We start from the raw sequence: 72089 nt of genomic DNA, 5'->3' as shown, positions 1-72089 counted from the left end.
TTCTAAACGTCATTTGGCATTCTAAATAATAAATTAGCAACCCGCAAAATGAAAAATTTCCCCAAAATCCAACTTTCTTTGAGCGTTGAGTTCTTTTATTCCTATTTTCAGTTAAGACAAACAATTGAGTTAGGGCACTGTTGACAGTTTAGGAAAAATCCTTTTTAACTATTCCAAGTTTATATATGTTGAAGATAGGGATATTGATGGCAAAAATTGTTGGAATATTCAATGTGAGAGAGCATTCAACAAAAACCATTTCAATTAATCTCAGCCTTAACTTCAACCATTTAACATTAGAAAGATAACAATTACGGCCTCTAGTGGACGTTTTAAAAACTTAAAATAATTTCCCTTTCCCCAATGCCATAATTCGTAGCCCTTATTGAGAAACCCAGTATATGTTTGATTGTATAAAAAAAATTCGGACATGATTAATATGTTCAATTGCTGTGGCGATTGGGTAAATGTGTTTGGAATTAAATGTTAATGTTAACGAGACTCACAATGCAATTTTGTTGTATATAAATCGTTGTATGATATAGCTTATTAATTTTTAATTTTCAACGCTTAATAGTACTAACCGAAAATTCGAAAAAATATATTTTTTGACTACACCTCGTATCCAGAGTAAAAGGACGGAACGTTATTGAAAATTAAGTACACTTTGCTTAAAAAGCATTTTTTTCTCTGTCTGAGGTAAGAGAAAGTCAGGAACATGACATTGAAACTTACCTGGAATGACCCGTAATATTCGGGTTTCATATTGGCTACTTCGTTGTACCAGCCGGCCATTAACCTCGTTATGGTCTTGTGGGTACAGTTTCCTTTCGGTTTGAACACCGTGATCGCCAGATTTTGGCCGCTCGAGTATTTCGGGGTGATTCGGCACTTGTCGTGCTCAAATTTACATCGTCTAATGTGACATCTGACAACGTATTCCAGTTGGTTATCCCAAGACAGCGCCATCATGTCCGATGCGCCTTTCCATTCCTCGGGTACCTTTAACAAATAAAAATCTTTATTGTTATTATCAAATTGTGTTATTATATTACAAAATACAAAAGCACAACGGAAATAGAGTCTAATACCTAGAGATACCATACAATTAACCATAACATAAGAATCCTTACATTATTTTCTCAAAATAGTCTTTTATTGAATAGGGTTCTAATTCTATCAGAAGTGTCCTAATATTTCTTGTCAATCTTTTCAAACTATTTATTTCTTTTAAAATGTTGGGCAATTTGTTATAAAATCTTCTACACATATAATATGGATTCTTCTCAGTTAGAGTTAATCTATGTATTGGGTAATTTACATTTCGCGTTCTAGTCTTGTAGGTATGAGATGATACATGCAGTTCGAAATATGCCCGGTTTTTAAAAAAGAAAATGAGTGACTCATAAATATAGACACCGTATACTGCCATTAAACCTTCCATCCGAAAAATTGCTCGTCAATTATCTCCACACTTCATCTTTTCAATTAGCCTTCTGAACTACAAATAATCTTTGTACTGCGCTATGCCCTCCCCAAAAAATAATGACATATTTTAAAATGGACAGAAAAATAGAAAAATATAAAATTTTTGTTGTATTGTAGTGCATGTACCTTCTAACTAGTCTAATTCCATAACAAACAGAATTTAACATTTTTTTTAACTATCAATATGCCTATTCCAGTCCACAAATTCGCCTATATTTACTCCTAAAAACTTTACACTATCTACTATATAGATAATATGCTTATCACATTCCAAATATGGTGGTTTATGCAATTTAGACTATAATTATCCATTTCTTGCGGGTCACCCTTCTTATATAATGACATGATTACAGCTGTTTTTAATTGATATGGAAAAATTCCATATTTGAGGCTGTTGATTAATAAATCACTAAGAACATTGTTAATATAGGGCACTGATAATGTAACTATGCTTGTTAGTCAAAATAAATAAGAACTAAAAGTTCAGATTTTCACGAAATTATATATTATGACATGACAATTGTTTCGACAACACCGTGTCTTTATCAAATGTCATGTCAAAATATATAATTTCGTGGAAATCTGAACTTTTAGTTCTTATTTATTTTGATAAATGGATTTTCATCAAGTAAAAGCCACCTCAGTTCAATGCTTGTTAGTATTTCATCATAATTACTACTGCACTACTGTGCTTATTGTTTATTTCAGTAACTTGATCTGATGACACCGGTCTGAGGAACATTGTTTGGCTGTTATTTTACAACTGAATTATTTGGGGTCTATTTGATTAGATCTGGTATAATTGATAATAAATACTCATTATAACGATTTTCTACTTCTAAAATGTGATTGCAAATTGACCACATACATTTTGTTTTATTAACCGAACATTCAATCTTCTGTCTGTATTCTTCATCTCTGGATGTTTTTAAGAGTTTGTCATACTCCTTTTTTGTTTGGTTATTTAAAATAAGCATCATTTCTAGAGAGTACAAGTAAAGTGTTTAGTTTAATTTTAATATCTAGAACTTGCTGGTTATTTCTATGAGAGTGCTTTTTTCTTTTATTAATCAACTTCAACGGAAAATAGTAATTGAAAGAGCTACCAAAAGTATTTAAAAAATTAAACGATTGCCCGTTAACGTTATGTTCTCGGACCTTATATACATCATTTCAATTCTCTTCAGATATACTCTCTAAAAATTTTTGTTTATCTTCGATTGAGAAAATTCTCACGTACTGGGATAGTGATAGTTGTTTAAATTGAATTATTGGAGGGATTAAATATGAACAACTTGAACTTATTTGCAATAAATCACTACCTAAAACTGGAAACTCAAAAATCACAAATTATTATTGTCGATAAAAACATTCGAGAAAGCATTGAACGAAGAATCTACGTTGAGATTGGAAATAATGTCATTCCAGTTGTAAATACGGCAAAAAATTTCGGTTTGACAATTCTCTATCATTTGATTTTTACATTAAAAAAAAACAAATTAAAGCAATGTTTAAATCCAAAACAAAAATATTTTCTCTGCGTAGATTCTCTTGGCAAAATAAAAGTTCAATACAAACATTGCAAAACTCTTGTATGCGTTTTGCCTATGACGTACCACACCCTAATGAGATGTTCTAACCTCTTCCATATTCCCAAAGATCAAGAAATAACCTAACTTGCATTGTTTCTCGTTGTAGAACGTCAGATCATTTACTTATGTGGCAATAAAGATATGGTATAGTCTTACCAGTCAGATAAGGGAATTATCTGAGTACACATAATGTACTTTTAGAATAATTAATTTAAATATTCAATAGCTGATTTTATTTGTCTTTAGTTTTTTGTTTAAAATTTTACCGCAACTTCACAGTCGATTTGAATTTGGATCTCCCTTTTCTCCGATTGTTCGATGTTTCGAGCAGTTACATATTGAGCTTTAGTGGCAATTTACTCGACACAGTATTCTGTTTTTTCTAATTTCTTTTCTTTCAATGGTTAAGTGATATATATATAGGTTCGAGTTTCTAGGGCCTCCTTGCTAACATTTTTCTTTTAGAAAGGTTTAGGTGAACGGTTGTTATAATCAAAAGTTGGACATATTTGTCAAAATAAAGTATCTATTATATTATATTAAAAACGTCAAGAACCAATTAGAACTAACCAATTAGAAGTATAATATTTTTTTAATAAGAAAAGAACAAAAAAAAAACAGTTTCATATATTTTTTAATATAAACAAACTACCAGTAGATTATTTTCAATGAGAACGATTTTTTATTATAATAAATTTGGCTTTTATAAGGACTGTGAATGTTCTTGATTGTTTAGATTGATGTCCACCAGAGTTTTTCTTGTTTCCTTTGTATACAGATAATTTAAAAGTGTCTTTTGGGTGAAGCTTCGCCTATGATCCTATTTTTTTTTCAATTTATCACGATTATGGATAAAAAAGGCACAGTAATAATATCTTCATTTTTCAAAGAATCTTCCACAGGCTACTGTAATCCTTTTTACAAAATTTCTGGATTCCCACTGCGTCGGTTTTTGCTTAGTAGAAATTGCTAACGCTTCGCCAATCATCCTGTTAGCTTCTTCAGAGCTTGACTGAAACTCGCTTGCATTTTACTCTGTACCTGCTTTTATATTGTTTGAGGGGGCGGAGCTAAATTAGGGACATAAACACCGTCTCCCATGACTGATTTCCATATTGGTGAGAGGTAAAGTCCTGAGTTGCGGTTAAGTTGTTTGGTGGCTTATAGATTTCCATTGATTTTCAGTTTTATTTTTTGTGTTCGGCAACTGCTGATGAGTTTAGTTGTTCCTTGAGCCTAGCATGGAATGCTGTAAATTCCTCAACTTTTTTATGCTTACGCTATTTTGAATAAACAAACAACTTCAGAAGTGGGTTTGAAAGCTATCGAAAAATAATAGTACACCAAAAGGTATTCAAATTGATTCCTTAAATTTTGATATATACTGATATATAGTTTCTTAATTTTAAATCAACTTTTTCTTACATTGAGATGCTTGATGTACCCTTTGAAACACTTGGAGTGTTGGAATGAAACAAATGCTTACATTCTAGCAAGACTCCCAAAGACTCACAAACCAGGATTACCCCTTCGACCTATTGTCAGCACCAATGGTTCTCCAACATTCTCTAGCAAATTATCTACCTTCCTGATTAAAACCCTTTACAGGGAATTCCTTTCACTTCATTGAACAATTAAAAGATACACAAGATATTCTGATTAGTTTCCACGTAGAGTCCCTCTTTACTAAAGTTCCTATTTTTTTTACAATTTAATCTATATTATTTAAGTTATATTATTATAATTAAAACCGTTCTTATTGGAAGTAATTTACTGGTAATTTGTTGATCAATTTAGAAGTTTATATTCAAAAATATCTGCAAGTGTTATTTTTTCCTTGTTGTTTTCTTAATAAAAAAACAATACTACTGATTGGTTTATTTGTCAAAGAAAAAAGACAATGTGATTTCGTAATCGACACCGCAAATAAAATTTTGACAAAAAGGACACAATTGCGATTATAATTACTGTTCACCAACATCTTTCTAAATGAACAATGTTAGCAAAAAGGCTCTAGAGAACCTAGAAGAGCGTTAATGTGTCACTTGATTGAAATTAGAAAAAAAAGATGTTGTGGTGAGTATATTGCCACTAAACAATCGGAGAAAAAGGAGATCCAAATTCAAATCGACTGTGAAGTTGCGGTAGAAGTTTAAACATAACACTAAAGATAAATAGAAACAGCTATTAAATATTTAAATTAATTATTCTAAAAGCACATTATGTGTATTCAGATAATTCCCTTATCTGACTGGTAAGACTATTCCATATCTTTATTACCACATAAGTAAATGATCTGACGTTCTACAACGAGAAACAATGCAAATTAGGTTATTTCTTGATATTTGGGAATATGGAAGAAGTTAGAACGTCTCAATATGGTTTGGTATGTCATAGGCAAAACGCATACAAGAGTTTTGCAATTTTCGTATTGAACTTTCATTTTGCCAAGAGAATCTACTCAAAGAAAATATTTTTGTTTTGGATATAAAGATCGCTTTAATTTGTTTTTTTTTATGTGAAAATCAAATGTGTGTATCTGAAGAGCATTGAAATGATGTATATAAGGTCCGAGAACAAAACGTTAATGGACAATCGTCTAATTCTTAAAATACTTTTGGTAGATCTTTCAATTACTATTTTCCGTTACAGTTGATAAATAAAAGAAAAAAGCACTCTCATAGAAATAACCAGCAAGTTCCAGATACTAAAATTAAACTAAACATTTTACTGAAGTGCTTGAAAGATAACTGAACACGAATTTGGAGAACGAAGGAAAAAAAAAACCCAAATCCAAATCTTATTCCGCAACAAAAAATTACTTACCCTAGGCTCTTCTCCCAAAGCGATCATGTTTCGGTATCTGTTCGTTTCGTCAAGAAGGAACTTTTTCATCTCGTCGGTAAATATATCGGCGTCTTCACACCCGGGTTCCGGCGGGCAAGACTCTCCCCTTTCGCAAACGGTATGCTTGTAGGTCGCGTCTTCCCGCTTGCAGCTCAGCTCGCACCAATCCACACACGCACCACCATTAACAGCGACGAGAATTAGAAGGAAGCTTAACATCGCTTTGGCGAGAATGACAAACCTGCCAGTGTCCCTTTGCTTCGGGGTTTTATGGCCGTTATTTTTGTTGCTACGCGACAAAGTTTATATTGTTGCTTCGGAGTGAAATCCAAAATAATAACGTCGGACTGATCGTCACGTACGAAATAATCCCACGACAATGTCGGGGGTATTTTGATTTTACGAGCGTAAACATCGCATTGCGAAAAAGGTTTATTTGTTTTAATACAAAGTAAATGAACCGATATATGGTGAGGCATCGAAAAGGTACTAAACTAAAACTAAAAATGTTTTAAGGAAAAGTGATTCATCATGGAAAAAATATTTGTCTGTTCTCTGTTTTCCGTAACGGACTGTCGGGATGTTTTAGAAGTCGGTTAAGATTTGAAAGGTTAGAACTATGGGTCTCCAAAATTTCGAGCTATCGAGTTGGAATTTGGTAAAAATATAGTTTCATACCCAGATAATATGGAACCTATACATTTTTTCGAAAACGGTATGCCCTATCAAAAAATTTCGTAGCTCAGAAGACGCGCGGGATTTTGAAGAAATAACCCAAATATGTAGTTGACTCAAAAATTTACAGGGTGTCGCGACTACAAGCAAAAAACTGAAAATTGTTATTTTTCGAAGTAAATTCTTATGTGTGATCGCCAACCGTGGCAAACGGTGCCGTCTGGTGCTAATGGCCTTTTAGGCCACCTCAAAGGCTACATTTTTGCATGTACCTTTTTCGTCTGTCATGTAGGGTGCGCGACATACAAGCTAGAATGCGGTTGGTTGGAATTACCTAGTAACAACTTAGTTTAGGTCTAGCGGCCAGCAGTTACCATTTTCACAAATTGCGATATATTAAACCAAACCCGTCAAGATTTTGATTAAAATGATATTCCCGGTAACAAATGGCTTGTATACGAAACGAATCAAAAATTGCACTCAAGTTTCGTAGCTTCGCAAGATAAGGTGTTCGGTGTTACATTGAAAATCGTGGGTTCAAACCCGATTCCAAGTTAATTTTTTTCTCTTTGAATATTTAATTTTATTACATTCTTAATCCTTGCTAAACTTTTGTAAATTATTGTAACTGAAGTTTTCCAGGACGACACACTAGAAACCGTTTTCAATTCAGGAGATATATTTACTTCTATTTCCAAATAACACTTTTACACAGCCTGACAGACATCGAGTGTTTAGTTTTGGAGAGAGAACTTTTTCGAATATCGGTTTACTGCCATAAGAGTATGTAATTTTGATTTTAGATATATTTTCGCAAATACAGCGGTGCCAGATCTACATGAAATTCACAGCAATTTTCTTATTTGAAATGAAATACACTTTTTTCTTTGGAAAATGTTTTCATTATCTCTAACAGTAACTATATCCTGAAACTGAACTATTTACGAATATGACGCTGAAATTCAGACTCACTACTCACAGGATGCTATTATTTTAGTACGCTATTGTTTGTGCGTCATTTTTATAATTTTTTTATAATTTTAGTAGCTAGCTTACGAGATACTATTATTCTACCAGGAGTTATTCTCCTATCTGGAATCACTATTTATTCATTTATTTACTGAAAACACTTCGAACACTTCGAGCGCGAGCATTGAAGATGCCAAGTGAGATTTTGGCGAAACGTCTGCAGGATTCCAGTCGGAGTTCAACAAGCGAACGGATGATATTCCGGAATATAGTGTCATCACATTTTTCCATCCCTGAATCAATAAGTGAAAAAAAAAAAATATATATATATATATATATATATATATATATATATATATATATATATATATATATATATATATATATATATATATATATATATATATATATATATTTGTATTGCTCGCTTTTTAGTTGTCTATTGTACGGGCTAAATCGACAATTAACAACTAATTATAGCAATTGTAGGTTAAGTGAAGAAGTGAAGAATATCTTCGTATTATGTTCTTCTGTTGAATCTCTTGCTGGTTGGGCAATATCCTGTTCCCGATTCTTTCTCTTAATGTCTTCTGTTCTGTTGATCTCAATGCTCCAATTCATGTTGAACAAAGTATCCTTTTTCATCATCATACACATTCACTTTGCCATCAGCTTTCCTGTTTTTAGAATTAAAAATGCAATATCTGCGTTTTTCTTTTGGAATTTCTATGTTTCGTGCATTATCGTTCTCTTCTTCCTCTACATGTGTATTACTGTCTCCACTGTAAAGTTCTTCTACATAGGCTGTCCATTTTTCTCCTTCTATTTTATTACCATTTTTTTATTCATTTCATATTTTGCTCTATGAGAGTCTTCCGTTTCTTTGGTAATGTGTGTCCAATATTCTCTTTTCAGGTTGTTCATCTCAATTTAGTTTTTGCATTGCTGATGGTTGTCAAGAGTCTTATTGCTGCAATATTGCTATGATTTCTGTGTTAAGTTTAAGAGTATGTTAAAATTTGCAACTTGTTTTACCACATTTCCCTTGAATCTCTCTTATAATCTTTTTCTTACTATGTTTAACTATAGGTTAAGTTTAAGTTTTGTTATTTTATTTTATATATATATATATATATATATATATATATATATATATATATATATATATATATATATATATATATATATATATATATATATATATATATATATATATATATATATATATATATATATATATATATATATATATATATATATATATATATATATATATATATATATATATTATTTATTTATTTTATATATCAGTTGGAGTACATGATTTTAAAAAAGTTTATTTAATCTCTGTATTACAACGATACAAATGAAACTTATATAAAATTGTAACCAACTTATAAATAATTCAAGTTTTGTACGGGTTAATGTACAAAAATAATTAATTTTATTCTAGCAATATGCATATTTTCAAATAGTTACATATTAATCGGGGTCTGTGTTAACAGTTAGTAAATTATTAAAATGGTGCTGATTGTCAAGCACGTGACTAAATGGACGGCGTTAGGATAGTTCTAGTTTCCTGTTTCTAGTTCTAGTTTACTTTCATTTTTATTCATTTTCGTCTCATTCAAAGCATGCGCACGTACGTAAAATATTTATATTAATAACGGTTTTATTCCCTGCTAATAATTTTTTACGAGCTATAGCAATATTTAACAACATTTTGTAAACCATCTAATAAATAATAGGCCTTTTAATAGAAGCAAACATTTTCCGCCTGTTATCAAAGAAATTGTAATATTTAAGTTTTAAAGCTACTCTAGTAAGAAAGGTTGCCTACTAATTAAAATGGCCTGTATTTTTTGAGTCCTTAAATGAATTATTTTATTCAAAAAATTTATTTATTTATTGTAAAAATTTTTTGGTTGTATTATTTTGTGACAGAGTATATATTTGTACCTTTCGTTTAAAATTAACAAAATCTAAAATAATTTTATTGTAATTTACTTTTAATAACAGTTGGTAAATAGTTTTCATTGCATGGGTCAAATACTAAAATATACATCTGCCAATATAAGCAAGTTATTAAATTATTGCATATATAATTCACAAACTTTGTTGGTGACGGTACACGTTTCAAAACATAATTTTTGTCGAAATTGAGTAGTTCCTAAAATCCTGTCAAAACTTAAATTTTAGAACAGACACCCAACATTATTTCTATTAGCTCTACAAACACTATACAAGCATATTATAACGGCAATGCAATCAACAATATAACAAGTATATAAAGTCTTGCATAATGGCTATACAAAACTTAATTTAATGACTATACAACAACTGTTATAATGGCTATAGCACCACTTCGATAATGAATATACAACGCTCTTACTTAATCCTCTTTGTCTTTTCCGATGTATATGAGCAGAAAATTTTGGTACTTTGGAGTTCCTTTTCCTTCCCACACTAGTGCAATCAGACTTTAAAGGAAACCATCGCCAGTGCCAATCTTATAATCAGAGAAAATGGAAAAACTAGAATTAAAAAAAGAAAAAGTAAAATATAAACTAGAGAAATTACTAATTAGATGAAAACAAAAATTCTGAACGTAAATGGTTTTTAGAGTGAAGAAATGAAACTCTGAAGCGAATTTTGGCAATGGAATATTATCTAAGGGCTTAATTGGGAAGTATCTTGGTGCTATGTTGTTATAAATTGTTAAGAACCCTAATAAACAGCTTATTTTTACCAAAAAATTAAAGGAAAATACAGTTTTTACAAAAGTGGGCTATATAACCGAATTTGGAAACTTCTATTAAGAGACGGTTAACAAACCGCTAAATGGAAGTATTTATTTCATTCTCACACTTTAAGGGTTTCAAAGGATATATCAAGCATCTCAAACTAACCAACTAAACCAAAACTAAGAAAAATTAGTTTTAAAATAACGGTACTTTATATCGTTTCTTAAAACAAGTAATTAATTTGAGTACCTTTTGGTGTGTTATTATTTTTCGATAGTTTTCAAACCCACTCAACATGAAATACAAAAATTCCGTAGACACATTTAATTGTATGTTAATATATCATATCAAAATTTTACCGTCATCATTTTCCAAAGTAATATCCTTGAATTGTTTATGTGTATATACATGACTGTTCTCGAGGTTAGTTGTATTGGGCTGAGTTGCTATTGATCTGTACTGGAGCATCTATACCAAATGTAAATGTCATGCCCTGCGTCGCATTTTGTAATTGAAATTGAAGATTTAAACTAATTTTGTGTTTGTTTTATTGTGTAATGACGATAACATCGGCGTTAAAACAATTGAATACGAGATCTGTTCGATAAACACGATCCTCTCCAGTGTTTTGAAATTACTTATTTATCTGCCTCGTGCATATAACGGAGATTGTTGATTGAATAAGTCTAACAAAAATAATTTTTTATATTTATTTTAGATTGGACTTCATTCCTCACATTAGGCTATAAAAAATATCCAGCAAAAATCTTTCGTCCTACCAAATAGACTCTGATCGGGTGACAACAATTTTTAATTGTTGTGTCGCCACGAACAAAAACCAACCAAAAAATAAGAAACAATAAGCATAAAGCCAAATTATGTTTCACTACACATTGGTTAATAAGGTAAATGAATTTAGAAGCATTATTAAACGAGTTTAGTATTCAATAAAATAATACATAACGAATAAATATATTGCAAGGAATTCAAATTGCAACATGCAAAACAAATGAATTATAGCGAACTAAATGACTTAAAATAGAAATAACAATACAATACAATACAATACAACGGTTATAACAACAAAAATATCAATTCAACGTAGGATACTAAGAAAACAAAATTCTATACAAACTAAACACGCAAAACAAATAAAACTGAAAGGAGAATTGTAACATTTCCTAAAACTAAAAAAAAAGTAATAAATAGCGCACATGAAATTAAATCATTTTTAAAAAAAACCTTCATCGCAGTAATAAATAATAGGAAAAATTCCAGAAAAAATAAATAGACAGATAAGTATTCATTCTATACGCAATCTACATAGACCAGAATGAGGGTGAAAAAGTATCTCCACACACAGTAAAATTATGAGTATTTATATGCTCTTCATTTATCACTATTTAAGATGGAATAATAGATGATACACCATGGTTTTACCATAAGCAAAGATCTCTCCTGATACCATGGGTATGACTTCCCGTTCAAACAAACATGTTCTTAAAATATTGTTCACCTTAATAAGTAATTCAGCTTTTTGGATGAATAGAATTATTGCAAAGCCAAAGTTGAGGCAGAACAATCTTAATTAATATTTAGTTTACCTAATTAACAATTGAACCCAAAGGACAAACATTTTTTTCATTTTTTTATTTAATAATTTTTGAGCATAAATAAGGTTTAGGTTACAAAAGGGTTTGCGAATACAATATAGCGAAAACCTTAGTTGGCTATCGATGGCCATTACTAGGTTTTTTGCATTTTCAGTTAATTCAAGGACAGAGTTATCTAGATAAAGCTTTATTTAACATGTTTGAAGTTTAAATTCCTGGTCCGACTTTTTTCAATGAGTAGCGATTTCGCTGGATTTAGGCTTAACCAATGGCAGTGCGAGATATTAAATTAAATTAAATAATTCAATCAGGATCAATCTTACCACTGGCTTCTGCAATATTTATGCATTATAGACCTAGCTTTCGGAGATGAAGTGCGACCATGCAAGTAAACCATCTGCTGCCTCTCAGTTAAATAGTTCCCTATAAGTGATCTTGTCAAAACGTAGATAATCCAAACTAGCAATTGATAGAGAGTGATCGAGTTTATCGTAGGCTTTGCCATAGCCCAAATAAAACTTCGACTTTGCTCTGCTAAATCGCCTAGTCAAGAAGAAGAAATAGCTACAATTCGTTGTTTAGGAGATGCAAGATTGGTGACCATATATTATGTTACAGTTCGCCAAAATATAAAATTTTTATTAATTTTTTTATTTTTATTTTACAGCATCCTACCTCGCTTGCAAGCAGAACTTCGGTACAACAGTACTTCGGTACTGCGTGCATACAAATGCTGAAAGGTGAAGGATATGTCTAGAGTTTCATTGGTGAATAATCCATTTTTACTTTAAAATTTTTATTATAAATGAAATTGCAGTCATATGGTGGAAGACGGACGGACAACTGTGAATCCGCACTTCATGGCCGACCTGTCCAAATTTCAAGCAAAAAATTTTAAATTACTATTTTAGTCGACGATGAATTCGGTATTTTTTACGCTTGTGCTGAATGGTAGCTGGCGTTGTCTATCACAACAACATTGTTTGCTGGAATATTTCAGAAAAACATTTTTTAAAGATGTCTACTATCGTGTTTTCGTGGTAGTTAACCTTTGCTTCTTTGACATCCTTTGCAGAAAGCAACAAAGCGTTATCTACCCAACCAGCTTGAGAGTTTGCATGTAGTATGACAATTCGTTCGCCCTGCGAAACTGGCACATCCAACGAATATTTTTTGCTGTTACCAACAGTCCATTCAATCAAGTTTCATCTAAATATATGATGGGGACGTTTTAAGCACGAATTTCTTAATATAATATATATATATATATATATATATATATATATATATATATATATATATATATATATATATATATATATATATATATATATATATATATATATATATATATATATATATATATATATATATATATATATATATATATATATATATATATATATATATATATATATATATATATATATATATATATATATATATATATATATATATATATATATGATATAATAAATATATATATATATATATATATATATATATATATATATATATATATATATATATATATATATATATATATATATATATGTAGCATAAGTGTAGAGTGAGAAAATACCGACAACTTTGGAAAATTAAATCGGTTCGTCTAATTTGTCGAAAACTTGGCCAAAATCTTGATGCAAATTTTTAAAGTCACTGATAAGACTAACAATATTTTTAAGAAGGAGCAGGTATTTATAAGTGGTGCGATAAAAAAAATAGAGCTTCCGGCTTCCGGATTGGCGTGAATCTTTTCAAGCAATGTTAAGCCAGTTTAGCGTAAGCATTTTATTTAGCAAATCTGCAGTTAACTTGGGTATTTAAAATAGCAGCTTTATTTTATATTTTAGGTCCTGATTTGCGTGGTACTCCAGGGGTTAGCGTATTGCTGCGAGGTACCGAGTGAGACCACCGTCGGCGGTACTCACGCAAAGGCGTTAGTTCAAGGAACCATCTGTCCAGGAGATGTAATTTTCGAAGAAACTTTCGACATTTTCGATTTGAGAAAGTGGTCCCACGAAATTACACTGGCTGGCGGCGGGGTAAGGATTGGATTGTACTATAATTTATTATTACAATTTTACGGAAAACCTTTTTAACTTTTCTTAATTGTAAACTTTTTCAGTTTGCACAAAACTTGATAAAAAAACAATATAGTTTCATAAATATTCAACACGTATTTTGTTATGTATTTAATGGACTACAAAACAATATGCAATGTTATGTAAAAATATACTTAGAAAAATTATTATTTATCATCAGACTTAATAATGTTAAATGCAAAAAAAAACAAATCTTACAAAAATAAAAATATACATATATAATTAAAACAACATTATAAATATTTAATGCGACGGTTGAGCTGGTTTATCAGCACAAATTTTCTCAAATCGTGGATTGTTGAAAAAATCGCGGTTCTCAGTTCCTTTTCAATCACTAAGCGAGATCGATACTTTGTGTTTAAGGCCGCTACTGTAGAAAAGCCAGTTTCACCTAAGTAAGATGTTTACAAATGGCAGTAAAATTCCTAAAGCTTTGTTTGTCAAAGTGGGAAAATCGTCCCTTAGTCGTAGCAAAAACGTAACAATATCATTGTCGTCTTAAAACATCCGCTTTAACGTGCTATCACTGAATAAGCCGATTATCATTAGCTGCTCTGCATGGTAAGACCAAAATCATCATGTTAATCAACCACAAAGGGGTTTCTAATCCATTTATATTTGGACATCTCAAAATCCATTAAAGTAAAACGGGAATTTCTTCCATAGACTGGTCAAATAATTATTAATAAGAACTTTACTTTCTTTTATTTCTTCAGCAAGATAGGTAAAAGCACGAATTTGAGGCCCTTGCATTGATTTGTTTAATGTACTGAGTCTTTGAAAAAGTTTGCTTCATCTCTATTTTTATCAGTAAGAAATATGGCGATCCTTTCTTTTAGCGCAAACACCCTGTGAAGTACTTTGCCACGAGAAAGCCAACGTGCCTCAGAATAATAAGTATATATTTTAAATCCATGTCATTACATAATTTTGTGAATAGCCTTCATCTTAGTTTCGATAAAATTTACAACTCTAACTTCAAATACTGCATTAAAAACTTCAGTTGTAGTATTGCATTCAATAGGTTACGGGATAACATGTCTTTTCTAATATCAGTTTCCACAACATATGTTATCATGTGGGCATCCTTAAGAACATCGGTAGCCTCATCTATATGACGCAAGCAATGCTTTTGGTCTTACTGATATTTTCTTTGAAAACATTTCTTGATGTTTATTTAAATTCTCCAATTCTCTTTCTAACAATCATCTTGCCTGGCCAACGTGATCTGCATGTACGTTTTCCATATGTTTTTTTAATTTATTCGGTATATTTTGCGTAGATTTATTTCTTTTTTCTTTTTTTCTTTTGCCCCCTGCTTCTGGTTACGTATTTTTCAATCTAATATTTTAAATCAAATAAAAAACTCTTTTTACTACTCACTTTAAAAGCGGTCTGTAGACCATATCCTAATAAAGCATATTTCGGCACTTTACAACAATTTCATTTGAGGGTCGATTTCAGAAAAAAAAATTATAATACAATTTTTATCATTGGCAAGATTATAATTATTTATATTTTACAACTTAAAATATTGTTATTTCAATTCAAAAATTAAATTTGACAGGAACTGGATATATTATTAAGTACGCCATCTTGTGTTGATACATTAATAGAGACGAATTTATATTAATTTAAAATAGAATACATTTCAATATTTTCTTGTTTTCATTTTTTCATTTAAATTAAAAGTCAGTCTTAGTTGGGGTAGTTTTTAAATGTCGAATTAAAAACTAGTTTTTTGGCAAAATTATAACAAATATTTTACATCCAGTTCTGCATTTAGCGAATGAATAACCTTAAGGTCTATTTCCAAAAATGTCTGTATTCAACAAATTTAAAAATTTAATACTACTTCTAATGCAATATAACAACAACAAATCAATGATTTAATAATAATAATATGCACGGTTACTGTATTTTCAGTTTGTTGTAACTTCTAAAGTGAGTCAAGTAATAGAAACCGTGTGGGTACCCCATGCTGAATATTAGAGCCTTTCCTTTCTAATATCAAAAAATACAATTTTGAGCAATTGCTTAGGGTAATGCAAAATTCGCTCCTATTTTCTCCAAACAAATAAAAATAAAATAAATCTTTAATAGAAGTTGAGAAATTAAGTTTTCAGGCTCGCATCATCTCAAAATAAATGCTAATAAATCTTGTTATTTTCGAAAATTCTAATTTTTAGAAAGTATGTACGTTGGTATAAAATTTTTATATTATATATATATATATATATATATATATATATATATATATATATATATATATATATATATATATATATATATATATATATATATATATATATATATATATATATATATATATATATATATATATATATATATGTAGTATATATATATTTCATTTTAATTAACGGTACAACCTACGGAATCGCCATTGCCACAGAAATGATAACCGTCGGAAAAAAAAGTGTCTATTATCCGTTCTTGTCTTTGGTTTTTCCTGGATAACTTTCGAACCGTTTGAACTACAAAATTGAAATTTGTTTCCAAAAAAAATTCTAATAGATCCTAGAAATTTCCGGTTTCGTGGGTGAATTATTGGCGATAAATGAAAAACTTTTAAAGATGTGATAATTTGATATGAACAGTATCGTATACTGTATAAGGTTTCGTCTATAATACAGGGGACGCAAGATATTTGGAAAAATATAATTTTAAATTGCAATTACCCGTACACATTTTAATATTTACCGAAGTTTGCCGTGACTTTGAAGTTCCACGAGATGTCAAGGACACTTTATAACGAGTGTATTCACAATCAAATTTCATCGATTGTGCGAAAGTTCCATAGTGGTCCGCAGAAGCACGATAGAAAAACAATGCGTCAATTTAGGATCAGGAACCGCGAAGCGGCTTCTTTTAGAAATAAAAAGCTGATCCGCTATACCTGCGACAAACTTGCCTGGCCCAGTAACGATTTTTTGAAAGCAATGTTGTTACTTTCGCAAAGATAAAATCGAATTTTTTGAAAGTGTACGCGCTTAGCAACGAAACTCATTTCTCGGCAGCGTCAAAACAAAAAACTTTTTTTTATCTGTTTGTCCGTTCTCCGTTCTCTGTACACGCTTCATAAAAACGCGAATAACTTCGGAACCACTGAAATTTTGCTCCTTTTACACTAGAAACGAGATACATAAGCCCATAGAAACTGGCAGCGATTGGAAATCGGCATGTATTTTTTTCGCGATTTTCTTTTTTTTTGTGCATCGCTATGAAACACGATAAGTGTCCGAGTCAAAATTGCCACCAATACAGAGTTTAGTCCCCTAACGGAATCTATCAAAATTCGGGCTGGGGGTCTGGAAGTATTTTTAAAAATTTAAAACCGCATTTGCAGTGTCTAGAAAATTCATTTCTCAAAAACGGTATATACCATGGAAAAAATATTGAACCAAAAGACGCGCGAGAACCGGATCAAAAACTTTTATTCTTGATAATTTTTTAAAAAAGTACAGGGTGCGTCGGCAATTTACAAAAAACTGAAGATAATTGACTATAACTAGAAGGCTGTGATTCAGTTGTCAGTTTTTTATATGGTTTATCGACTTCAAATTTAGCGAAGATGTAGAAATTCACACCCACATTTAAATTTTTGAAGCTGGGCGTCGTCAAATATGTCGAAGCATTTTTTAAAAATTTTAGAATTTTTTTCCAAAACTATTTCCCCGATGAGCAAAATTCTTTAACCAGCAGACGCGGAAGATCCAGTGCAATAACATTTATTTCGAGCATTTTTTCGATTATATACAGGGTTTTTGAATTATGAACAAAAATGTAAAAGACCCTGAAAATTGTCCTTTTTCAGAGTAAATTATTAGCCGTTAAACCAAATTCGTAAAAAATATATGAAATTGGTTTAAAAATTGTTATAGGCCCCATCAAGGGCTACAATTTCTCTATTTACGATTTTCGCACATACGCTGACATCGCTATTTCTCCCACTCCACCTAGACGTGATGACGTCATTTACTATTACGACGTACTGCATGCTTTCAGAAAACAAGTATTTTCTCGAAAACCAGTCACCCTATTTAAAAAATTCATATACCGGGAAAAGTGGGAGATCCAAGGCTAGAATTTCTATATGGAATATTGTTTGAATTATATACAGGGTGTGTCGATTATGGGCCGAAAATCTAAAAGTTCCCTAAAATTTCCGTTTCTGTGGGTAAATTATCGGTAATAAATGAAAAACTGTTAAAGATAAGATAATTATCTTTTGAACGGTATCGTCAATTGTGTCGAGAGAGAGTTTCAAGTTTCGCCTATCATACAGTGCACGCGAAATAATCGAAAAAAGATTATATTAAATCGCAAATACCTCTACAAATTTTGATATTTAAGAAAGTTTGCCGTAACTTTGAAGTTTCACGAGACCTGCAAGACACTTTATATATCATTTTATTTGAGACTAAACTGTGATAGACATTTATGATTCAAGCCCAACCCAAATAAATGCATTCAAAAAGCCTGTATGAGTTTAAACAACATTTATCTGGTCGTCACATTTTTTCAACTAATCTTAAAATTAGATTCATGGATTCGCTGGTTCTTTCTCATTTTAATTATGAAGATGAGTGCAAAAATGGTGTTTACGAATTGGTCTCCGTGAGGCAAATGGACTATTAATGGAAAAACGTCGACAGTTAGGTACATGCAGTGGCTTTTTTCCATAACATAATTTAAATAGTCAACTGATTTTTGACATAGAGGTTTTATCTCTCCCTCCCACATCATAAAGTATTGCTTGAAAGATCGTTTTCCTACAAATGGTATAACGCTGTTCCCAACAACGTAAAGAAACTGATGACCCCATATTTTAGGAAAAATTATGTCTTTTGATTATAAATCTATTAGCCGAAGCGGAATTCTGTTAATGAGATATGGTACACCATTCTTTTTTTTTCTTTTAGGTATTCATGTTAATGATATATTCAGTATGTTATCATAATACGTCGGTTAAAATATAAGTAACTACGAAATTAGAGAATGGACTTTGATCCTTTTTAAAATTGTTCTTCAGCTCCTTTTTTTTTCGCTGTGCTTTTAGTGTACTGCTATCAGATAAATGTAAATACAAAGTGCAAAAAAATAAATATATAATAAGACTAATTTTACTATTATTATTAATACACAACTGAGTTTATAGCAAAGCGGAGACTGAAGTACGAGGTGTACTCAAAAAGTAAGGTGCCTTTTGTATTTGGACCGGCTACGTACATCCATTTCTTGTACATATTTTTTGTTATGTTGTACACATGTGCCTAACATATATTTCAGCCAGTTTGCAAGTTAGACGTGTTTTGTGTGCTGTCAAAAAAAATAAATATAACAAACAATTTGCATTTTGCATTTGTAAAAAATTGAAGAAGAAAGTGTGTACCAAATGTGGTTAGAGGATTGAAAAAAAAACATTAATTTTGATGAATAAATAAAAACTTTTGGATAAAACTTAAGTCACCTTACCTTTTGAACATACCTCGTATATATAGCTCGCCATTCTAACAATTTTTTTTTAGAATTTAGAATTTCAGTACTATACCAACAACAGAAGTAACAGTTTCGTAAATAAAGGATACCTGCATATACGGCCGACATTTTTATCCGACGAATTCGGCGAGGCTTTCCTCAGTTCGGGAACGTTGGATGTCAATGGTGGCTCACCTGCGGATCAGTAAGTATCGTAATTTTTAATATTCTAATTGGCTTGCTTGAAAAATTCGGATTTGCAGTTTGTTCCAATTAATTAGGTGCCATTTTCTCATTAAAGCATGCAAGTTTATTTTCGTGCGATACTTTAAAATGCTCTTCATGGTACAATGTTTACTTTTTCGAAGCAGCAACAACTATGTCTATCAATGCTTTAGAGAAACAGGCAAGCTACGTCTGATGGTCCCATTCAACAGGAACTTGCACAAGAAAACGCAATACTTAATACGATTAATGCTCAACCTTCTACTAGTGTCCCATGAATAGGTAATAGACTTAACTTAGGACGACGAATGTGGATCCAGCCCGATGAGGCACCTCCTCACTTTGGTCGACAAGTAACAACATTTCTTAATCAAAATTTTACAAATCGATGGATTGGAAGAGCTCCGGCAATTCCTTAACCAGCATGGTCACCTGACTTTAGTCCCTTAGTTTAATTTTTTTTTGTGGGGAAGACTGGAAACTTTAGTTTATGCAGAAAGTATTGAAATCAGAGAACAACTGGTAGCTAGACTTATGGATGCCGCAGAAACTATTCGTGCTGACTCTGAAACGTTGAATTCTAATTAGAGCTAGACCATGTCGACTGGGTGGACATTTTGAACAACTAATTAATAAAATAAAATATAAATAAATAAAAAATAACAAAATAAAAAATAAAGGGGTTTCTTTTAAATGGTCCTTAAAATGTCAAACGCTTGTAGCTGCCAAGCTTAGAATAGCCGGTACAGGTTCGTTTGATATTTTTAACATGAAATCACCCCAGCAACACACACCCAAAGTATGGCAGTCATGTCGTGGGACAGGCTGTATATAGAAAGTACCCACTATAAGTACCTACATAGTTTCACATGGTTATTATTAAAAAATTATTTCAAAAAATTTGAGTAGTTGAAATTTCAGGCAATCAAGAAATCGAGGATTCAATGTCACTTTTGCTTTTTTCAATGTTGCAATGTACCGTGCGTTCAATTTATCTTGATATCGTTATAATTGGCTGTAACTTTTTTGTTTATAGAGGTAGAAACAAAAAACAAAATGTAGGGTTAGTAGCCAAGTTTTTTAAAACAAAACACTATCAATTTTCTGTCATATAAGCCTACATAATATATATGCGTTTAATAGAATATTTTATTCCGATTACAATGATGCGACACATTTTATATTTTAGTCTACTCGTTTTTGACAAATCGACCAAAATTGGAAATGCCGGAATCATAATGTTTTAAATGAAGAAAATAACGCACACATATTAGGATTCTATAAAGCATATTTAGTTTCCTCTGTTACAGTATATGAAGAGACAGTTATTTCTCGGGGATCAATCCACTCAGTTTTGGGAGAATATAAATATAATGCACTTAATTTTCGTAAAACTCAAAAACTAAGTGTCAAAGGCGGATGCAGTTTTATTTGGATTTTTTAAATGCACATAATGTGAATTATAATTGTTTGAAAAACATTTTATGGACTAATGAAAGTTCATTCACTAAAAGAAAGGGTTGTAAGATATAATACCGAAAAGTTACCAAATGCAAGACATCAGACAATTAGAGCGTATGAGAAATGTGTTCAGAAGAATGGTCGTCACATACAGCAGTATTTAAAATAGTTAAATAATTTTTTACTTTAGTGTGTCTTGTTCTTTTTAGTGTTTTTGTTCTGCTTTAATTTGTAAATAATTATTATTGTTGCCGTCCATCCCGGTACTCTTTGAAATTACAATATATATAACATATATGAATATACAATATATAATATATAAAATTTTCCTTTTTTTGCCGATTTCTCAAAAACTATTTAAAAAAATATGATGTAGGCTAATATGTCAGAAAATTGATAGTGTTTTGTTTTATACGTCACTTGGAAAAAAAAACTTGGCTACTAACCAGTAATTTTGTTTTTTTCTTTACCTGTGTATCTCTAAAAACAAAAAAGTTACAACCAATGTTATCAAGATGAATTGAACGCACGATACCGTTCTTATTCTGTAATATGCTAACAGAAAAATAACCGGTTTCGATAGATTTCCTCAAATTAAGGTGTCAATGTTTTAGATGTACCAACGCCATGTCGTATGGCTGTATGCGAATAGGGACTCCGAGTTACATCCTGAACCCCATAAAAAGTGCCAGAATCAGAACGGCGGATTCGTTTTATTTCAAATACGGAAGGGTCGAAATTAACGCCAAAATACCTTCAGGAGATTGGTTGTGGTCAGGTAATAAAAAATTTACTCCGGAAAAAAAATGGTTCGTTGAACAAATTTCAGCCATTTGGATGTTACCCCGCTACAACCGCTACGGGGATTGGCCGGCTTCTGGCGAAATCGACATACTCGAAAGTAGGGGAAATAAAAACTTGGTATTGAACGGCGTCAACATCGGCACCCAACAAGTGGGCAGTACCCTGCATTGGGGACCGAACTATAACTATAATAGATACCCGCAGACCCATTACGAAAAGAACTCCGACCAAGGCTACGACACGGATTTCCACAAGTACCAAGTCGAATGGACCCCCGATAAAATCGCATTTTCAGTTGATGGTGTCGAAATTGGAACAGTTAAACCCGAAGGTACCTCCAAAGTATAAATGGCGTTTCAAATTCGGCTCTCACCATTAGGGTCTTGGTAACGGCAAGAGATACGGAGTGACTTACATGTCCCTTTTTCGAATTGAAATTATTTTTGTTACTTCCGGAAATATGGAAGATCTGAATCTTCTAAACATCTGAAGTTTCGTTTTAATTTTATTATGTCTTCATTGGAACTTTTTAGGCTTCAACTTATAGCCAAGACAACAATCTCTTACGACGTTTCGTTTTTCTCAAACCATCATCAACCTTATTTTTTCTTATGGTGGCCATATTTTGGTTTTGGCATTGTTGAATAGCCCGTAATATTACCGCTTTGAATGATATATCACAAGTTGTGTTCCCTCAAATTCGAAATATTGAGCAAAAACTTTTACGCCATAGTGAGCTATGAGTTTTCAAATATGTCGATCTAGTGCGTTACTGTGTCGTTAAAAATGGATTTTACCAACGAAAAAAATACGAAATATGGTAAAACATTATCACAAAAACTATAGAAACGGTGCCAAGACAACGGAAATGTATCCTGAAAGACGACAACCTCATCGAACTATGTTTAAATTATTGGATAGAAATCTCGCTGAGTTTGCTTCGCTCGTAATGAGAAACTTCAGTCGTTTTGGCCATCGCTGATCATTTACTCTTTCGACGTGGCCATACGATTTTATCCTTTCACATTGTATAGTGTCCAGGATTTCATTATCTATGCCCATTTCCTCTCTGATTTCAGTTTTTCTCGCCATGTCCCTTCTAGTTAGATGGCATCTGAGTCAACAAGTTATTTTTTTAAGACGTCTTTTTTATTTATTACCCAAAGCTCAGAGCCATATGTGTTCTTCATTTCCTACCACTCTGTTTTTGATGTGTTAATTGTTAAAGGCTACTTGCTATATTCTTCATCGATTTTTCGCAACATGTATTAAATATCTTCCAAATCTTCTGCAAATATTCGAAGTCCTTTAGTCACTTTTATGTTTCTGGTTACTTTGTGCCCAATCTTTATTAGACAGGTTATATTGCCGTATGTATATTTTGAAGATGAATAATTACCAAACGCTTTTCTAATGCTTGTTTTAGGCTAAACATGTTTTCTATCGAAGAACGCTCAACACGAAAGCCGTTTTGATCTTCAGCGTCGTCCCAACAATCTTCAATTCTGCTTTTAATTATCTTTCCATACAATCTGCAAATTAAGTTGGTTACACTAAGCCCCGGGTAATTAGCACAATCCTTTCTGTCACCTTTATTGTTGTATATATTGCAGATGTATGCAGTTTTCCATTCTATGGGTATTTCTTCACCTCTCAGGTATAAGCCAATAACTTTTTTCCAGGACGATAGTTCTATGGGTACTCCCCCGGTCCTGAATTCTTTCCATTTTTCATACTACTGGCCTGTTTTTTAATTTCTTCTGGTGTTATTCATATCTAACAAGAATTACATCCAGGTGAATTGGTTTCAAAGGAGGCCCGATTTTTAAGCTTTCCTAGAAAATGTGTGTTACAAATTGTAAAGTAGTCATTCGAAACATGGGCATGTATTTATAAAGATCAGGTTTTGGGACATCATTTTTTTAACAGCACCCTGCATGGAGAATCACTTTTGACGTCAATGCTTGAAGACTATTTGGATCATTTACCTTTGATCCACTACAACTGCGTGACGTTTCAGCAAGATGGCGTCCGGCCTAACATTACAATACAGGTATGATTGTCTTTCGAGAGTGAGATGGTCAGGCAGATTTCCAGATCTCAGTGTCCTCGACACATTTTTATGGGGTACACTTAAAAATACAATTTATGGACGGGGTGAATACCAAAATATCGAATATACATCGCGCAGTGTATATCATGTAGAGAAGAGTAGAACTGTGTTTGCAGAATGGCGGACAACATTTTGAACATCTTTGGTAATTTATTTATTAGTAGTACGTTTCTCATTAAATGTACATTCATAATTTTATCTTGGTTGTTATAACGAAGCAAACTCTGTGACATTTCTACCCAATATATTAAAAAGAGTTTGAAAAGGTTGTCGTCTTTCAGGATACATGTCCAAATACGTTTCCGATACCTTGACACCCCTTCAATCCTTTTTATAATAAAGTTTTACCATATCTTGTTTTTCTTCCTTGGTAAAGTCCATTTTTAAAGATAGAGTCATGCACTAGACATTAAAATGTCATCGGCAAATTCGAAAATTCATAGCTTACTGTGGCATAAAAGTTTTTGTTCAATATTTCGAATTTGAGAGAATACAAATACAACAATATGGCGACTATAAGAAAAAATAAAGTTGAAAATGGTTTGAGACAAACGAACCGTCTTAATTGATTTTTGACCTGACCATAAGATGAATCCAAAAAGTTTCAATGAGAATGTATTTCCAGATTTTTGCTAAGTTTTAAAATAAGGACATAAAAAAATAAAAACGAACACTGGAAGTTTCTGAATTAGCGCCATATTTCCGAAAGTAACAAAAATAACTTCAATTTTAAAATGGAATATTATTGAACTCACCGAAGTGCAACCTTGTCCTTATTCCAGTCACTCTGTATCTCTTACCGTTACCAAGATCCCAATGGTGATATTCGAATTGGAGACACCCGGTATATACATGTTACTAGGTGTAATGTAGAAAGTCAAAAACTCTCAGATTATCTCGCAGGACCCAATGAAATGTGGTTCAAATGAAATATTTCATTTTTCCTTAAAGTTTCTATTCCAATAGACTTTTTGATATCTTGAGTTTCGTATTTGAAAGGGCCACCAAAATATATATATATATATATATATATATATATATATATATATATATATATATATATATATATATATATATATATATATATATATATATATATTGATACTTGTTAAGTTGGGACTTCCGCTACGTGAAGCGGGCGACCTGACATCCACTATATATACTATAAACCTTTTGATGTATATATGATGAGGGGGGCTTTAATATATGGTTTCGCATAAGAGGGGTAAATATTTTTCTTTTCAAAATTATTGGACGTCAGACCCTCTTTCTGACTTCTGCCATATACGACTCCGCGATGATGCCAAGTTTTTCATATATACAAGAAGTGACAAGGTATGTTTTACTTTTAGATTGTATATTAAGGAAGTCACAATGAGTAAAGAGTTTGTATTTAGAATTCGCTCGATATTGCAAACTTGGTTCACCCAAAACTAGATCCGTTGCACGTTTGTACGTCAACGAATGCCTCCGGGTGCGTTTAAATTTAATTTGCTGGCGGTCGCTTTGTGACATGCCGCGAATTTAGTTTTGGAGGATTTATATATTTTTTAAAAAGATGTGAATTTTGCTAAGATTTTATGAGAATACGACAAAACAGTAATAATTCTGACTGATTTTGCAATGAATTTTAGAAATCAAATAGTCACAAACCTTTTTTTAATAATTTTTGAGTATTATTTTGGTTTATTTAAATTTTTGTTATCTAAAACTAAATAAAAAGGATCAGTATATTTAAAACACTCTTTTTTATTAATCGAGGTATTAGTTACAAGATGTCAAAATCAATGTAAACTTTTATTGTTTTCTTAACTTCAGCAAATGTTGTATTTTGGATTTTATGACGGATACACTTCTCTTAGAGTTAAAGGTTGTAATAAATTCTCTTATTTTAGCTGACGGTGGGTAAGTGTTTGTTTGGAGGTATTGTGCAAACTCCTTCTGGATGCAATTCACTTCATTCTCGCTCCATGCTAAAATAAAAAATATTTTTCATAAAACGTGTTGGAAAAATTAGTTAAGGTGTGTTTGTCGTTATTTTATAAATTAGTATTTGTCACTTACATCGTTTATTTACAACTTTGGAGACTTTTGGCTTATCTGAAAGAAACAGTGTTTCGTCAAAAACACACAACAGTTTTACTTATATTCGCACTAGTATTATTAGTTTTTTGACGCCACAGTAACAAAATAAATTTATTAAAAACAAATCTGACCTAAATTTTCGTTAACTCGAATCGGTTTATTTTTCCCTCTTATTCTAATGAACCATGCCTATGGCAGTATAACTGAGTAAAAGTAATAAAAACATAGAGAATTACCTATATCAGCAGTTTCTTGATCCTCGTTCTTCTTAATGTTTTCAGGAATTGGTTGGTCAAAAATATTATTATCTTTATTAGCTTAAATATTTTCTTTTTTGCACACAAACAATATTTCATTGTCTCGTGTGGGCGCATTTGGTGACGAGGACTCTGAAACCATTTAGATATAAAATGGCAAAGTAGTAGTAAACAGAAAACTTTTTGCATGACTACCTTTAGGTTCATTTTCTTCGGGATAATCAATATCAATGTCTATTTCGTTTATCGATTTGCCTTTATATTCGACAGGAAGGGTTCCTTTTTCCATCATCAATAGTATTTTTGAAACCTTTGCGGTCTGGTAAATATCTACAGGCAGCCTGGAATAACTTCATACAAAAATAAGACTACCTAATTAGCAAAAAAAAAGAAGACAAGAGAAGAAAAGTGCCTCAACTATGCAAGTTCACACAAGTTATTTTTCTTCAATGGCCTTGTTTTTGTGCAATATTAACATGCGAAAGACAATACCTTTTTTGTAAAGAACGAGTCTGCAACTCAACCTTAAGTACCTATAATTTAAAGTTCATAGAAACATGGCTGCGAACACTTTTTTTTGGGATCTGAAACGTTTACTCTTTTGTGGAAGTTCAATATTTTTGGTGATGTTAAATATCTACAGGGTGGGGCAATTTTTGGTCAGTTAAATTTATCCTCAAGTTTTTTGTGTGATTCCACTTACTTTCATTAATGATTGAGATATTAATTTAAATAAAAACATATTAAATATTACAGCTTTGTTTTTAAACATTGTAAATTTATGTTGATAAAACAAAAAAGTAAAAATGAAATTTTGTTACTCCTATTTAACATACGCGATTGCAATACGATTATTAGAAATTGTCCCCCCGTAACTACAAATTCTTGCATTTTAAGAGATACGATAATTTTGCCTGTGTGTATATTTCGATATGTGCTTATCCATTTGATATTTGATATTGCAAATTAGTTACAATTGCAATTAAAATATTGACAGAAAAAAACTTAGTTTAAACTGTTTGTTAGTTTGTTTGTTTGTTAGTTGTCATTAACAAAACTAAGAATTAAAAAATATTTTACTCATAGTATTCATCGTGAGTTTTCTGGGTATGGCCCATAAAATTCGCAAATTGCTTCGTTTCGTTTGGTGTCATATAAAGTATTTGCATGACAGTAGCGATGTGCTTTCGTAATTTGTTGCTAGAAATAGCATCTGGATTCTGCAACTCAATTTTTTTGGTTAGCATTCTAATGGCGACATCACCTTTGCCCCACTTTATCTTGCTGCCAGGTACGGCGAAGACATAAATGTTTTCCTCTGAAATATATTTATTTCTATTACTCAACATAGTTTCAATAAAATCTTCCAATATTTTGGGTAGTAAAATGACGATTGCCTGAGAACCTTTTCCGCTATTCAATAATCTCTTATAGTTCTTAGTTAATAACTTCTCTGTATCACTTAGGGCGGTTTCAAAATCTTTACATTCCGTGCTTCTAACTCGACGGTAGTCTTCAATCTTCAGATATTGCTACACTTGAATTAACAATCTTTCTGTACTCCATTAACAGTCTAGACAATTCGCGCATTCTGGTGCTGCAAGCATATCTAATGCCTTCTCGTTTGTGTTTTTTTAGGTAAGATCCCCGTAGTTACATATTAATAGATCTTTTTTTGCTTCAAAAGATATTTCGTCGCCTTTCATTATATTAAACACCTGAAACCAAAAGTTTTAAAGAAAGTTTGGAATTTTCGAAAAAATTAATTGATAAAACATTTCAATTATTAACTAGAGTGATTTTTTTTTTGGCAATAACCATATCTATCAAACAATTACCATGTACATTAACTCTTTCTTTACATTTAGTTTAGAGATAACATTCGTGGGATCCATTGAGCACGCAGTCAAAGTTTGTGAAACTGATAATTGACTACCTCTTTCCTTTGAGCTCAGGGCTCATTGGACAGTACAGAATTTTGAATGCCTTCTTAAATATTGTTTGTAATAGACGCCTTTACAATATGCGCATGGCAAGTAAAGCGCACCATTATCAATATTATTTGGACCTCTTCGATTTGGTCTAGTATTTCCATGGATGTATTGGTTAAAAACACCTTCGTTTTCTAATAATGTGCGTCGCGCCTTTCCCTGCTTCCTTTAGGGTATTGAAAAATTGCAATAACCTCTTTTTCATTAGAGTGTCTCCTCTGAATATGCCGCGAAAAATTTTTATTAAACACATCTTGCATCGAATCATTTTTTTCTGCAATGTATGAAGTCTCTACAAAATAGAAACTTAAAATGAATATTGGACCTGTCTGTTAAAAATATTCTATCCAGCTAACTCTAACGAAAAATGTTTAAATATAAACTACGACTATAAGTTCTAGAGCTGGTTTGTCAGTGACTTAAACTAATTAATTTTTATAAAACGCATTTTGATTATCCCGAAAAAATTCTTGTTAAAACTAGCGGCTACTATCTACCTTGTAGTTTCAAGAACATTAAATTGAAATAATTACAAAAAAAAAACGATTTTCCTAAAACCATTTAAAATATTTTCAAGGTAGTTTAGAAAATAAATAAACTTGAATGAATTTGAAGCAATTTTTATGAAACTGATATACAGTGGTTTACTATAGACGTATTAGAAGAATTTGCATACTATCTATAAAAATCAATAATGTACTTTTTATTTTTAATCAAGTCAAATTAACTCGAAAACGCCGCAATGAATAAATTTAGTGATACCTCCAAAATACGTAAACACAACTAAATATCAAAATTTTAAAAAGCAGACCATCACATGAACGCAAAAATTCATAGCAATTATGAAACTAATAATTTATTTCTTGTCGTAGTAGAAAGAAATGTCACATATTTTTTCATGTAGTCTTCATTTTTTTTTTAATGTCTTTATTTTATATGGTTTATTTATCACAGAAAATTTCGGCAGAGAGCGCAAATTTAAATGAAAATAACCTGAATTTACAATGCACAAAATTCAATGAAAACAAAAAATGAGCAAAACTGGGGGTGAAAATTATTAAATAATCCACCTTGATTTTCTCGAAGTAAGTATTACAAAAATTAAAATCGTTCAAACACTGTGAGTTGCTAAAATCGTAAAATAATTATAAAGACCTTTTTAATGCAATTACAAAACAAAATGCCACTTGACCTACAAACATTTTTAAATTTTAAAATTTTTGTTTATTTTAAAAATAAAAAATAACTATTTTCAGCATTTTTGATTTTTTAATACTTTTCGAGAAAATCAATTATTATTATATTATCAGTTATAATTTACATAATGTATACGTAGATATAACTCTTCACAAAAAGTTTTCTTGGGTTTCATGTCCACTACCTTTATTTTATTATCAGGAACTAGCAAGCTGCGGGTTTGTTGTGAGGTAGTAATATTTTCAGAATTTATCGATTGTGATGATATTGAAGATTCGATAAGATCTTTTAAGACGAAGTCTAAATCTTTAGAATCGTCACTTTTAATATCGACAGATGACATAAAACTATAAATTTTTTGCCGCAAGAGCTTTTCCCTTTTTTCATTTTTGGTGCACTTTCTGTTACTTAATTCGAGGCTCGGTGTAACCAGTTTAATTGACGAAATGACCTACAGTAAAAAAAAAATATATAGAATGCATTAGTTTTTCAACAAATTTCACTTACTTTTATTCTTTTAGGCGGAAGTTCTGCGCAGTGCTCCACGTCATCGTCAAAATTATTTTTTGCAATTGGTTGTTCTGAATTAAAATATTGGGTTTCACAAGAATTAATCGGTAAAGGTTGTAATACTGTAAGTTTATATTCTTCAGTGCTTCTGTCAATGTTATGATAATAATCGGACACAAAACCATTATCCACTGTTTGCATTATAAAAGCATTCTGCAAACGCAACAATATCACAAAATGATTAACAATATTAGAAATGCTTCAACACATTTGAAAATGTTTACTTACTTCTATCTTTTGATTTGGAGATGGTAAGCAAGGCTTCTTAAGTGAATTAAATTCTGTATTAATCTTCGGTATGGCATCTGTGGTAACATTATCGGTATTTTGGAAAAATTGTCTATCATTTTTAGGATTGTACGAGCAAGTTTCTGTGTTGCCTTGTCTTGTCATATCATCCTGCTTTTCACTTGCAAAATTGTCTTTATTTGGGAAAGGTTTTAATACTGTATCTTTTTTGTCTACTGTTTGATAGAACTCAGGTAAAGAGCATTGGTCAAAGTCACACTTTTTAACCCACTCCTGAAACGACATCATGTTTTGCATGTTTTTTTCTTATTTATTTGAACTAAAAAATTAATCGATTTAACTTACAAGAGCCTTTTCGTTGTGGTTCCATTCTGGTATGGTGTTAGGGTCAGGTAAAATTTTTGAAGCTTCTTCTAAAATACACATACACAATGTAAAAATAATATTTTCAATTTTGAAACTTAGTCCATTAGGATTTAAAGAATATCAGCAATTGAGTTTTTATTTTACTGCTTTAATGCGTCTTAAAATTGAACTTGAACAATTATTGCTTCGAAAAACTAAGGTAAAAAATAAATTAGTCACACCTAACCACTAATTAACTTTAGAACACTGTACTGCTCATACTTTTTTAAATATGGCGATATTCAATTCCAAGAACCCCAAACCTCGAAACTAAATCACCACAAGCTTACTCACATAATACTTGCTTAAATTATTTATACAATAAACACCACAAGGGGTGTTTATTATGTAGGTAATTTAAAGGTCTGACAGTTCAGTCTAATATTTTTTTTATTGTCAAATTTATGAGTAAGATCACTTCAAGTGGACCCCCCATTTACCATTTGATCATAAAAATTCAATCTATTTATATTTTTTATAAGTACTTATGATTGAAAATTGATCCCAAAAACGATTTTTTAAAATTTTGATTTCAACATTTCTTTTTATATTGAAAATTTGAAGTATTTTTAACTAAAAAATGGATTAAAAATCCATGGTCAAATGTCTATACTTTAAGAATATATTAACGACTTAAAATTATTTGTTTATTTTCGTATTATTAATTAACTTTTAAGTTAACAAATGAAAATTTAACTGATTCCTTGGTATAAAAAATATTTTTTTTTTATCGGTCACATGCTTTATCCATTTCTGTTTAAGATTCCGGAAGAAAATTTCACTGCGCGTCATTAGTTTAAACAAAATGAATTTATTTATGACAACGCGCCGGTATATCAGGCATCAAAAATAATGGCTTTGAACTATACAAAAACTGCTGCGTTGCCAATTTACGATCACATGGGAAGTTGTAAGGTGGTTGATCCCAAGTTTCTCATATATACAAGAAGGTATATATAGATTTCGCTGAATATATCAAACATGTTCATAAAAAATTAAATCCGTTGTATGTCATGAATGGCTCCGGGTGCGTTTAAAAGTAATTTTCTGGTGGTCTCATCGTCACTTGCAAGGGACTCACTTTTTGATGATCTGCATATTTTTTAGAAAGATGTAAACTTTTGTTTCATGAAAACACTACATAACAGTAACAATTATTACTGCACTGAAGTGCACTGAATGTGTTATAGCCAAAAAGTAACAAATCTTTTATAACATATGGAATTGTTTCAGATTTATTTAATTTTTTCATAACTAAAAAGAACTTACTTATATTGAATAGCAGCCGCTAGTAAGCTAAATAAAAGGTTTGAGTATCTTCAAAATACTTTTTTTTGAAAGAGGCGTAAACTTCTATAAATTGATGTCAAGATAAAAGTTGTGGAAAGAAATTTTACAAATTTTAGATTCTAAATACACATTTCCTTTTAAATAATGCGATCAAAAATATTAATATTCATTTGATTGCGTCAACATAAACTAAACGCAAACAAACATTTCAAACTGAAATTGTTTTCATATATATTTTTGCCTCTTATCATGAATTCGTAGGCTAAGGGGTATTTGCTGTTTAAGTAATTTTAAAGACCTAACAATCCAGACACATTTTTAAAATACTATTTTATAATAGTTCCATTACTAAAAAATTCATTTGAACCCTCTGTAAATTCTTAAAAACCATACAAAAATTACGGGAACTACAAAAACTTCATTAAAATGTCTATATTACATTTTTGTTTTTGATGTAACCTTAATCAAAAACTCTGGAGTTCTACAGGCTGGTGTGAGTGATCATTTTTCTATTTTAAAAACATAAATGTGTCGCAATTTTACACTGTTCCTAAGAATGCAAAACCGACTGGTCGTCCAAAAATCGTATGGTGCAGGAGGTGATAGGAGTGAATATTATAATAAAAATTACAAAAAACAAAAATATTATTATGTTGTTGTTTTCTACAACATACAGCCATTAAACTGACAAAACTTTTCAATATTTTTATATTTATATTTCTTCTTTAAGGAATAAACGCTTGCCCTGAAAACTCATTTTTATGTTATCGTTTACCTCGCTGTAACTTGAAAACTATTTGGTTTATCAAAAAAATGCTTTTTATAAATCATACGCATTGAAGATCAACGAATCAGTTACTTTTGCAAAAACTCCAATCGGATGGAACGTATATTTATAATTAGCAAAATATAAAGCCATCTCGTTAATATCACGGCCGCCAGCGAAGCAACGAGAGAGGGTCAAATTTGTAATGACGGTCAGGCAATAAACAAACGACTTAGCGATTACGGCGGCTCTTAAGATCGTTTTTGCTTGTAGACCCTCTTTCGTAGCGAATGTGAGTGGTACGTATTTGCCCTCATTATTACTTTTGAGATTACTAATTATTTGTATTAAATTTTATTGGCAACATTGCATATTAAACCAATAATACATAAGTGTGCATAGAAGCTAGAATAAAAATTAAAATTATATCTATAACAACTCCTAAAATTAAGTAGAAGTAAAAAGTTAATCTAAAAAAAAAATCCTTCGTGTTGGTCAGGAATCATTTTTGTCTCTCTTATTGCTACATATTGATTTTGCACATTTACAGAAATATTTCATAAATTTTCTTTTACAGGAACACAATGGCCCGTTACGCTTAAAATGTTGTGTCTAAATTAAAAAATCTTATTTGACAGAAAATTGAATGTCTCTATACCTTTTTTTATATTGACAGGTGCTTAGAACTGATGTATGCTCTTGTAATATTGCTTCGGTTATCAGTACATGTGAAATTTTTCATTGAATTTGAATTTTTTTATTTGAACGGAACTCATTAGGTATAGTTTCATTTATTGAAATTTGTGTTTCGTGAAATGTGGGGGCTTTGTCCAAAGTTTCTAAAATATATCTGCAAACTGCAGATATATTTTAGAAACTGTACAAATCTATCGGATACTATTTGTCAAGAGAGAGTTACGTAATCGCTTTCTAAATCAAGTTGAATTTCTTCTTGAGCGACGCTCAGAATATCCGTGTAAGATACTGTGTGACAACAAGCGTGGCTGCTTTCAACCAGTTTTTTTGACTTGGTCTCCTGATAGGCTAACATTCCCAAACCAATAAGTTCAGGGGTATATTTTTTTCATTTAAACTCATCATCTTGACAAATATTAAGTATTTCCGTTTCTTTCCTGGCATTACATATTTCGATGGAGACAAAAAGACTTGTTAAAAAATATAAATTATTTGGAATATGCTTTTTGTAATCCCTTATTTTCAAATTTTTAAATTTAAATTATGCCATTTATTTCCATTTTAATATTTTGGCAAATCTTCGTTATTGCTGACGAAGCATAGGATAAATAGTTGGACGTTTGCGTCTTAGTATGATGCACTGCTTCAATAACTTGCTCCTTGGAAAACCGTTTCAAAAAAATTCTAAGTTCTTCTATGTACAGATTTCTTCTTAGAGAATCCACTAATGCGATCAACAAACTTGCCTTTACCTTTTTTAACCAAAAATCCCTATGTGCGAGTTTATTTATTGTTTTACGTCATTCTGTCAAATAGCATGAAGCATTTAATTTCGTATTTCATCGAGTTTTGGTTAGTTTTTCCATATTAGTCATGACTTGTCAGAGCTTTTTATTTTTTAAACGTTTCTGGTAAAATACGCATTTTAAAACTCATATAGGTTTTGTAACAGTTTTTATGTCATTGCAAACTTGTTCCCTTATATCATTAAATTTCAAAAAAATATGTAGAGCATTAGGATCGTTGCCTTAACAGATGTTCATGCATATTTTTGCACATTCAATAAATTTTTGTTTGGATATTTGTTTTGACGTTATGAGCTTTCCGCCTTATTGACAAATTACATATAATTGGAAGTTTCTCTTTCTTTTCTTTTAGTGTTAGCAGCTTTGATCCAGATAAAAACATTTTTTTTTTTTTTTAAGGCAAATGCAGTAGCGTATTCAGATTTTTTTTTACAGTTCTTCGTTTTGTCATTAATGAATTCAACTTCCTTATTTTATATGGCAATCACAGGCCTGAAATATAGGGCATTCTTTTTGTGTATTAATGTATTGTGTCGCTGTCGGTTAAGGGCATAAATTTTATGCTTTATTGAATTTTGTGTCACATAATTTTAATGGAAAAACTGAACGCAGAGGCAGTTAATGAACTTTATTTCGATAAATATAAGGGGCAGCAACAACCCGACAAGGAGGCAAGGCAAAATCAAAACGACTTAAATGAGGAAGAGAAAATCCGGGAATTGCATATGATTGCAGAACTATTGCAAAATCCAAGCATTAATTCTTAAATGAAGTATTTGGATAATGTTGGATTGGAACTAGTGGCCTGCGAAATTGTGTGATGCTAACTCCTCTAGTTTTTTTATGGGGGATATTTACAGATCTTACATTAAAGAATTTTCTAAACCAAATCACAATTAGAGGAAGTCACTCGGGAAACGTTTGCTCCCATCAATCTTATAGGGTTAGTGAATAGTTGCCATTCAGTAAGAAAACTGACGTTCGGTGTATAAGAAGTATTCAGGATATTTTGTAATCGAATACTTATTGCGTTCTGTTTATTAAAATAACTATAATTTATGAATAATAAATAAAATTCCAATAAAAATATTAAATGGTTCTTAGGTTTCGTGTTTTTCACTTAAATTATTTTAAATTGTCCTTATCTTATCTTCATGTTCAGTTCCAGAGTTTATTAAATAAAGTAAACAAACCAGACTCTTTTAATTAACTCCACTAAACATTTTGCCCACTCTGCCCAAAATCCTGAAAAAATTCATAAAGCAACAAATTCAGTAAGAAAAAATTCATGTGAGCTTTCAGTCGTCCTGACAAGTAATACGCTGTGACGCAGTGTTTAAACTATTGCCTAACACTAACATAAGGTATCCCAACATCTTACACGATATATACAGTCTGCGACCTTATTTTTCATAATTATAAAAAATCATATACCAAAGTATTTGCAACAAAGACTGCATTTTAGCATAGATGTATATACGTCAAACCGTCGTTTTCGGGCTATATTATATCACTATTTTGAACTATTCAAAAATTGTTCATAAATTTCCGGCTAAAATACTACAATCAAAAAATGAATTTATTTTTAAAAAAATTATTTAATTAAAAAAAAAAGAGCAGTAATATATTTAAACTCTAGTATAAATTAAGAACTGAAAATGAACCAATACACATAAACAATGTCTGAAAATAACCTTTATCACCATTTACCTATTTAATTGATCTCGCCAAATCTACGATATTTCAGGCTTCTTACTTTTTATTTTATGTTTTCCTTTTAATTCATTTATTTTATTGAAGTTAATGTGCGTAAGCAGCTTTTGTGTATAAATAAACTTGTCAAGGCGAACAAGCGGAAGAAAATTTTTCAAAATTATATTTGTTTATTTTCTATAATAAAAATCCTTTATTATTCTTAAAGACAGAAAAATAATTCAACTGCCCATATTCAGATTGCGTTTATCATATTTTCATCATATCTTTTTGAACATTTTCTTGTTTTTATCCAAAACCAGAGAAGGCATTAATTTAGTACTCCATTCATTTTTAAGGGAAGTCACAAAATTTCGTTCGTTACCCGCAAATACGCCGCAAATACGGTCGAAATGAATCCTTTTCAATATATTGTGCGCCTAAAATAACGGCCTTGAACTACGCAAAAAATGCTACGTTGCCATTTTACTACCTCGTGGGAAGCCATAAAGTACTACAACTGAACATACTGTGAAGTCCTAACGTATGATTTACGGCGGAGATTCAAAGGGAAGTCAATACATGCGACAGACATACCAAGATTACATTGCGAATTGCGATGCGAGCGCCAACGATCTACGCCTGAACTAAAATTGATAATGTACGGATAAATGGTCGACCTTGGGACTTCATTAGAAAATTTTGCAGGAACGTTGCTAAGGCCCTCAAGATCATACTGGCAAAGTTTTACATAGGAATCGTTATGACTTCCGAAATCGGAAGTCTCCACGTTGTAGATGAAGTCACATCGTTAATTGAGTATGTATTTTGGAAGTTGTAGAGTACGTTTATCAATATATATATATATATATATATATATATATATATATATATATATATATATATATATATATATATATATATATATATATATATATAGGTATTAGGTTAGTTAGGCAAATTTTTAAAGAATAAGTCGAAATTGTTGACTTAAGTCTCCACCAAAGTATGCTTAACAAGTTTTGATTTTATTATTAAAGATTAACAAAATAAGACATTCAAATGTATTGCTTAACGATCAATTAGATTTAAATACCTATCCATTATTAAACTTAAAATCTCACAACATTAATCAAGGTTTGTATTGTTATTTTTCGGTATATATAGCAGCAGGTAGTGTGTAATTATTACATTTTGTAGCAACAGTTAATCCGACGAGTGTAATTAAACACGAAATCGAACTTAATCAATTTACTATTCAAAATGAAGTGGGTGCCAATATCAAAACGTAATTTAGCATGTCACACGTATTAATGTCGCCAGCGCCCATCTTGTCGTCTTCCACTGCGGGCCCCTCTCTTGTTACTTTTTGTTGGTCCCCTGTGGCTCACTCTAGCGGGACCGTACCCATCTACTTCAATGAGGCGCTCTGGTCGACGACTAATTCGTTTATGGCCGGATAGATGGTGGTGAGGGTATTTATTTGTTACAATTTGCGAAATACAGGGTGTTTTCGAAACATTTGTCATGTGAATATATATAATTTCGTGAAAATCTGAACTTTTAGTTCTTATTTATTTTGTCAAAATTTTCTACAAATTCATCAGCAACGCAAAGTGAAGATAAGAAAGAAACCCTGAAATAACAATGTGTAGTATAGTGCAATTATTAAAATTTCTATTAATTAGATAACTTTTGGAATTACGGCAACTTTCAAAATATCAACCTGGATAATCCTTGGGGATCGGGGTCCAAAATGGCACCCTTCGACCAAGAATTCTTCCTGATCATTAACCTTGCTGTGGGCGGTAGTTTGGACGAGAGGGCCACCAATCCGGGCGGAAAACCTTGGTCCAACATGTCTCCCACGTCCGCCACCGATTTTTGGAACGCCAAGAACCAATGGGGCCCCACTTGGAACATTCAGGAGGGAAGTTCCGATCTGATTGTGGACTACGTGAAAGTTTTCGCCATATAATATTTAAACCGACTCCGATAATCTTAAATATATATATTTATTTTCTGTGAGAATGAATCTAGAATAGCTCTAAGTTTAAGAGTCAAATTATTTGAATATTACTCTTGAATTCCTGTGATATCCTTCCACGCTACCCCTCGCCACTCCAGTAGATACAACTGCCTATACATTGAGGGTGAGGTCTTCCACAATACTTGGAATAAAGTATTAAGTAAGTAACTTTTTTTGAATAGTTTGATTCAAGGATCACTTCATAAAATCACTACTATGACTTTTAAAAAACATAAAAATTAATTCATCGGTCAGTAAAAGATGTATATTTATCAAAAAAACCCTGGAATTGTTAAAAATTTCTTACACTAGGTCCAGCGATCCTTTATTTAATTTGATTGATATCATTTCGCTAAAATGATTAATGTTTACGAATACATAACGCTGTTAAGAATGTAAGTAATTAATTTCTAAACAATAATTTAAGCAAACAAATAGTCGCAATAAAATTCTTGAACGTAATGTAATGTGTGTGGCCTACCAATCGCAATTGTAAAATTATTTCGGTTTGACTATCAAATCTGTGAAAACACAAATAAAATAAAAATAAAAACTCAAAGAAAACTAAAAAGGTACTTTTATTGATTATGTGCAAAATGCAGAATACGGGGTGTTTTTTAACATGTTGAGCTAAGCTATCAAAATTCAGTTCATATTTTTAAAGTGTAGAAAAATTGCGAACTAATCCTGAACATTTTGTCATCATTAACGAAAAGGCAATTGCAATTCTGAAAAACAATTAAAAAAAAAAAGAGTTTAAAACCATTCAAATTTTAAACTTAAACAGCTCTTTTAGTAAAACAGATTATCGAAGTTAAAAACTATTATCTGCAGGATTGTTATTAGACCTACGAAGTCGGCTTCTTTCAGTCTTATTGCCAAAGGAAAAGCTTGGTAAGTATCTTAGTGTCATGATAGACTTCGAATTGAGGTGGCAGGAACAAATAAAATATGTATCTAATAAAATACGGAAACTCATTTATTTGTTTTTATCAGCTACGTCAAATTATGAACCTATTTATGTTAGAAACTATACAAGGTGTCCAAATTTCTTTTAGAAAATGTCTATCTATACGTATAAAACGTATAGATTAATTTCAATTTGAAGAGAATTATTCATAAATATGTGAGTAACCAAACCTGTTTTAAATAAAATAAAACACACAAAACACAGTCAAATTTTGACGAAAAAATGGCCATAAATCCAAAAACACTCGACACATAGCAATTGAGTATAAAAGGGAGTTGAAGCAAAATTACCCTTAATCATCACAAATAATGTTATAAAAACTCATACAAGAGACCTACAGAGCGTCCCAACGAACACTTTGATTGTTTGATTGTTTCTTTTTACCGTTCTTCGTTACGTAGTCTTAAGGCTCTTTCATGCTTTTTGAGCGTAGTTGATATTTTTCGTCCTGTCTTTTTGTTTATTGCGGACGAACATTCGAACTTCGGTATTCTTTTTTGTTATGTTGGTACGCATGTCGCTTACATGTGTTCACAGTTTCAGCCAGTGTGCACGTTTATTATCTGCTCTCAAAAAAAAAAAATGGAACAAATAATTTGCATAAAATTTTGTGTACGGGTGTATTTGACACGAGCGCAGCGCAGCGGAGCGAGTGACTTAAAAAGTTTACCGAACATGCTGCATACTATAATTTTTCTACGGCCGTTAGTTTTTGGGTACATTTTCGCATGGCGACACGAATAAATTCACTGACATGACCGTCAGAATTGACAAACATCAAAATTCAAGCCGTGCGGTAATATCTCCGAAAACAGCCGATTGCTCCCAAACCCGTGCGGAACTGTCCAAAGTGACTCGGATCCGTGGGAAACGAAACTGACGTGGTAAAGTGACGCTTCCTGCATACTAGATCGGTATATAATGCGGCATTTCACAGACGGGAGTAGAAAAATAGTATTACAGTAGTCTACAAAATTTACTTGTTTTACAATAATACTGTTTGATGTAAATTTCAGAAAAAGAAAACGACTTATTTACAGGGCAAAGTTTTCTTACAATAGGTTTTTTAAAGTGTTCGATAAGATTAGCGGCATTGAAAGAACGACGTGTTTTTAAGTGTTTCGATAAAAAAAAATATCAAAAGAGCCCTCACGCGCTACCGCGAACGCACTTTATACGAAATGTTTCGAACGCTTAACGTAACTATATTTTTGGCAACTCTTTACTTAAAACTAACAACATTTATTACATAGTTGCAGCTCCTGGTTTGCGTAGTTCTCTGGAAATTCGCGTGTTCCTGCGACGTACCGAGTGCGACCACGGTCGGGGGTACTTACGCTGTTCAAGGAACTATCTGTCCTGGAGATGTAATTTTCGAAGAAACGTTCGACACGTTCGATTTGAGAAAATGGTCCCACGAGATTACACTGAGCGGTGGCGGGGTAAGTAGATCTAAAGCGACCTTTAACTGAGTTTGCGTGTCCAGATGGCATCTTAAGGTAATAATATTAATATTAATAATAATAATAATAATAATAATAATAATAATTAATAAATAAATAAACTCATTCCCTTCGCCGTATACCAAACAACATCCCGGATATAGTCTTGGAATTAAAAGATAAAAAAAAACTTTCATCATAGACTGAGAAAATCAATAAATACTTGCCACTAGCGGTTGAAATAAAAAAAATGTGGAGGCTACAGTCAGTGCGAATAATACCCATTGTTGTTGGGGTGAAAGGCGAGATCCCAAAAAGCTTACACGAAAGACTTAATAGTAATAATAATAATAATAGATAGATAGATATCGTTTATTGACCACCTATAAATACATGTATTTGTGAAGTCGAAACTCAGTAATATAACAAAATAGAAAAAACAGCAACAATAACAAAAAGAAGAAAATATAAATACAACAACAATTTGATAAATTTAACAAGAAATAGAAAAAATAATATGTATATAAACATATGTTTATAGAAAAAAAAATTATAAATAAAAATATTTGCTTGAGTTAACAGTATACACTATATTCTTGGGATATGCGATAGAAATTCCTCAACTTAGTAAAAACCATAACTGGAAAGATAGCTTCTAACCGATAACTTAAATTTTCTTATCGTAAATTGCTTAGCGTTAGCTTTATACAAGCGGTTATAGTTGTTCACAAATATGTTATATATGTTCAAATTTAGTTTATTTTTCTGAGTAGTGGCTAATCTAGACTTAAGTGGAAAAATATTGCTAGATCCGCGTGTGTCGTAGCAGTGGTAGTCACCATGAGTGGGATACCTCTGCAAACCAGCATGGACCTCCAGAAGGTTGTAGTATATGAATAGGGAAGGCAGAGTTAGAATCTTAAATTTAATAAAAAGCTCACGACAATGTGCTCCAGGAGGAGACCCTTGGAGAATGCGAACTGCTGCCTTCTGAAGCCGAAAAACCCGATCAGCATCTGAAGAGTTACCCCAAAGAAGCACGCCATAGGTCAGATGACTGTGAAAGAGTGCAAAGTAGATAGTCTTTAAGGACTTCTGCGAAATGCAGTCTTTTAATTGCCTTAATACAAAGATTTGAGACGAGAGTTTGGAACATAGATAATCGATATGAGCCGACCAGGTTAGGAAGGTATCGAGAAAGATACCTAGAAGCTTAGCAGGCTGTGACTTTACAGCTCTTTTGTTGGATGTTATTAGCATTTTTTTCGTCTTCGATGTGTTAAGCTTAAGTTTATTTAATAACCCGTTTATAATCCCTATGGTAATCTTTATATCTATGCCATTCAAGGGTGATTCTAGAACAATTATACGTTCTTTTTAAGTCATAAACACGCTTACGCATTTCTCTCAGTTCATTAGAAAACCGCACTAAAGGGCAGCGGTGCTCCTTAGCTTCAGTAAGGGGGAAAGATGCTTTTGAGAGTTCAGACAGGGTATTAATAATGGAGGTGCACATGTCATTAGCATTCTGAGCATTCCAAATCTGGTCAGGCCAACAAACTCGAGACAGTTTATCGATAAAGACACTTATTGATTTATCATTAACTAATCTAAAATAGTCATTATTCTTATTTTTATTTATGGAGTTTGATGCTACATTAACTTAATAATAATAATAATAATAATAATAATAATAATAGTTATATCTGATTTCTTCCGTTGGGTTTTATACAACAGTATCGAATCCTATAAAAGAGTCCACTAGAATATTTTTTATTTATTTATTTAAAGTTTTCATTTTAAACAAAAGGCTTACGACTTACTTACGACTACTGATACCTACTGATACCTAGTCATATATAATACCTTACTATATACAGACATTATGAAAATATGCCGGTTTCTTGCCAAAAAAGGGACGCATTGTTTTCCTATCGTGCTCATGCGGACCACAATGGAACTTTCGCAAAATCTATGTAATTATATTGTGCGTACACCCAGAATAAAGAGTCTTTCAAGTATCGCTAAACTTCAAAGCCAGGGCAAACTATGATGATAGACGAAACCTTACACTCTGTCTCGACATAATTAACGATACTGCTTAAACCAAATTATCTTATGTTTTACAATTTTTCATTTACGGCTAATAATTTAACCAACGAAAACGGCAATTTTCAGAGACTTTTTGATTTTTTGCCCATAATCGACCCACCCTGTACATAATTGAAAAAATTTTGGATACAGAGGTTATAGTCCTGGATCTCCCACATTTCCTGTTCCAAGAATTTTACCATTAGAGTAAATGGTTTTCGAGAAAATAAGTTTTTTCTGAAAAAAAATCATTTTTTTTTAAATACTTGGTGAAATTTGATTGCACATAATTTCCACTGTTTAAATGTGGGTATGAACTTTTACTTCTATGCTAAATTTGAAGTCGATATCTGCAAATTTTGAAGGAAATCAGTTGATTTCTTATATAGCACGGAATATCTGGAACATCCTTTACAATAGGTGAAAACATTATATCCAAAAGTTTTAGCTATCTACACGGGCTATATCGTTAAGTAAAAGAAAGTAATATCTGAAAGAGTGTCTTTTAGTTATAACCACTTTTCACTATTAAGGGTACCCATTTTTCAGTTTTTTTGAAAACGCTGCCCACCCCGTACATTCTTGAAAAATAATCAAGAATAAAATTTTTCGAAGCCAAATTTTGTGCGTCTTCTCGTTCAAGATTTTTTCAGTTGCATAAACAGTTTTCGAGGGATATTTTTTTTGTTAGACGATTAGAAACGCGATTTTTAATTCTTTTTAGATACTTCCCGGACCTCCACCACCCCCCACCACCCCGTTAGGGGACCAAGCGTTATTCGCCTGCCAAAGTCAATAGCTTCAATTTTCGGACACTTATCGTGTTTCATAGAAACGTCCAAAAAACATTCGAAGATGGAAAGTTGGAACGCTGCCAATTTTACATATCTGATGCATCCTGTGGAGTGTTAAAAAGGAGCGAAATTTGAATCGAGTAGCTCAAACCGTTCTTAAGTTATTGTTAAAAAACCCTGGAACAGAGAACGGAGAACGGACAGACAAAAAAAATATTTTTTTTGGATCTAATCAATAATGATAATGATGATGATGATGATGATGATAATGATAATGATAATAATAGTTATAGTAATAATAATAAATAATGATAACATTCATAATAAAAGTAATAATAATACATTCCTTTTATTGTGTAATGTATTATCAACAAGAGTATATTACATTACATTACATTAAAGGAGAAGTTTATGGGATAGAAGTTTACGTGATTGTGATTAGAATTAAAATTTTACTTATTTCATTTAATTATTTAATTTAAAGAGAAACCTATTAGCGCACCAAGTTCGGAGTCAATGAATGGACTTTATTTTTTGGGGACACTCTGTCTGAAAATAAACCTGCAATAAGTATTTTGAATCTTTTGAAACCAATTCTTAGCATAGACATCAAGGCAAGCGTAATACACTATATGGGCATAATTTAATAACGTAGCTTGAAGCTCAAGTCGAGATTTTTTACTTTTATTACAATCAGGAGTTTTAGTCTATCTATAAATAGGGCATGGTTATTATTTAGGATATCAATTCTATTTTTTTGCAAAAGCAAGGAAAAAGAGAGATAAGGATGTTGTTAAAAGTTAGATTTAAAATGTAATTTTTCCAAAAATATGCCAATTTGTTAAAATTTGTATTGTTATACTTTACCCTTTAAATTAAATATAATAAATGTCCAAATGTTAATTAAAAAATTAATAGTAATTGAGATATATGAGATATTTTAAAATAATCAAATTGTCCAAAGAGATAAAAACTTTCAGTAGGAAAGTATGCTACTTATGTGGACGTTAAATTTTCAGATTTTTCTGAGAAGAATTACTATTTTCTTAATGTGAAAATGAGGCCCCAGAAGTATTAAAGGATCTTTGAAAACCGTAAAAAAAACGTATTTATCTTCAAACAAGCCTGTTCACCGGTCACACCCGCTGTGAACAGATATGCTGTGTAATACGTTATTATTTTAATTATGTTATTATTACAATATTGTCTTTCAAAAAAAGAAGTCTTATTACTGATATAATATCTGGAATTCCAATGTACTGACTAAAGGTCTATTGGGAACCGTTGGTCACTAAATTGTTTGAAATTTCTCTATATGACAAACTTAGGACACCCCCAACGTACGATTTCAAATCACAGAAAAAGCATTACCTTTATGAACCAATTTTGAACTAGAATAGACTAGTTCGTTTAAGTGATATCAGTAATTTTATGTGCGATAGCTGATATGCGAGTAGGATCTTCATTCAACTGAGAAGAAAAAAAGAAAAAGAATATTTGCGTGACTGTGGTCTACATTGACTTCCCCCACTGGGATGTAATGTATGACAGAAGACTATCAAAGTGATGCCAGTCTGTAAGATTACCTTTGGGTGGTCTATAAACTACACCAACAAGCGGAAGTTGAACTTTACTTAGTCAATTCTTTCGCGATCAAAATATTGTACCCACTTAGATTTTTTTATTGTAAAAAATCAAGTTGCGCTTATTGTTAATGCCAAAAACTACTATGGTTTTTAAGGCACAGATGCTTCCCTATTCCGTGTATTTAACTAGTTTTCTATGGCAGGACCATTCTGGTAAGGAACACCACATTGCTGCCAAATTAAATATTACTGAGATTTACAATTGCCTTCAAAAAACACTGGGCTTACAATTTTGTTTTTCCAAATTGATTCGATTGAATAGTTGAACTGAATGGATGAATATAGATTGGTCAGTGCTAATAATGTCATCAAATATATTTTCTTTTAAATTTCTGAGTATCTGACGACTTTTTTTCTTTGTCTAATGTGGACTTGCCTGGCATCATAACTGAGTAAATATTTTCTAGCTGGAGTTTGCCTCTATAGAAATTTATTCATGTAGCTAATAGCTATACCGTCCCATTTATTACTTAAAAAATAACATCTCACAATATCAACATCAATATCAAAAAGAAAAATAATTAACAGCGACATATTAAAACTTATTCTAAACAAAATTTATTCTTAAATAAATGCGGAGGTAATGCATATTTAATTGAAATATTCAGCGTTGTTTTTAAAATTTCGATAAAGAGGGTTCAACAGGAGTGAGTTCGAGGTTTTCGCAAAATAAAAATTTTAATATTTCTAAAATTTCAGTGAATAGAAATGTTGTGGGCAAACAGCCAGAAGTGCACGTGTTTACCTAGAATGATAAAATTCAGTATCTGCCACCTCTTCTATTGGTAATCGATAACAGAAAAATAACCTATTGTTATTTTTGTCTTTTGTGCTTTTCACGATATTTTTTGTAGTAAAGTGATATTTAGCAATAATATCAACTTGCGCACAGGAATATTACCAATGCCAATTTTTTTTTGAGGATGCCCTGGAGGAGATTGAGATTAGAAGAGATGTGCCTATGCAAACTATTTAGCAAACTAGGAAAACTTCTTGTTGAACAACTTGTGGGTGTGAATATTTTTTTTGTTTTTTATTGGTGTTGATATGAAGCATATGGACCAGTACTCTCCGTTGTGATTCTATTATAAAGGCTAGGTTAAAACCATATACGCTTTTTTATCAGTTGATGACTACTAAAATCATAGAATAATATGCTATAGAGGGTGTGATAGGATTACCCACGTTCAAAGTACAATCATTCTCACTGCTTCATGCAAGAATACCAGATTTGGTTAGTTTTCCCTTTATCAAAAATTAAAAAAAAAAATCAATTAATTTTGCTCGTCCGCAAACAAACCTAAATATTTAGCGATATGAGTCTGATTAAGGTTTATCTTGCATTGTAACCAAAAGGTTTTTTCTTTTTTTCGGCCAAATTTCAATTATTATTGGAATGACAACATTTAAAAATAAATAAACCGCATTTCAAAATATGTTCCACGGCGGTTTGACACCACCTCTAGAATTATATCAAATTGCATTAAATTAGTGACTCTTATTCCTACCAAAACGTCAAACGGAGTGTCTTAAATGTGAACACGTGACACGTGATAAGTGAGACATTTACATTATATCGAATGAAGGCTTTAACATAGAAGCAAACTTCATATTCTTCAAATCAGGAAGAAAATTTCATTGAAGAAGAATAAAAATATACTGGTTGTTATATTTAAAACAACGCAACTTGTGTCATTTTGATAGATTTGAATCTCATTTTTTTCTATTAAGACAAATGTTGGGACGTAATTTTGCTGGATTTATACCAAGAGCAAATGAAAAGGTATATTATGCCGTTTTACTGATTTATAGTGCAACAAGTTTTGAAAAAGACTCTTTTGCACACACAAGCGAGTGCTATAAGTCTCAAGAATGTGCAAAAAGTCAGTTTTCAAGTAATCAGAAGTAACCAACACTTTTTCTAGGATTGAGGAGACCGTACGATTTTTTTTCGAAATTCGCGCAATCCTAAAGTTCAGTGCATAATTTTCAATCGCCCAAATATGTAATTCACGTTCATATCTCCTGAACAAAAAAATAAAATTGGTTTTAGACGTAGATCATCCTAAAAGTTTTTGAAAAACAAATATTTTGGGACATATAAAACCTTTTCCGATAATGTTCCCCTAATCCTTAAATACTAAAACCCACTTTATATTGGACAAATATCAAAAATAAAATAGATTTTCCAGAGAATTTATAAAAATTGTGTGGGAAATACTATAGGCATCTCGTGAAACGTTGAAAAATAGTTACAAATCAAATGAAGGCAATTTTTATCTTAAGAAATGATATCGCTCAAAATCGAATGGTTTTCTATTATCTTATCTTAAGTTTTAATTTAGAATTATATTTGGAAAATAAAAATCATTATTCTGTAGGTATATTATCGAAAATCCACTTGCAAAGTACGTAAGTAGATAGAAAATGTTTGTTGGATCTAAGCTATACGTCCCAGTTATCGGACACTTAAGGAAATATCTAACTTTAGAACAACGCAAAAAATAAGTTTTTTGTGAAAACCAAAATTGCGCGCATGCGTGTAGCATATTTAAGGCGACAGTTTTTTTTTATAAAACAACCACAGTACAGTGTGTCCGAAGTGTCCAAAAAGATTGTCCTCAAATGGGATTTCAAGGTTATTGCACAAAAGAAAAAGATTCTGGTTGTACTGCAAAATTGAAAGGCAATAGAGAGTTACTTTCGAAAAATCGACGAAATCAATTCTTATTCAAAAATATTCAAAGTAGAGGTTATAGCCCTGAATCTCCTGCGTTTCCCGCGCCATGAATTTTTCCAATAGAGTAAATGGTTTTCGAGAAAATAATTATTTTCTGAAACTATGCAGTACCCGGTAATATTAAATCGCGTCAGGGACTTTCACATGAACTTCTTGAAATATCTCGAGCAGCATATGTGATAGACTAAAACCGTAAATACAAAAATTGTAGCTCTTGATGTGTAGATGTGTAGAATTGTAGCTCTGTTTAAACTAATTAGTCATATTTTTATGAATTTTGATTTACTGGAAATAATTTACTTTGGAAAAGAACAATTTTCTGGGTCTTTTAGATTTTCGTCTATAATTGAAAAACCCTGTACATAATAATATAATAAAAGTAAAAAAAAAAGGAATAGTAAAAGATCTTACCCGTCTTCTGGTTAAAGAAGTTTGGCGATCGGGTTATTAGTTCTAGAGAAAAAAATTTTTTTTTCTGTACCCAAAGAAATTTTTCAAAATTTTTTCAAAAATACTTCTCGATATTTGATGGAGGCCAGCTTCAACATTTTAAATGCGGATGTGGACTTCTACTTTTCCGCAAAATTTGAAGTCGATAAATGCAAATTTAAGACACTTGTTACAGCACGGATTATCTTGAACACCCTGTACAATAGGGGAAAATCTGAAATACACAAGTTTTAGCTGTCCATACAGGCTATATGACCATGACACCTGAAACCCAGCCTTCTAGTTATGATCAATTACCATTACAACGGGACCCAATTTTTCAGTTTTTTGCAAATACCGGCCTCACCCTGTACATTTTACAGTAAAGGTTTATAGAATTTAATCTCGCAGATCTTCTCGTTCAAAAATTTTTTCTATAACCTAAATGCCTTTCCAGAAATAAATTTTTTCCTTAGACCCTCGCAATCGCGATTATTAATTTTTTAAAAATATTTCCCGACCCCCCGGCCGCCCCAATTTCAATAGCTTTCGTCACGAAGCCAAATTTGAAGTTGATAGCTTTAAATTTCGGGCACTTATCGTGTTTCATAACGATGTCCAAAAAACAGTCGAAAATCGAAAAAAAAAAGATGGACGCCGAATTATGACCGCAGCCATTGTTACACATCTTATGCATCCCGTAGTCTTTTAAAAAGGAGCAAAATTTGAAGCGTTCGGAAGTTATCGTCGAAAATGTCCAGGTATAGAGAACAGAGAACAGACAAAAAATTTTTTCGGCCCTTGATTCACTTAAAAAAAGAAAGAAAAAAGAAAAATTTTATTAACCAAAACTGATCTTTCTACTATGACCTGAATCGAGATGTGTGACGATATAAGCTTAATGATCCCTGACAAATTTACGTTTTATTACTCTCTCGAATTAAGAAACATAGCATATAACTTCGACATTTCTTTCACAATATTGGATCTTTGGACTATAAGCCAATGGTTTTAGACTCTTCTCTTAAACCCCTTCTCCTTCTACGTGCTGTCATATTTACAACATTGGATCTGCAAAGCGCAGATCCCAGGTAATAATTGTTATAAAGAAAACGATTAAAACCAGATAATCACTGAAATATAAAATTTGAAAAAAAAAGATTTTGACAATTTATTTACTGTTCTTAGCTAAAATATTTTAATTTATTCGGACGATTTGGTCCTCCTCTATCCAAAACAACTTAGTCATTTAGTTAACTCGCGTTTGCACTGCTCTGAGTGACTCTTTGCACCACACTTACCACGTACATTTAAAATTTTTAGAATTGGGAATTTGAGCTGTACAGCAACAACAGAACCAACAGTTTCGTGGATAACGGATACCTGCATATACGGCCGACACTTTTAGCTGACGACGTCGGAGAGGCTTTCCTCAGTTCAGGCACGTTGGAGGTCAATGGAGGGGGACCTGGAGATCAGTAAGCATTGTAACTACTTATACTAGGGTTCCAACACACCAACGTTAATACATTTTTAGATTCAACGAAAAATTCTCAAAATTTTCTATTCAACATAAATTAAGAGCGTTATTGAAGATAAGAATTATTTTTTAGAAAATTTGGGGGACATGAAAATAATTAGATATTTCATATTTCATTAGTAATCTAACGATATTAGAAAACAGCATACCTGGTTTTAAGGAGTTTTGGGGTTAAAAGCAAATGCTAAATTAATGCAAATTTATGAAAATTAAATTAGACGATATTTATTAAGACATTTAATATTTTTCTGATGTGGCGATCCAAAAACATGTTAAGGCAACTAAATGAGACTGAAAATGTACAGATTTTCACAGTTGTTTATTAGTTTATGACAACTGTTTCGGTAACACAGTGCCTTTATTAAATACAAAATATGACAATATCCCGACATCTATATATACAGTGTGTCTCAATTAAGAACTGTACGGTCTTGTGAAATCTTTGTTTGTGGATGGATTTTGATAAAAAAAATTGTTGGATAGATCTCTGAAAAATGCACTAAACCTCGTTTTGTTTATTGCTTCAACTTAAAGTCATGGCCTACTGGGACTATTTAACAAAAGAGAGAGAATAGAGAAGTACTATTGGGGATTTTCAAAAAAATAAATTGGTAACAAATTCAAGAGTATTTAGAAGCGAACTATACCAATTTCTGTAATGTTTCATTACAGGGTATTTGAAATATCGTTTATGTTTCTTTTTGTTTCTTATGTCAAGCATCGAGAATAGCAATTGGGGATATCTTTAAGAATAACGTGTCAAGGAATTTTATAGAAAAAACCTAATTATTTTGATTTTTTTTTTGCTGTAACCTGACCAATGACCAATGTTTGAATTTTGATGTTTCTGTTATTATCTTAAAACGTCATCTTTAATTAAGAAAATACAGCGTTGTGAAGTCTGTTTAGTTCACATCTAATCCTCTCCAATCGTATTTAATTTTAAGAAAATCGTTAGTGTCTTTCAGTGAAATTTATCCAACGAAAAAACAATTATCAAAATTGAGCAACAAACAGACATTCCGCAGGAATAATGCTTAAGTAGAAATTAGTATAATCAAGTTTTATGTAGTTCTGAATAAGAATTCGTTGACCCTATATTCTTAAGTAAATCCCAGCAGCCCTTCTAGATATTTGACATAAAAAAAAGTCCCAGTAAGCCTTGACTTCAGGTTGATGTAATCAGAAACATAAGGTTTCAGTGCCTTTTTTATAGAGATCCATCTAACAAAAAAAAAGATATTACAACGACGTACAGCCTTGAGCTTAATTTTTTTCAAATAGCTCTTTTTTGTTAAATAGTCTTAGTTGACCATGACTTTAAGTTAAAGCAATAAGCAAAACAAGGTTTTAATACATTTTTCAGAAACATATTCAACAAAAAAAAAACGCCAAAATCGAACTATAAACAACCATTTTACAACCACATTCTACTCAGTACAGGGCAATTTAGTTTAATAGCATATTACACTTAATTAAGCTGAGTTGCAGAACCTGTCTGCTATCTTAAGTGTTATTTACTTTACAAATAACCCAGACAAAACCAAAAATCAAAAAGGAACCATAATAATGGATTGCATTAATTGAAGTTGCTTTAAGTCATAGCTTTAATCTTAATCAATAACTGTCCACTAACCAATAAAACAATTTATAGCGGAATCCTTTAGATGTTATAATATTTTTCATTTCAGCGTCTAATATAATTTATTTCCAAAATATAAAAATGTTCGCTGCCCTATCCTCTTCTTTGCAAATGGCTGTGTTATGTTTTCTTTGTTTTTTTTCTAGTCAAATAACCATGAGATTTGTAGTTGTTGAATAACGATATTTTCCGCATATAAATCATAGTTATTTTATAGTATAGTTGTCGAATAGTTAATACCATGCAATGCTTAAAAAGCTAATCTGAGAGATACTGTCGTTGAAATATAACTTTTAGCACTCTTTTATTATAGACCAATAGATTGCTAACAAAAGTGAGTTGCTTGGTCTATACAATCTGCAATAATGGTACGAACTTCGGTCAATCTGAAATCTCCAGCGTAATTATCCAGTATCCTGGATTTATTTAACCCGCCTTTTTTTTAAGAAAAAAAAAAGAAAAGAAACAAGGAAACTGTGTCAAAATAAGACGAATTAGTTGAATGCAAATCAATACGCAGATGATATAATTTTTAGTTTTTCTTTATCTTCCTTGCAGTTTTGTCGACCTGTAACTTGGGACTGCATTTGATTACTTTTCCTTTTCTGGCAACTCTCTTGCTTGGTGATGCCTGACCCTTGTTTCTGTTCTACAGTGGTTCTATCCTCCCAGATTTTGTCTATATATGTTCCGTATTTATCCCATACACCATCAAGACTGGCCATTAATAATTAACTGATTGCCTTGTAGTTTATCATTAAAATTCTGTAGTCTGACGTTTTTCGAATGTTTTCCTAAAGTCCTTTGTATTTTTCTATCTTCTCTGGAGAGGTAGTGGGAAATGACAATCCCCGTTCCTTTCAAGTTCATCAAAAGTAAAAAAAGTAATCGAAAACTCCCTATAGCGAAACTCTGTATAATGTACAACTCTGTATTACGAACAAAATTTGTTGTGGTATTAGGTGTCCATAAAAAGCTATGTATTAATCCACTCTGTATAATGAATGTCTCACTCTCTACACCGAATGAAAAAATTTGAAAATTTGGATCGGGCAATGTTGCAGTGGTTCCAACAGCAACGTCTTAAAAATGTACCAATCACTGGACCTATCGTAAAACTAAAAGCAGAAAAGTTTGCTGAACAGGATGGATGGTTGGGGAAGTTCAAACAGCGACATGATATAAAGTATGGACAGATAAATGGCGAAGCCCGTAATGTCGACAGAAACGTCACTAACGATTGACTGGAGAAGACGTGGTCAAAACTAGCAGAAAAGTACCCTGCTGATGATATTTGATTGAAAAATCAACTAAAAGGCAAACAAGTCTGCATGGATGACATCGCAAATTCTTGAAGAGGAGATACGGAAATGGGATGCAGAAATGAAGGGGAGGAAAATATTACTTCTCTTAAATAACTGCCCTGCACATCTCCATATTCCAAATCTACGGAATATTGAAATGGCATTTCTTCCAGCCGAAACAACAAATGTATTACAGCCGTTGGACCAGAGCGTAATAAAAAGTCTTAAGGGTAGATACAGAAAAAGCATTTTAATGGAAATGGTCGAGTCCGAAGACAAATTGTCCATTAATATGCTGGATGCAGTCAACTGTATTAGTAAAGCTTGGAAAGAGATAACAGCAGAAACAATTCAACACTGCTATCGTCATGCAGGACTTATTACCGAGACAGAATGCGAACAAGACTTGGAAGAGCCACTAAGCGAGTAGATGAAGCAGTTTCAAACAACAATTCGGTTTACAAGTGAGGAGTTGCAAGATTCTATGGTGATAGATCCTGGCCTGAAACAGCAGACTTGACAGTGGAAGCCATATTACAACAAGCAAGAAGGGGTGAGGAAGAGCACCAAGAGGAAGAAGAAGATGAATAAGTTCATCTGGGACCACCACCAGCCATTCAACAAGCCCTATATTCAGTTAAGCTGCTAGAGAATTTTTTTATGTATCATGGGGAAGATGCCCCTCTCGAAGAAATGGTGAACATACAAGCCAAAAACATTGGAAAAAAAATGACCAATTATTTGAAAAATTAAATGTAGTTCTTAAACATTTATATAAAATGTTCCTGAGTATATGATAAAATACCTATATAAAATAATTAAATATTACAGAAAGAAAAAGTAGTCCCTTCAATTTGGTTATTTATTTTTAAATTTGTGTTTAAATTGTGTTAAATTGTCTAGTACTTCACTTAAAATATTCTCTTTGCTGAGCTCAAGGTCAAATACTATTACATTACTCTTCCTAGCTTTGCTTGCAAGAATTTGACATTTTTGATCCAATAAATGTACCTCCTTTACTTTATCAATGTTTTTCGCAACCATGTCTATGATTTGATTTTTAATTTCCTTTGTAAATCATTAGGTTCTACCAGAACTGTATACATAATTTTAATAACGAAGAGTCATTTAAATCCAATTTGAAATTAAATAATAGATTCGACTAACAAGTTGTTAATCTCTTAGGCTTCCAACAAATTTAGTTTTTTGCTTTTTGATTCATTTTGTAAAATATCAAAATTATCGTTAATATTGTGCATGTCTGAATTTAAATAAATGGCATACATAGTTTTATTTTTATACTCCCTTTGATGCTCGTTAATGCGTTTCTTAAATTTTCTACCTGTTGGTCAGATATTTAGGGACATGATTCACATTTACCTCCTCATTTTTGAGTTTTTCGTGATTTATTTTTATTGTTTTTTAAAAAATTTCGGATGGCGTTCTCATTTTTAAAACATCCCAAAATTTACATAGATGATTCCAAATGTTCTTGCTATGTTAAATTCTCTATATCTACCGTTATATCAGTCTCTGTAGTTTACTTTTTGCGGATGAGCCAAATATATTCCAAACCATGTAGTTTGGCCGCTCCCTGATAAAAATTTATCGAAGCAAAAAACTTATTCATCAAAGAGGGGTCGTAACCATTGTTAAAAGCTATTTGTTTTATAATATTTAATTATTTTTCAATTTTTTCTGTGGAAAGTGATAAAAAAAAGATAAAAGCATAAAAGGCAGATATTGTGTGTGTGTGAGTTGCTATGTATTATTGAGTTATTATGTATTATTGTGTCCGTGTGTGAGGGTTTATGGTAAATAAAAAAATCTCATTTGTTCGGTAATTTGGGTACAGTTAAGTCCAGAAAGATCAAAGAGTTATCTAGTTCCGTCTCTATGGTAAATTTCATATGGTTATATATGAAGTAAATATGATTCAAAAACGACTGCAGTTGTCTTTCGGTTACAATGAAACAAGCTTGTTAAGGGAGTTAAAGGTTTTTATTACAAAGTGTACTAAAAAAATAGAGTGTTTAAAGCACGTTTTGAAACGGTTACTAACAAAATGCCCCACAAACGCTATCATTTTAGATGTACAAACCCCATGTCGTACGGTTGTCTGCGAACGGGAACCCCTAGCAACATCCTGAACCCAATAAAAAGTGCCAGAATCAGAACGGTGGATTCGTTTTATTTCAAATACGGAAGACTGGAAGTGAGCGCGAAAACACCATCCGGAGATTGGCTGTGGCCAGGTAATGAAAGCCTACTCAGAAAATAGAATGTATAGCAGATAGAATGTATATGAGCACAATATATTCCGGGAAATCATCCGTTCACTTGTTACACACCTACTGGAATCCTGCAGATGTTTCGCAAAAGATCTCACTTGGCATCTCCAATGCTCGCGCTCCGAAAACACTTCGAACAATGGGAGGTTATCGGGGATGCGTGCGGTATTTATACCCTGCACCGAAGGTGCTGCTTCTGCGGGAGGGGAGACGGCTCCGCCCACCGAATTGTCGCGTTGTTTATTTCGCCCTATCGTGGTTGCGATGTCCCCATTGGCTGCTGCGTATCGCTCTGCCGTTTGATTATCGTTCTCCACGTATTGAATAAATGCAGAGCGTCGTCTCTCGTATTCAGGTGTCTGGACTTTTCTATCTCGATGGTCTCTCGTATAATCCTGGTCCTAAAATCAGAAATATTAGCTATTTGTTTGCAAGTACTGCAATCAATATTATGGCGGCCTGTCTGGTGTTGGTGCTGAAACAAAGCAGATGTTGTTTATTTATTTCTCGTGGCTAAACGATGTTCTTCGAGCCTGGCCGAAATCCTTCCATTAGTCAGGCTGCACGATCCGCATGCTACACTATATACTCCTTTCTTAGTATGGCTCCAATAGCATGATCAGGTTTCTATGCCGTTGATTTCTCGTGCTTTCGTAATATTCGGCCGATTTTGTCAGTAACCTCCTTGATGTATGGCAGGACAGCGATCGATCTTCCTTGGGTCTCGTCCTGCACTCTCTGTTGCGGCTGCTGTTGTTTGCTGAGTGCCTTGCTGATGATGCGCCTTTGCTATCCGTTTTGCCGAAGACCGGTACTAAATCTCTTCAGTTCGTCATCTCTGTTCTTCCCGTTTGTGAGTCTGAAGGACCGAGCAATTAATGAATTTGCCACTGCCTGTATCTGTGATGGGCGGTGATGAGACTTAGCGTTCAGATATCTATTGGTGTGTGTTGATTTTCTATAGACAGTGGCTTCCAAATATCGATAGTTTTGGCTTCAGATTTGCCTTCTCTATTGCTTTTTTTTCGAAGTAAATCATGAAGAGGTTGGCAATCACATCTACTTGTCGGCATATTTTCCCGTTGTACATAAAGTAAGCATTTTTCAGGCAGTGTCTTGCAAGTTTCATTATGTACTGTGGAAGATCTTCGTTTTCTTCAATAAGCAGGAGTGTCTCCTCTACTGGAATGCTCGGTTATAGGGATTTGACATCGAAGCTTGTCATAATGTCGTCCTTGTCCATCCCGAGCTTGCATACTAGTGAGCTAAAGGCGCCTACGATTGGACGCATTGGAAGCCCGTCCTTATGTATCTTTGGGATCCCGTATAATTTTGGACAACTACTCGATTTTTCCGTCGGAATAAGCTTCTTCTTTGTATCCTTGTTTATGATGAATCAAGAATTTTCGATTTAGTTGTTTTTTCAAATATGTCGTGGGATCTCTGCTGACTATTTGTATATTGGGTCGTTCAAAATATCCTCCAATTTTACATTATAATCCGATGTATTCATGGCGACAGTGTCATTTCCTTTGTCTGCTGTCATTATTATAATATTTTCGTTTTTGTTTAGATTCTTCAAGGCTTGCATTTCTTCTCTGCTTAAGTTTGTTTGAGGTGATTTTGGCTGTCTTAAAACTCTGACGACATCTTGCCTAATTAATTCCGCATCTTGTTCGTCAATGGTGAAAAAACCTTTTTCGACGTTGGAAACGATCTCTTCGACGGGTACTGTTTTTGGAACTATTGCATAGTTAAATCCTTTAATCAGTACGCCGACTTGTGTATGGGAAAGATGGTATGCAGGGTATCAATACCGCACGCACCGCTGATAACCTCCAAGTTTTTTCGGAGCGCGAACATTGAAAATACCAAGACTTCAACAAACGAACGGATGATATCCCGGAATATATTGTCCTCATCAATTCAGTTTCACATTCCTTTCGTTCTTCCCAGTCTCCTGGTTGTAGGTTCCTTTGTGACATGGCTCAGCGTATCCGTTTTAGCCACATAATCTTAGGTCTTCCTTTTTTCCTTTTCTTTCTGTGGGTGTCCATTTTAGAATTTGCTTTGATAATTCTTCTTTACCCATTCTCTCTACATGGCCATACCATATAAGTTGTCGTTGGTCTATTTCTTCAAGGATGGTTTTCTGCACGTATATGATTGGCCTTATTCGTTGGTTGTTTACTCGATCCATCCTTGTTTAATCGGCTCTGGGCCTGAAGTCCATTTCAAGGCTTTGTCTAGTTGCCATGTTTCGCATCCATCCGAGATTTTTTCTTTCTTTAGGGATATGTGTTGACTTGATACATCTCATGACTCTTTTCTCCATCACTATTCGGTTTTCTATTTCCTTTCTTGTTCGTCCACTCTCATTCATCTTAGTACACATGTATTTTGTTTTAATACAGTTTACTGGACAAATAGCCTCCTTGTCATAAACTCCAGATCTTCTTTATCCTTTGCACTACAACTTGATCATCCGCAAAATGGAGGGAGTTTTTTCTTAAGGCTACATTCAAATAAATCTTGGACAGTGTCGGCGAGAGATAGCATCCTTGTCGAAGGCCTTTTGAGGTTTGAATTTTTTCCGATATGTTCTTTCCTAGCTTAATTCGAAACATGGCTTGTCCATAGAGCTGTTTACTTGCTGTTATTGCCCGGTGAGCCTTCTAGTACCTGCGATAGTTTTTGTAAGAGGTGAACTTTTCTGTTTCTTGCCACCGTTTTCTCATTTAGTATGCTTAATTGTAAAAATTTCAGCCATATGGATGTTACCCCGCTTCAATCAGTACGGGAGTTGGCCCGCTTCCGGCGAAATCGACATACTCGAAAGCAGAGGAAACAAAAACTTGGAATTGAACGGCGTCAACATCGGTACCCAACAAGTGAGCACTACCCTCCAATGGGGACCGAACTCTAACTATAATAGAGACTACCAGACCCATTACGAGAAGAATTTGGCCGAAGGCTACGACACCGGTTTCCACAAGTACCAACTCGAATGGACCCCCGATAAAATCGCCGTTTCAGTGGACGATGTAGAAATTGCAAGCGTTGCACCGGAAGGTATGAATAATATATGCAGGGCGGTTCATAAAGAAAGGGCAGTCTCTAAACTTTAGACCATAGGCATTGAAATAATTTAGGAACGTATTTATAACAACAACAACAATAATAAATAGCTTTATTTCTGAAATTTTAAGGAACTTTTAGATTTTCTGTCAATAATCGACACACCCTGTATATAATTCAAACAATGTTCGAAATAGGAGCGATAGCCCTGAATCTCCCACGTTTTCTGGTGTATGATTCCTTCCAATAGAGTAAGTTATTTTAAAGAAAATACTTGTTTTCTGAAACCATGCAGTACGCCGTAATAATCAATGACGTCATCGCGTTTTGATTGAAGGCGAGAAATTGTGATTTTCATTTGGATTTTTTCAAATATCTCGTACACCGTATGTGATAGACGAAAACCGTAAATACAAAAATTGTAACTCTCGATGCGGCTTATGACACTGTTTAAACCAATTTGCCATATCTTTCACGAATTTTGATTTACGGCTAATAATTTAATAGCGAAAAGAACGATTTTCATGGTCTCTTAGATTTTTGTCCATAATTGAAAAACCCTGTATACAATCGAAAAAATGTCTGAAATAAAAGTCATAGCTCTCGATCTCCCGCATTTTCTTGTTCTACAATTTTTCTGATAGGTTGAATGGTTTTTGAGAAAATCATAATTTTCTGGAAACCAAAATATTCAAAGAAAATTTTTCAAAATTTTTAAAAAATATTTGATGATACTTGATTACGCTCAAATTCTAGTGTTTGGATGTGGGTATCGACTTTTTTTTTTTTGGGTCACTTATAATGTATATCCCAATCACCCTGTACAGTATGTGAAAACTGTAAATACAAAAGTTTTAGCTGTCCAAATAGCTATGTAAAAAAAACTGGTAACAGAATCACAGCCTTCTTGTTATAGTCAGTTATCATGACAAAGGGAGACCAATTTTCAGTTGTTTGCAAATTACCGACGCACCCTGTACATTTGTAAAAAATTATCAAGAATAAAGGTTTTTGATCCGAATACTTCTCGACCCCCCAACCCCCCCAGTTTTAATAGGCTTCGTTACAGAGCTAAACTATATATATCTTTCAAATTTCAAGTGGATGGCTTTAAATTTCGGACACTGCACATAGCGAAGTCCAAAAACAGATGAAAATCGAAAAAAAAGATGGACGTCTTGGTTTGATCAGACCCATTTTTTACTGGTTTGTGTACCTCGTGCACGGCTTAAAACTAACCAAATTTGAAGGTCGTGCTGCAAACCGTTCAAAAGATATAGCCAATTAATTCCAGGACTACAGAGAAACGGACAACGGATAACGGAGAACGGAGAACAGAAATATATATAATAATATATATATATATATATATATATATATATATATATATATATATATATATATATATATATATATATATATATATATATATATATATATATATATATATATATATATATATATATTTGACGCTGATCATCTCTATGCCAATGGCTTCCCTAGGACCTACCGAGGCCGAGATATAAGTTTCGTTTCCAAGCGCGTATACTTTCGAAAAATTCGATTTGATCGATTTTTCGAAAGTAACAAGATTGCTTTGGAAAAATCGTCACTGGTCGGGGCAAGTTAGTAGGGCGTAGCGCGAAGAAGCTTTGTGTTACAAAAAGAAGCCGCTTTGTTTTTTTCTGAAACCATGCAGTGCGCCGTAATAATCAATGACGTCATGGCGTCTTTACTGAACCCGAGGTATAGTGACTTTCATATGGATTTTTTCAAATATCTAGAGCAGCGTGTGTGATAGACGAAACATGTAAATGCAAAAATTGTAGATCTTGATGTGGCTTTGACACTGTTTGAACCGATTTGCCATATTTTTTGCGATTTTTGATTCGCCGTTAATATTTTACTCTAGAAAAGAACAATTTTCTGGGTCCCTTAGATTTTTGTCTATAATTGGAAAAGCCTGTATATAATCGAAAGAAATGCCTGAAATAGATATTATAGCGCTGGATCTTCCACATCTGCTGGTTAATTAATTTTGACGATCCGGTAGTTATGGAGAAAAGCAAGTTTTTCTGGAAGCCAAAATAACCAAAAAAACAAAAACAAATTTTTAAGAAAATGCTTGATGCAATTTGATTTCACCCAATTTTCATTGTTTAAATGTGAGAATGGACTTTTGCTTCTGTGATATTTGAAGTCGATATCTGCAAATTTAGGACACCTAACAGATTTCTTATATAGGACGGAATATCTGGAACGCCCTTTAAAATAGGTAAAAACCTTAAGTACAAAAGTTTAGCCAATTTTCACTGTTAGGGGTGCCCATTTTTCAGTTTTTTTGAAAATGCCCTGTACATTTCTGAAAAATTATCAAGAATAAAATTTTTCTGAGCCAAATCTCGTGCGTCTTCTCGTCTCCGCTCCTCCTTATCCTTCTCCTTCACGACCTCCCAAACCCCTCAATTTCAATAGCTTCCGTTAAGGGATCAAACGCTATTTGCCTGAAAAATTTTAAGTTGATAGCTTCAATTTTCGGGAACTTATCGTGTTTCATAGGAATGTCCAAAAAACAGCCGAAAATCGAAAAAAAACAAAGATGGTCCGATCCCTACCATTTTTTGTTGGCTTACGTGTCTCATGGACGGCTTAAAAAGAGCAACACAACACAATTAATGCCGAGTCTATAGAGAAGCGGAGAACAAAGAACGGAGAACAGAGAACAGAGAATGGAGAACAGAGAAAAAATTAAAACGTTTATTTTTCGACGCCGATTGCATCGATACCAACAGCGATGCTGTACGACGCTCCGTTGCCAAGCGAAAAATTCGATTTCATCGATTTTTCGAAAGTAACAAAACTTATTTCGCCTCAAAAATGTATCTTCACATATCACACATCAATCATAGTTTGCGCCTTATGTGGCTACTAATTTTCCTGTTTTTCTGCTCTAGTCTCGCTCACTCCGTTCTTGCTCCAGCAAACCATTTTTTCATACGCCCCAAATGTTGCGCTACACCAACAAAGACCACGTCTCAATTAATTTACGCAGTATCCTTGGGGAAAATTGTTGCGAAAGCAAATTACTTTAACTTATCGTAAAAACCCCGTATATCTGCCACTCTTTGTAGCTTACTAGTAACGTCAACATAAATTACTTTAATCAGATAACTTCTGGAATTACGGCAACTTTCAAAACATCAACCTGGACAATCCTTGGAAGGCGGGGTCCAAGATGGCACCGTTCGACCAGGAATTCTACCTGATCATTAACCTCGCCGTGGGAGGAATCAACTATTTCGACGACCAAGCGACCAATCCCGGAGGAAAGCCGTGGTCCAACACGTCTCCTACCTCCGCCACCGATTTTTGGAACGGAAGGAACCAATGGGGTCCCACCTGGAACACTCAGGAGGGCAGTTCCGATTTCGTCGTCGACTATGTGAAAATTTTCGCCATATAATATTTAAATCGGTATTAATAAACGAATGGAAATAAATTTTGATAAGTATTACTTTATTGCGCGTCAGATATTGGAAAAATGAAAATGGATAAGGTAATAGTTTAAAAAATTAATTACATTATAAAATATTTGTCGACAAGTCCTTCGAGAGTTCATTGTTAAAGCCAAGTACAAGGCTAATTTAGAAACTGCAGAAGTTGAATTGGAGGAGAACAACAGGATTGCTTTCGAAAAATCATCGCTGTGCGGGGCAAGTGGGTCTCTTGGCCTCTTGGCGGTTTCTTGTCCTAGAGTGAGGCATTGTTTTTCTATCGTGCTCCTGAGAACAACTATGGAACTTTCGCTTAATCGATATAATTTTATTGTACATAAACCCTGTGTAAAGTGTCTTTCACATATCAATGAACTTCAAAGTCAAGACAAATTTGGAAAATTTGTAAAACATTGTACAAGTAATAACGATTGCCAACGATTTTAAGTAACTTGCACACCCTGTATGACAGACGAAACCTGAAACTCTCTCGGCACAATTTTCGAGACTGTTTAAACCAAATTATCCCGTAGTTTCATAGTTTTTCATTTTGGCCAAATAACTTTCCCATGAAAACGGCAATTTTCAGGATCTCTTTGTTGTTTTTACCCATAATCGACATACCCTCTACATATTCCCAAAAATGTCCAAACTAAAAGTTATTGCTCTAAATCGCCCACGTTTTCGGGTATATGAATTTTTTCAACAGGATAAATAGTTTTCCGAAAGCATGCAGTACGCCGAATAGTAAATGACGTCATCGTGTCTAGATTGAATGCGAGATATTACGATTTTGATATGGATTTTTTCAAATATCTCCAGCAGCGAACATGACAGACGAAAATCGTAAATACCGCCTATAGCACTGTTTGAACGGATTAGTTATTTTTTGTACGAATATTGATTTACGGTTAATAAATTACTCCGTAAAAGAACACTTTTCCGGGTGTTTTAGATTTTTGTCCATAACTAAAACACCTTGTATATAATCGCAGAAATGCGTAAAACAGAAGTTATAGCGCCGAATCTCCCACGCATTCCGGTTTTAAATTTTTTCCAATCGGATGAAAGGTTTTGGAGGAAAAGATGATTTTTCTGGAAGCTAAAATTACCAAAAAAAAAATTAAGAAAATACTTCGCGTTATTTTATTGCCCCCAATTTATAGAGTCTAATACGGCTCCGGAATGCTACTTCTCTCCCAAGTCTAAAGTCGGTAGCTGCAAATTTGGGGCACTTATTACGTTTTTTAATATTACAGGGAACATCACCAATACCCTGTACCATATTTAAAAATCATAACTGCAAAGGTTTTAGCTGTCTATGCGGGCTATATCGTCATGTAAAAGAAAGTCACATTTGAAACATATTTTAAATTATTGCCAATTTTCAATAATAGGGGGACTCATTTTTCAGTTTTTTAGTTTATGGAGCCATATCATCTGCGTCTTCTGAGTCAAGATTTTTTTCAGTTTTTCTAAACGGTTTTTGAAAAATTCTATTTTTATAAAACCATGCACACACAATTTTTTTTTTAATTCTTCCCTACTCCCCAGCCCCCCATTTTCAATAGGTTCCATCACGCTGCATATATGTGCCAAATATGAAGTCGATTGCTTCAAATTTCGGACACCTATCGTGTTTCATAACAATATTCAAAAAATAGTCGAAAATCGCGAAAAAAAGATCAATGCCGGCGTAGGATCGAGGTTATTTCTTACAGGCTTATGTATCTAGTGGACGGTGAAAAAGGAGGCAAATTTCAATTTTGTAGCTTCAATGGTTCTAAAGTTATTCAGGAAAAACCAAAAGACAAGAACGGAGAACAGACAATCCAACAAAAAAAAAATTTTTTTTGACGCTGATTATTTCTGTATCAATGGCGTTCCCATAAGACCTACCGGTACCAAGATGTAAAATTTTTATAAGAACGTAGATATTTTCGAAAAATTCGATTTTTTGAAAGCAACAAGATAAAGCTGAAAATACCTTTTACTGTTTAGTAGATGTTGGTTTACATATTAAACTGTATATTTTTATGTTTTTGTTAATTATATAAATATTTCACTAAAGTTTTAAGTTTTATTAGATTTATAAAATAATGTAAACTTAATTACCTTAAGCAAAACGCAATAAATCCAAAAAAGGAATTGTTACTGCTACTATAAAAACACACTCTCAGCATATTTTTATATGAGTGGAGGACATTACATTAATATCATTACTCTTAAGAAAATTCAAGGACAAATTCACACAATGACATTTACAAAAATATATTTTTTAATTTTATGTTTTATTTAGTTTCCAAATAAAAGATAAAACAATAGCAATGCAAGCGGAACCCAAATTAGTTTTCTAATTGTGTTTTATTTGAAAACTGTTTTTGAAAAAAAAAAAACAGAAGAAAAACAAATCATTAATCAAATCCATCGAAATTTTTTTCTTTAAATTTAGTAAAGAAGAATGATAGGTGTAGTCTAATTTAATCGCCTTCATTTACTTTAATTTTCTAAAAACAGAAAATATTTTTATAATGGTAAGCCATTTTCGTGTATTAAAACATTATTTTTCCGCAATATTTGTAGAGCGATATCTCCCCAATGGTTGGCCTTTGCCCCATCGTTTATATAAGAAACTGCTCTTTATTTTAAACAACCTACTTAAGTTTTTCGCAATTGTTTTGAAACGTCCGAGACCTCTAACTGCCACACAACTCCCTGTGACGATTCCAAAGTTGTAATACTGGGAAAACCAAAACGAAACATTAAGACAAAGGGAGCACCAATCATGGAAATGATTCAGATTGGGGTAAATAAATCCGTGGCAATGGAAAAATAAAGTCTAGCATTCTATTGAAAACTGATAAAAAATCGTTAAAACACGTTTGTCCAACAACACATGGGCTACTCATGTTGATTATCTGAAAATTAAGCTCATGTTGTATATAAGAGACATAGATATTTTGAAATTAATATATTTTGGTTAATGTCTGAAGACGCCAATAGGATGATTGACGAAACGTCAACAAGTTCGACGCAGGAGGAATCCAGAAGTTTTGTAAATAGTATTACAGTAGCCTGTGGAAGTGTCCTTTAAAAGTTCTTGTAGAGATTATTTCAAAAAATATTCACTTTTCCTTGTCTGTATTCCAAATTTTTGATAATGTTGAATCAAACATTAGGAATGAAAAGCTGTTTTCGAGATTACACGTGGGACAGAAAGATCTAAACTATATAGGTTTAAAATGCCTATTAAAATTATTTGAAACAAAACACACGGGAAAATGTTCCATTCAGTGGAAGAATATTTTAAATGTGAAATATGTATATTTCTTAATTTGTTTTACATTTATTTTATTATTATTTTATATGTCTCTCCCTGTGTAACATTTTGTGTGTTACATTTTAGATACCATGTTGACGATCCGCACATCTAATGGGGTTGTATACGTTTTCTTGCAGAGTAATTAATAAGGTAAAGTTTTTAAAAGATATAACTCCTAGATATAAAAGTAATATTAAGTCTGCACATTAAATGCTAAAATGTATTATAAAAAATGTAATGGATCACCCTGTTTAGGCCTCTACAAACTACAGAATTATTTAATTATATTGACCATGGCTTTACTGGTTTGCGCTAAAAGTTATGTAGTTAAGCATGTGTTCCAACAAAAATATTGTCATTTAGAAGCAATTGTGGTGATGATTTACTTATATTTTGCTTGTGCATTACGAAAACTATGGCTTCATTCCTGAATCACTCCTTAGAAGTACAGTTTAAAAGTTGTACAAATGGTTAGAGTGCACAATTTGAATTTATTTTAAAGCATACAGGATAACACAAAAAAACCCGACAAAAAAAATGCAATTTTTAAATACATCGACATTTTACTTGCAATATTTCACATACCTTTATGACCTACATATTATTAAAAAACATAAACGAAAAGCTAGATATTGTAACGTCATCACAAAAAAGAACTAAAGATTTGCGAAAACGCAAGGCTCTATCCTTACTAACTCAGTCGCGATCAAATTGGCACACAGTGAACAATCGTAACACAAAACCGAACAAAATAATGTAATTAGTAATTAGCCTATATATTTGGCCGAATAATCCTAGCAGTCGTGGCCAATAGTAAAAGTAAAAGAAGAAGAAGTAGAACCTATATATTGGGACCGACGATGGCTCGGTTGGTAAGACCTGCCAACTCAACTTGCCGAAGGTTGTGGTTTCGATTCTCACCAGGTGCCTTGGGTGTTGTAATCGTTAAAAATTTGTTTATAAGTTCTAACCTGGTTGTAAGCTTTCCGAATTGCCTTATGAAACAGTGGCCAAATAAAGCGTAAAATTCAAAACAATAAGCTACAATATTCGGTTAGACCTTTATTTCTACTTAGTCCGTATACAGTAACCGAAAAATACAAGTCCGGAACGATAGCTTTATTATTGGGGATAACATTGGAAAAGTTTACCCATGTCGGCGCACGACGATATTTTTCCTACGGCCCTCGCGCATTCTTCACCTTTCTTTTCCACTTCCGCATCTATACCGGCAGGAATAATGGCCTAAAACGTGAACGCAAAACATTTCGACTAGAAAATGCCAATAATACTCCATCTCTCAATTGTGGAGTGTCAAACTCGAGAGAAAAGAAACAACCTTGTCCTCCTCCGTACCAGCTTAATGTAAAAATTTTTTTTTATAAAAACCATTAAATTTTGGCCCAATTTTAAAGTCAATTTTCTTTATTAATTTTATTAAGGATTGTGTGCTGATAAGTGCTACAAGAGACTTCATGCTATAATGCTACAATGCTCGCACACGTCCATCATAATTAGTAGAAAATATTCAGGGTAGATGGAAAAAGTATTTGTCGATACTAAGTTCCTGTTTTTTAAATAGAACACCATTTTTAAATCTAATTCTGAGTCAAATTTTAAGCACAAAAAAATTCGTCAATCTCCATATCTAACACAAGAAATTATAAGCTACCAACAAATATGACTTTATTGTTTCTCAAAATATTCACCCTGATAATCAATACACCTTTGCATTCGATAAAACGAATCTTCAAAGGACTTTTCCCACATCGAGTCGGGCACCTCCAAAATATTATGCTTTTTAAACGCATCAATTGCTTTTAGGATTATATGGTGAATGCTCAAAAAATCCTTTGTTTGCACTGATCGTCGTGGAGAGTCTTCGGCGGTTGGTTTTTCTAATTTCTTCGAAGACCTTTGGCAAACAAATGGTTGTGTTGACTGTTTTACCATTCACCAAAGAAACAGTTGCAACATGGCCAGTTTTCCTAAAAAAACAGGCTACCATTTGTTTCGAGATGCTTCACGCACGAACAACTTTTGTGTGCTTTGTCTCATTCTGAAAGACCCACACAGTCGACTGCTGCACCGCGATCATATTTTTTTAGCAGTTCCTTCGACTAATCAACACGAGCCTTTTTTTGAGCTGATGTCAAAAGGCGTGGAATCCAACGAGAACAAATTTTTTTAAAGGCCAATAATGCCGAGAGTTTCATGGTAAATCACATGACGATCCTGCAGAATCAGTTTTCTTGGACAACCACCAATTTTGGACGACCTTCACGAAATTCATCCATAAGAAAACTACGATCGCGAATGAAGTCCGAGCATACCGACCTATCTCTTACTTTTTAAGACCAAAAAAATAAAAAAAAAACATACATTTTATTTTGAAGTGAACAGTTAGTAGCTAATGCCAAAGAATAATGTTATTTTCAGTGAAGAAAGTAAATGTGGCGTATCTAAATGAAACTTGTAGATATATGAAAAAGAAATTAAAACAAACACGATAACTCAAGAAGAAGTTTGTCATTTGTTTGGCCCAAAATATCTAAAAAGACTCATTATAAGATCAACAGCAAGCAAAATTTAGAAAAAATATATACAAACTGGGTCAAGAGGAGTCCAGATGTTTTGCAAGCAGTAAAATTCTTGTAGAGAATATTTTCAAAAGTTGCTCTCGCAGTTTCTTGGTTGGGATTGATAGAAGGGGATCAATAGAATGGCTCGCAAGATCTCCAGATATCACTCTACCGGATTTTTTACTATGAGGATACTTAGAATCCAACGTCGAAAAGGAAAAACCACAAAATTTAGTATCAGTTACCAAATGAGGCAAATTAATAAAAATACCCTGAGTAATGTTTCGGAAAGGCTTTTGAACCGTTGGTTTTGGTTACTTTTGCTCATAAAAAGTAAGAGATTCGAAAAAATGGTATTCCATTTAAAAAAAGGGAACTTGATATCGACATCTACTTTTTGACCCACCTTGTATAATAATAATTAATAATTGTTGCAGTGTTCGTGGACCCGAGAAAGGCTTTTCACATAGTTAGTTTTGAGGTATTGCTTGACGAAATTCATCATTTAGAGGTCAAGTTATCCAGTAATCAAAGTTTTATTTTCTAATGAGATACATAACTATGAAACAAGAGTTCTTAATAACATCTATCAGATCTATTCAGATCTATTCTATACCGATTGATAAATCACCAAAGAGGTACAATAAATTTTGTGTTGGGTATAAAAATATCCATAGCTACACCTTACTTAATGAGCTCTTCAGGAAAGCTTTGGAAGATACCGCGGATGATATGCATTAATCACCTGCGTTACGCCGGCAATACGGTTATAAGAAAAATAACTTAATCCTGATGAAACTTGGGACTATTCACTAAAGATAAAGATAAAGATAATGCTTAGAATATCTTATGTGTCCAGAAAAAAAAAACACAATATTCTGGACTTTTTAGGAGAAACCAAGATGGAAAGGCAAAATCATGGTCTAAAAACGACCAGAAATGACCTCCACAAATTTAACTAAACAGCAAACCCAATAGGATATAGTTATTAATTGTTGATCAATTAATTTATTATCACATTAATCATTCCTGTAATATTTGTAGAATTTGAAGAGCAACTAAAAACTGAGGTTTTAGGCAGATACAGAATATTTAAAAGGAAATAAGTTTTATACACTGTGGGAATTCCGTTGGAACTATTAGATGTCTGTATAAGGCAATGCATAGCCCCATATTTTCCCAGAATGTTACGTCTTTATCTGACCTTTATAGGAACATAACATATATGTTCAAAAATAAAATAATCGTAATAAACATGCTAATATTTTGGAACAAATAAGAAGTGTCTCTTATGATTATAACCACGACATCGAACAAAACTAAATAAATATGCCCATATATCCGGAATGAGCACAAGAACGTTAAAATACAAAACCAGGAAACATACGCAATGAAGATAGAAATCAAGAAGAAATAAGAAGAGTTAACTGCTGCAAAAGAGAGGCCAAATAAGAAATAAAGACATCAGGAAAGCACTTAAAATATATGAGATAAACGGAACGGTTAAAGATAACAGAAAAAATGGAAACAACATGTATACAAGATGAGCACCGAATGCTATGGATGCTGAGGCAGACCTTAGAAAGGTAACAGGCATTAATGCCTAATACCTAGAGTGGAGATGGTGACTATATGTCATTTGTTTACCGGAATATGAGCACTTGAGTGGTTGAAACACATGTTGAGACCTTTCGCTTCGTATTATGCGCTTGCTACATCATAACATTTACCTTAATCTCGTCAAAATTTAACTCCCCATCTGCCCCGAGTAGGCCCATAGTCTCCGATAGACATTTTGCGAAGCACATCTCCTTTTCACCCAACGAGCTCATTTCCTGGAAATTGAGCAGGTCCTTTAAACTCACGCCGGTATCCTTCAGGCATTTTTCGACGGCATCGCTGCGGACTTTACTCATCAGGTCTATTTGTCCGCTTACCTGGAATATTTCAAATCATAATAATGCATCTAATAATAAATACATAAAATACAAATTAAAATATTCTGCTTGTATGGTGTATCTCAAAGCATATTGTCTTGGCGTTTGAGGAACCGTCCTGCGAAAATTATTTTTTAACCCATTAATCAATAATTTATGCATTTATGGAGGTACATATCAAACACATGTCGGCTGATATAAATGTGACTGTTGAATAACCTGTTTTACAGTGCTTTTCGGAAACAAAACATACACTGTATATCATCATGGAAATCATTTGTTATTAGATGCAAACCGAATTATGCAAAATGATTAGATTGATAGATCCACGGTTCACTCACGAGATCTTCGTAAATCTCATGTCTAAAATGCTTCAAACATTTCTTGGGTTGCCTTTGTCAATGTCCTTCTATAGCAGTGGCATTACTTTGTTGCTCTGTATTGGACAATATGGTAGGCTGTTTGATTACAACACATTTAAGTTCCTTGCCATTCAATCCAGTCTTTTTCAGCAACATCCTTCCGTGTTGTACCCGTTAATATTATAGATATTTGCTGAATTTCCGAATTAATCTTTCTATTTTTTATTTCATTAATTAGGAAAGTGGTAAACCTCGGGTGATAGTCTGAAGGTATCTTTTAGTAGTTTTGAAGAAGGCTGTCATAAGTCACACATAAGGTGTAGAGAATGCGCTCGTAAAGAACTATTCATCATAATATTTACGTAACACAAAAATCGGAACAAAATTAATTAATTTATTAAAGTGTCCAACAGATTTTTCTCTGATGGCACAAAAAAATAACTTTAAAAATTGCCTTGTTTGTAAGCGATATGCATACTAGCAAGATTTGATTTTCTTTGTTACCTAATAAACCCTTAATTAGATACTTCCTTGTTCTTAATTAACTCACGCCCCCACTGCGTGAGTTGCCTGTTCCCTTGTTAATTTAATGCTGAATTTTAAGCTCTAACAGTATCTGGCTGTGCCAGATGTCTGTCACTTTTATTATAATTATCAAAATTATAATTTTAATAATCTTTAAACCAGTAAAGCTGCTTATTATAAATAATAACAATAAGGAGTGCCGGGTTGCCAAATCGTGCAACCCTGCGTTCAATACGCTTAAACATGAAAAAACAATTTCAGCGGTCTTATTACCACTACAAAGTGAATTAAAACTGCAACAAATAGTTGCATCCACCACTAAACAACAGAGTTAAAGACATAACACACTGTATAATAATGATAATATACAGATTCACTCCCGTGTCTTCGACAGGCCCGTCAACAGGGTAATATTTGATTATTTTATTCAGTACTAACTTTTGGGAACTAAATTTATTGTTTATCAGCTTATTACAATAATTTTTAAAAAAATTGTACCGTTGCTATTTCGCAAAAAGTCATATTTTCATTGTAAAAATCCGTAGAAGTAGTGCGAAACTGAAATATTTTTCACCAAAAAAAATCTAGTGTCTAACTTACTGCGCCGCCGCAAATCAGGAACGATGCAACGATAGCTAAAAGACGCGACATCTTAACGACACCAAAGTACCTATATGGCGTCGCAATTTCGAAAAGTTTATATATTTACCCATTAAACGTTCTTTTCTAGCGAAAATTGGATAACACGGCATTTTGACAATACCCGCTGTATATCCGGTGCATGTACGGCAATAGATTATTGTTATTAAGTAGTCGACCTTGATATGATAGCTACAGATTAAAACCATTCGGGATAGATGAAAAGTTTTATGCAATTTATTCTGCACCGGGTGTCCAACCTTTTAAACTGTTTAAACATTTCAAAACGACTGGTGGTCCAATTTAAAAATGAAAACAGAATGATGTTGGTCCATCATCCCTTAACCTTAAATAAACCGAGCAATAACGAAATGCATTTTGAATGTAGCTGCATCTAGAGGAACACTGTGACTCGAGGGACGATTTTATACCAACCGCTTCGTTAGCTTCAGTACAAAACGTTAAAGACTGCTCATTATACTACCATCCTATAAGTGAACTTACCTACAGATTAAAACCATTCGAGAAAGATGAAAAGTTTTATGCAATTTATTCTGCACCGGGTGTCCAACTTTTTAAACTGTTTAAAGATTTCAAAACTACTGATGGTCCAATTCAAAAATGAAGACAGAATGATGTTGGTCTATCATGAATGTTAGGCCCTTTAACTTCGATAAACGGAGCAATAACGAAATGCATTTTGAATGTAGCTGCATCCAGAGGAACACTGTAACTCGAAGGATGATTTTATACCAACCGCTTGGTTAGCTTCAGCACAAAACTTTAAAGACTGCTCATTAGACTACCATCCTATAAGTGAACTTTTTGAAAATTATATGTAATTAAAACACATTGTCAATTGATACCAGAGAGCATTTGGTAATAACATCTTAATCATGTACTTGAAGTGGAAAACATTTATTAAAAAACTTGAGACGACGCAAAACTATTGATTATATCATTGAATAATAGTGATAGCACAGATTCAAACTACTCTGACGACTAATTTTATTTATTGTTTATATAATTAAAATTATACAGTACGCAATACAACAGAATGTATTCAGATATTTTGTATTTCAATAAAATC

General features: G+C 32.6%; 4 protein-coding genes across 4 annotated transcripts in view; 2 read left to right on the top strand and 2 right to left on the bottom strand.

The window, feature by feature from the left end:
* LOC132705972 (venom allergen 5 2-like) overlaps positions 1-6382 on the bottom strand; it is a 9340-nt gene extending 2958 nt beyond the window's left edge. Inside the window, exons 1-2 of the mRNA XM_060676971.1 lie at positions 5907-6382; positions 736-1002 (exon numbers count right to left, since the gene is read on the bottom strand). Of these exons, the coding sequence (XP_060532954.1) occupies positions 736-1002; positions 5907-6146 (507 nt within the window). The 5' untranslated portion in view covers positions 6147-6382. The remainder of the gene's footprint in view (positions 1-735; positions 1003-5906) is intronic.
* A 7313-nt stretch (positions 6383-13695) lies between these two features.
* LOC132706465 (beta-1,3-glucan-binding protein-like) lies at positions 13696-38120 on the top strand. Its single transcript, XM_060677813.1, has 6 exons — positions 13696-13713; positions 13785-13976; positions 19586-19740; positions 21836-21999; positions 22051-22356; positions 37831-38120. Exons 1-6 carry the CDS (start codon positions 13696-13698, stop codon positions 38118-38120), a joined length of 1125 nt encoding a protein of 374 aa, XP_060533796.1.
* Positions 38121-40286: 2166 nt separating this feature from the next.
* LOC132705964 (beta-1,3-glucan-binding protein-like) lies at positions 40287-61637 on the top strand. The gene is made up of 6 exons (XM_060676959.1): positions 40287-40340; positions 40395-40583; positions 49607-49761; positions 54861-55024; positions 57827-58132; positions 61306-61637. The coding sequence occupies exons 1-6, from the start codon at positions 40323-40325 to the stop codon at positions 61599-61601; spliced, it is 1128 nt and encodes a 375-aa protein (XP_060532942.1). The 5' UTR covers positions 40287-40322; the 3' UTR covers positions 61602-61637.
* Positions 61638-65996: 4359 nt separating this feature from the next.
* On the bottom strand, positions 65997-71095 carry LOC132706603 (uncharacterized). The gene is made up of 3 exons (XM_060678023.1): positions 70961-71095; positions 69267-69473; positions 65997-66199 (listed from the first exon to the last, which is right to left on the bottom strand). The coding sequence occupies exons 1-3, from the start codon at positions 71009-71011 to the stop codon at positions 66077-66079; spliced, it is 381 nt and encodes a 126-aa protein (XP_060534006.1). The 5' UTR covers positions 71012-71095; the 3' UTR covers positions 65997-66076.
* Positions 71096-72089: the final 994 nt, after the last annotated feature.

Source organism: Cylas formicarius, unplaced genomic scaffold, assembly GCF_029955315.1.
Source record: "Cylas formicarius isolate icCylForm1 unplaced genomic scaffold, icCylForm1.1 PGA_scaffold_8__14_contigs__length_24414737, whole genome shotgun sequence".
NCBI lineage: Eukaryota > Metazoa > Arthropoda > Insecta > Coleoptera > Brentidae > Cylas > Cylas formicarius.
This window is presented reverse-complemented; position numbering and strand designations above follow the sequence as displayed.

Coding starts and splice junctions, on each gene's coding strand:
- LOC132706465 (XM_060677813.1), top strand. Junction 13,977..19,585: donor TTACACTGGCTGGCGGCGGG/GTAAGGATTGGA, acceptor ATTTTTTTTTAG/AATTTAGAATTTCAGTACTA. Junction 22,357..37,830: donor TGGAACAGTTAAACCCGAAG/GTACCTCCAAAG, acceptor TCTATTAATTAG/ATAACTTTTGGAATTACGGC.
- LOC132705964 (XM_060676959.1), top strand. Junction 40,584..49,606: donor TTACACTGAGCGGTGGCGGG/GTAAGTAGATCT, acceptor TAAAATTTTTAG/AATTGGGAATTTGAGCTGTA. Junction 49,762..54,860: donor GGAGGGGGACCTGGAGATCA/GTAAGCATTGTA, acceptor CTATCATTTTAG/ATGTACAAACCCCATGTCGT.
- LOC132706603 (XM_060678023.1), bottom strand. CDS start 71,011: ATGTCGCGTCTTTTAGCTATCGTTGCATCGTTCCTGATTTGCGGCGGC. Junction 69,474..70,960: donor TCCTGATTTGCGGCGGCGCA/GTAAGTTAGACA, acceptor GAAATATTCCAG/GTAAGCGGACAAATAGACCT. Junction 66,200..69,266: donor TAAATTTTGACGAGATTAAG/GTAAATGTTATG, acceptor TTCACGTTTTAG/GCCATTATTCCTGCCGGTAT.